Source organism: Tiliqua scincoides, chromosome 7 (assembly GCF_035046505.1).
Source record: "Tiliqua scincoides isolate rTilSci1 chromosome 7, rTilSci1.hap2, whole genome shotgun sequence".
Taxonomy (NCBI): domain Eukaryota; kingdom Metazoa; phylum Chordata; class Lepidosauria; order Squamata; family Scincidae; genus Tiliqua; species Tiliqua scincoides.
Genome location: NC_089827.1, coordinates 73952743 through 74024831, shown reverse-complemented (window position 1 = coordinate 74024831; position 72089 = coordinate 73952743). Strand labels below are relative to the sequence as shown.

The following is a 72089-nucleotide window of genomic DNA, read 5'->3' as shown; positions in this document are numbered from 1 at the left end:
CACACCGTTAATGTATCCCTAGTTCATACATTCAACCACTTGCCACCCTTCTCTCCAATGAATGGTTAGCCTTCACTGTAAACCAGGCTCTTTAGTTGTTGGCATCCTTCAGTCTCGGAAGACTATGGTATCGCGCTCTGAATGGTGGTTCTGGAACAGTGTCCTCTCCAGTGCGCGAAGCCTGAGTAAAGCAGGTATGGAGGATAGACTGTTACCCATGCAGCAAATCCCCCCTCTCCACATTGCTGAAATGGTCCAATGGAAAGGCAGAGGCCAATACGGTTGGTTCCAGCTGTGTCGCAGGAGTTGCCAGAGCGTGACTATATACAGCCGCAAACTGCCTCAGGGAGTCCGGCTCCGAATTTTGCCTCGAGGTTGACTCCTGAAGCTTTTTCCATAACTGGATGTAGCCACAAGGCAGTGGAGGTTTGGGATCAGAGCTTTCCTTCTCTCAGATGAGCTGCCTTCCCAGGCTGATGAGCCTCATCTACCCGGTGACTGTTTAGTCGCCTCTTACGACAAGTACAGCCAAACTGAGGGCCTATTCTTGTCCCCAGCCCCCAGGCTCTTTAAGTGAATGAGTATCGCAAGGCCGTCCAAGCACTGGCGTCACCAGGGTTTGCATCATCCGGTGTGGGAGACCAGCATGATGAACCTCCTCCCACGCAGTGGACCACCCAATGACCTGGGCAGTGGGCATAGTGATGCACTATCACTCCGCCCCCTTTTTTGGCTATAACTTTTGATTGAATAGATATTTCAAGTTGGCTTGTTTCATTGCATTCTGCTTAAAAATACACATCAAATAATATATTACATGATGAAATTATTCAAAAATATCAAGATTTCAAAAATTTTGGCCAGCAGTGGTGTCACCCCCCATGCGTGTCACCCCTCACACACCCCCAGTGACACCACTGCATCCAAGTCACTGAGTCTTCACCATGCAAAAAGCATGCTCTTGTGGCTTTTTTGTGCACTTCCCAAGGAATCTCATTGGCCAGTATGGAAAGCAGGATGCTGGTTTAGATGATCCAGGAGAGTTGTTCTTGCATTCTTGTCAGCAAGGAGAATTCAGCCATGTATGCTGAAACCTCTGAAATATGGAGATAGATCTGCTCTACTACTTCTCTACCAGACCATATAATGCCTCCTTGGTGTAAGGGCACTGCCCAAGTTCCTGATCTCTATCTATGATTGTTGTCTTGGATCTAGACCACTGCCTGACTTTGATCATGCACTTACTCCCACTATTCTTGTGTGTCTATTCCTACCTTGAAACTTGGTCCTGATTTGATTATGTACCTGCTTCTGATGGGCTGAAGAACATGGGATTTTATATGAAGAAAGTGTTAGGTTATAAGAACATAAGAAGAGCCCCAATGGATCAGGCCAAGGGCCCATCTAGTCCAGCTTCCTGTATCTCACAGTGGCCCACCAAATGCCCCAGGGAGCACACAAGACAACAGACCCAACCTGCGTCCTGGTGCCCTCCTCTACATCTGGCAATCAGAGGCAGCTTGCCTCTAAGACCAAGAGCTTACACATACCTACTATGACTTGTAACCTGTGATGAACTTTTCTTCCAGAAATTTGTCCAATCCCCTCTTAAAGGCATCCAGGCAACATGCCATCACTACAAAGGTTCAACCTTTGGTGTCTCCAAATCAGTCTAGGGAAAAACCTGGAGGACTATTGACAGTCAGTGTGAAAAACTACAAAGCTAGATGGACTGGTAGCCTAACTTGCTCTAAGGTGGCTTCTGGCATTCCTATGTTTTCTGAACCCCTTGGGTGGAAAACTAGTTCCTGTTAGGTCCTGGAACTGGGTGCCTGGAGACTGACCCTTGAAGAAGCCTGAGACAATGTCAAACTGCCAAATGCATAGGTTGTAAATTTATTAGAACGGGGCAAATTAGGAATGGCATTATTGACCAGAACCACTTTCAACTAGTAATGATTTAGCAGCATCTAAATCAGGAATTCTAGGAAGATCCGATTGCTAGCTAACACATCTCTGGAGTATTCTGAGCAGTTCCTTCCATTTGTGACTCAGATCCTATGATACAGAAATGCACATAACCCACAGGGTCAACTGGATTGCTGGCTGCCAATTTGGCCATACTTTAGAAACCATGTTCAGTATGATTCAGCTTCCTTATCACATTCTATCTAGACCAGTGGTTCTCAAAAATCTTAGCACTGGAACCTACTTTTTAGAATGACAATCTGTTGGGACCCACAAGAAGCAGTGTCATTAATCTGGAAGTGTTGTCATGGCTGGAAGTGACATCATCAAGCAGGAATTTTTTTTTTAAACCCATACAATCAAGAGGGATCTGAAGGCCTTAGGATTGGACCTCAACAGACGGGAAACCTTGGCCTCTGAGCGTTCCACTTGGAGGCAGGCTGGGCAGCATGGCCTCTCCCAGTTTGAAGAGACACTTGCCCAACAGTCTGAGGCAAAGAGGCAAAGAAGGATGGCCCATAGCAAGGGAGACAGACCAGGGACAGACTGCACTTGCTCCCAGTGTGGAAGGGATTGTCACTCCCGAATCAGCCTTTTCAGCCACAGTAGATGCTGTTCCAGAACCACCATTCAGAGCGCAATACCATAGCCTTCCAAGACTGAAGGTTGTCAACAACAACAATCAAATCAATTATATATATATATAATCCTCTTAACCCTCTCAAGCAGTTGCTGATCTGTTTTTTTTTTTAAAGTCTCCCAAACATCATGAAGGCTACAATCCACGCTTACCCGGGAGTAAGCCCCATTGACTATCATTATTAAAGCATATATTATACACATTATAAAGCATTATTAAAGCCTGTTAAAAGTACAGAACTGTAACATTTTCCCAAATGCAGTCACATACCATGGTAGCATCAAGTCTAATAAATTAAAAATAAAATACACATTGAAAGGAATGGGGACCCATCTGAAATTGGGGACCCATCTGAAATTGGGGACCCATCTGAAATTGGCTCATTGGCTCATTGGCTAATAAATTGGAAATTGGCTAATAAATTAAAAATAAAATACACATTGCAAGGAATGGGGACCCATCTGAAATTGGGGACGCATCTGAAATTGGCTCATGACCCACTTAGTGGTCCCGACAAACAGTTAAGAGAAACACGGATCTAGACCAAAAAGAACTCAAGTGATTTTCCTTGATAGTCAACTGGGGAATTTAAGTATTTTAGGCGCCGCAATGCACTGGGTAAGTGGCCTCTCTCACTCATTGTTAGCACCATTTTGTGCATCAATGGCAACACACAACTCATTGTTATTGCTGCCCATAATGGCTCCAAGGGCCAGTGGGAAGGACCGCATACACGGAATATTGCAGGGCCTGCAATGTTTACTGCACTGCCTCCCCCATAGCTATGCTACTGACATGGTGCATTACGTCCTCCCATTGGAGTAGCTAGAGGGGATACAAAGCACTAAGTTTTGCAAGGAGCCTCACCGCAGTGTGTAAGCGATCCTGACCCCTCCCCTTCGGGGCTATTCTGGGTGGGGGGGTGGAGGTGAATGCCCAGAATGGCTCCAAATGCCTCTGTTTTGCTCCCCCTGCCCAGAATGGTTCAGAAGGGGAGGGAAGGGGCTGCTTGCACAGTGTGGTGAGGCTCCCTGCAAAACTTAGTGCTTTGCACCCCCTCTAGCTACTGATAGGACATAATGCAGCCGTCTGCATTGTGTGCAGCTTTCAACTTTGGAAATAATTTATCTGGCCTAAGGAAGAAAACATCTTGAAAGAACGGAATAAACTTTAGAATTCCGTTGATTAATTTGCCGCTCTGCAGTAAGAGAATGCGGCAAAAGTGACGTCAGTCAGGAGGAAATATATCAAATAACAGTAACTCTTATCTGATCAAGGTGCGCAATGGTGAGATGACAACAAAGCTTGCGAAACACGTGTGTTTAAAAGTCATCAAGTGTCGATGAATTATTTATTCAGCATCCATCCCTGCAGTCGAGATTTAAAATAGCTTTTTGGCCATTAACTACTTCGGTGCCATCCATTCGAAACGCGTCACATACCTCATTAGCGGTGTCGAGCTTTCCTCGGTGAAAGACTCGGGAGAGAAAAATTACCTTTCATACGCCGAGCGCCGGTGCCGTTGAACACAATGGGGAAGAACATTTCTTTTCTAATGGCAAACGTTTAGTTACAGGAGTCGTTCTATTGACTGGAAGGAAGCCATGCAAAAGGGACAATTATCTCCACATAAGGAAAAGCTTTATCAGTAAAGCCAAATGAAATTACAAGTCAGAGTGGCTACAAGCAGTTGGAAAGGAAAGGATTCAAACTTGGCTTTCAGGGAAAGGATCACGTCACAAAAAGGGTTGAACATGCCCTCTGACCATGGTTGAGAAATCAGTTCTGAATTGCCTTAGCAATTGGAACTAAACCTAATGTGAAACATTTTGGGACACTGTTCTGCCAGATTCCTGGTCCAAGTTTCACTTAGAGAATTGTGCCCACTTTCAGCTCATTAGCTCCCCTTCTTTCCCCCACAATGACCCTAGCTCTGCACTGCTGGACCCCACCACCAGAGTAGCTCTCCTGTTCAATCTGCAGAGGTCCTCCTTCCTCCAATCTCCTGCCGGCAGCTTCTCCAGGCACTGCAGCAACAACCTGGTCCTCAGCCGGTCTTGGGCATGGCAGCCACACACCAATTCCAGTGTCTCCATCAGTCTCTCTTCCAGCAGTCTCCAAAGTCCATTCACCCATCTGTCCTTGAGTCAGTTAGTCCATCAGCCACTAGTTCCTCAGTCCATTAAGCCATCAGTTCAGTTCCAGTTTCCTTCCTCAAGCTTTCCTCCTTCTGCTACCCTCAAACTCTCCCTTCATCAGGTGCTACTTTTATCCCTGATGGCCCTATTGCCTTCCAGTAGCTGTAGCTGGGCAGCACACGCAATGTAATCTAAGGCCCTGCTGTTAACCCCATGTTTGCTTGCCAGAGCAAGGGGCCACTGTCAACATCACACCCAATCTCCTCGAGGAATCTTGCGCATTTCCATTACAGACACCAAAATCATGGTTGTCTGTTTAATCTTGCTATCACACAGTCTCTATCGTTCAGTTGCAGGCTGGGAGCTGGCCTTCTTCCCTCCCTCTTTAAGCTATTTCTGCCCAACGTTGCGTATGGGGATCAAAAGTGTACACCTGTGGGCTGGGCAGAAATGGGTTAAGCGCTTGGTCCATCCGACAATCCACATGCGGTAGGAACATGGTGATCAAAGAGCATCTTTGCATGTAACCCTCACTTTGTCGGTGGGAGACTGAAGCAGTTCAGATGTCATGCAGAGTCATGTTCAATTTTATGTATCTATCTTGTATTTGATTGCCTGAACTGAGACCTTCAGCCAACAGTGGCTTATCCTGGGTGAACAAACTACGATCAAACCACATTCTGAACTTATGGCTTCAATCTAGTTTGTTAACTAGTTTGCCTTAATTATCATTCTACATCATGTCCAAATCAGCTCTGTGGTTGTCCACAAGATGGGGGGGGGGGGTGTGTGTGAAAGCAGTATAATGGGACCACTTTTTTTTTTTTTTATGATGGAACACTTTTTTGCAGCAGAAACTGGAAACTTTGTGTATATAGTACGGCCTCAGTAGCATAGCTAGAGGGGGTGCAAAGCACTAAGTTTTGCAGGGAGCCTCACTGTGCCATGCAAGCGGCCCTTCTCCCTCCCCTTCAGAGCCATTCCGGGCTGCTAGAGCAAAACGAATATGCCTCTTGTTCAAATTTTTGGTATTATCTGATAGTTTGCACTGGGGATAGTTAACTGGGATCTTGATTGGATCCCTGAAGAAAATCTCAGGATTAAAATGCTTACGTGTTGAGACTCTGCAATTTCTACTTGATGCAATACCAAAGGCCAGAGGGGAAAATAGATGGTACCCCATCAGAAATTATCTCTGACGAGGCTCCCTAATGGCGCACTAATTCTCGGTGTCACATTAGGCCTGTAAGCAAGTTTATGTGCACTTGAGATATATTATTTCTGATAATTCTGCTTTCTGTGTTGTTTGATGCTAATTCTGGATGCTTCGCTGAAGTCATTTTCAGCAAATAAAATTTGGGCTTTCTCCTGCTTACTGGGTAAGGAGGCACCTCTTAAAGTGGTGTGCTGTTGGGTTTAGCTGGGGAAACGAAGCAACTGTCCTTTTCCATCCATGGCATCTTTTGCAGTGGCTGCTGTCAGGATCTCTTCTGCATCCTTTTTTCAGACTGTGAGCCTTTTGGGTACAGGGAAAGGGAACCACTTATTGATTTATTTGGGTATGTAAACTACTTTTTTTTGTTGAAAAGTGGTATATAAATACTCTTATCAACCATAATAATTCCTCCGCAAAATGCTGTCAGTGGTTGAAACAGCAAGTGGCCAGTTTCTTATATGGGAATGAAGATGATGAACTGGCCAAGTAACTTGAGGACAGTGTCATCACTAGGGTTTGCCTCACCCAGTGCGGGAGGCCAGATTCAGCAGGTTTGTTAATTCCTTTTTCGATTTCCCCTTTGCGTTGCTCTGCTGTTCCACAATGGGTCTCGAAACCTGTGCTAGCAAAGCAAGGGCCAATAATGATAGCATAGGGAGTGATTTGATTGATTGGACACACACTAGTCCATAAAAGTGTCCTGGCTTTAACATTACACTGTTAAAGCATTTTACAGCATTTTTTCAGCAGTTGCTGAAGCGGAAACTCTTGTGTAAACATCTGGAATACATGGTTTAATAGAATTTGGCGCAATCCTAACCTCACTTTCCTGGGAGTAAGACCCATTGAACACAATAGGACTTACTTCTGAGTAGACCTGGTTAGGCTTGTGCCCTTTGATACATATTATTTTGAATAACCATTTTAATGTCTCTAGATTTTGCAGTGTAAGCACAGTAATCCCCCCCATTATTTGAATCTTGATCTGTCCAACACTTCCCATGGTTCATAACCACTGCTTGTCTTCTCTGAACCCCCATTCATTCCTTGTTATATGAACCTTTATCCCAATGAGTGTTCTTTAGGAAATTTGGATAAAACAGGTTATAGTACACATATTTTAATATTTTGCTGCAATGAAACATACCAGTATAAGTCAATAGATAAAAGAAGGGCTAGCAAGAGCGCATAAACTGGGGTCTCCAAATGTGCTAAACAGTAGGTACTAAACCAGATTCTCCAAACCCTGGCTCGTAGGCCAGATGTGGCCTGCAGCTAGTATCTATCTGGCCCATGGTGAGCCTCTACCCTGCAGTGAACCTCTGATCCGTGAGAGATGTGGACACAAGGAACAAAGCTCAACCTTGCAAAGGACAAGGCTTCCAGAGCTCTTGCAAGAGAGCTTTGCTAGAACCACATACCCTGCGCATGTCTGATCTCAGAAGCTAAGCAGGGTCAGGCCTGCTTAGTACTTGGATGGGAGACCGCCTGGGAATACCGGGTGCTGTAGGCTTCTACCATGATCTCGGAAGCTAAGCAGGGTCAGGCCTGGTTAGTACTTGGATGGGAGACCGCCTGGGAATACCGGGTGCTGTCGGCTTCTACCATGATCTCGGAAGCTAAGCAGAGTCAGGCCTGGTTAGTACTTGGATGGGAGACCGCATGGGAATACCGGGTGCTGTAGGCTTCTACCGTAGTCTTTCGAGACTGAAGGTTGCCAACCAAATAGGCAAGCACCACCTCCAACAATTTAAAGTAGTCTGCAGCGACTTGCAGCCTGCTGGGGAGGAGGAACCGGACTGCTCATGGAAGGTGTATCAACCCAAGGTAGTTCATTCATTTCTTCTTATTTGAGGGATCAGTGTTTTAAAGATCCATTCTACCCCTTAGAGATGCATCTGCTCTTTATTTATTTATTTATTTATTTATTTATTTATTTATTTATTTATTTAGTCATTCATTCATTCATTCATTCATTCATTCATTCTGCTCTCTAGAGTGGAGTGGGGGAATTTAGGCAACCAGGGCAGCATGGCTCCCTTTGTGTGTCTCTTTTCAGTTTGGAAGAAAACAAAACATCAAGGTCAGAATAAACGTATTTATTTTAATTTCAATTTTAAATTTTAATTTATTTTTCGGGCCCTCGACAACATGCCAGATATATGATGCGACCCTCCTCTGAAAAAGTTTGAAGACCCTTGCACTCAACCACCCTTGGCAATCTTTTTTTTCTGACCTTTAGTTGGTTGCTGGGAAGTGAACATTTACAAAAGAAGTGAAAAGAATATTTTGTGCACTTTGGCTTTATTTACAGCATTTCCGTTCACCAACATGTAAACTGGAAATAAAATCCTTTTTTCTCTCTCTCTCTCTGAACATTGGAACCTGAGGTTTTAATAACAAACAGATACATCCCGCCCATTTTTTCAGTGAAAAGCATAGGTTTGCTTTAAAAATGAGCCCATTTCCACAAGAAAATAGTCTCGATCTGTCTTTACACAGAGGAACTGCCTGTCTTGGAAACATTTTCCAGTGTAACGAGCCCATTTTCAGGTTCATGATAAAGCATACACCGCTTCTATTGATCAGGGCACAGAAACAAATGAAGGGGCATACCAAATGGGTTTAAAGCAACTGTATTGATTTTAAGATTTACAAGGGTGGACTGGAGAAAGTGCGGACGTCATAGATCCTTGTAGCATTACCAGGTATAAATTAGGAGCAGACCACAGCCTGGCACCCCGAAACAACAAAGGTGTCTGGCTTGCGGCAGCCATGAATATTATCCAATTCATAATGTATTAATTGAGAACGAAACATTGGAGTCCATATGTTTCCCCCCTTCTTCCCCCCTCAGGAAGCACCCATGCTGGCTCACAAGAATAAAGGATACTGTGCAAGATAAAGCATAAAATATCCCAAATACTTAACAAAATACAAAAGCCAATCAATAGAGACCATTTGCAATGCAGAGACCCTCTCCAACAAATGGCCCAATATAACCCCTGCTAACTGGTTATGAGGCAGTTTTTCAAGTGGGTGCTCCTCTTTTTAGCAGGGGGAGAGTAACTGGCCCTCCTCACCCCAGCAGTGTCTTTTCTAGCGGCTGCCTGCTGTGTTCTTCTGCATCGTTTTAGATTGTGAGCCCTTTCGGGACAGGGAGCCATTTAGTTATTTGATTTTTCTCTGTAAACCGCTTTGTGAACTTTTAGTTGAAAAGCGGTATATAAATACTGTTAATAATAATAATAATAATAATAATAATAATAATAATAATAATAATAATAATAATAATAACTTGCCTGGAGTGAATAAAGAATGGGTACTTACCCTGGATAAGCCACCACAGCCCCAATGGTCTCCTTGGACTTGCACCACCTCAGGAGGTGGCAGAAGTTCAAGGAGAGCTGAGCAGTTTGCAGCCGGTCCATGGTGTTCGGGGAATGGGGTTGGGATCTAGCATAACTGCCTGGTCCCAGTCCCGCCTCCCGCTCCCCGCCTGCCTGCCCGCCCCTGGGACTGCCCTACGCCCGCCCTCTCCCACCCCAGAACACCTCCCTCCTGCCTCCTCCCCAGAACCTTGTGTTGGCCGAGCTCAGCCAAGTCGGCACGGAGGCTGGATTCAGCATCTGTGGGCAGGCACACGTCCCTGTGCCAGCCTATCCTACTCTTGAGGAGGAACAAACGTGCTTTTCAGCACGTTTGCAACCCTCCTGGGCTGGCGCAAGGGACTTGCACTGACCCAAGGCACACTCAGGATTGTGCCCTGAGAAGCACGATGAATTTGGAAGATGCACATTTCCATGGGTATGAATGAAAGCATCCCCATGAATCCTTCCCATGTTCTTTCTTTGTTTTTGAGAGGTATAGTTTGTGTTCTACCATTTTGGTGGAAATAAAAACGTTGAATTAGCCATTTGATTGATCCAAAGCGGAGAGGAAGGTTCAATTCTTCCTTACATAAGCTGCTGGTAGGACAGGGGACTCCAGAGATGGAGAGGTGATCTTGGAAGCTAGAAAGCCCAGAGGCATACACCTCCATTTTGCTCCAGTGGCATGCAACTGCTCTGAAGGGAGGGGCTGCTTGCATGGTTTGGTGAGGCTCCCTGCAAAACTTAATGCTTTGCACCCCCTCCAGCTACGCTACTGCTGGTGCAAAGGCTTGCACCAATAGAACTCCGAATCTGGGATCTCATGCAATATTCTTCCAGTATGGCAGAAACATCCCAATCCAACCTCATGTTTATAAATGTATCTCAAAGAACTGAATTAACTTTTTTTATATTTGTACATTTTTTAATGTGTGCAGTAACTTTTTTAAGGGAACATTTCATGCTTCAGTCACTGAGATAGTACAGATAGCCAAAGGGCAACGATGTGGACTTCTACAACAGTTTCAAAACAAGTAAATCAACCCTTTCACATGTTTACTGTAACCATCAAAGCACCTGATATTTTCAGATAATTCCCGCAGAAATCCACTGCTCTCTACCCCAGAGCTACACGGTTAAAAACGTAACTGATGGTAATTTGGATTTTGTTTTTTTGTGGTGAATATGCTGCATATCTTTGCCTCCTCCTAACTGAGGATTCATAAAATGATTCTCTCAGCTGGAATTGTTTAAAAAGGATCTTACTGGTTTGATTCTTATATTCTGCGCCAGGCTGAATAAATGCTTTTGAAAACAAAGCATAGAAAACTTAATAGACAGTGATTAGAAGAGAAACAAATGTGGTATTTGTCTTCATTTTAAGTATTTGTCAATTAATAGATCAGCCATAGAAAAATTAGATTTATGATAATGCCTAGTTAGATAGATTAGGATAAAAAGAACCATGAAAATTAATTTCCACACAAAAAAGCACATATTAGACAAGAAAATCATTAAAATGCAAATTCGACAGCAAACATCTTATGTGCCTCTAAGAAGGAACTGAACAGTGTTTTCACAAGAAATACTGCCTTTGGCAGCCCAATCCTTAGCTCCCCCAGGGATGCAGCAGCGCCAAAATGGTGGCTCCTGACAACTCCTTGGGGAAAGGGGACATTTGTCCCCTTGCCCCTGGGAAGAGAAACAGCCCCACAATGGGGCTACCTGACTTTGCACCAGTTATTTTGCCAGCGCAGAGTAAAATAGCCCCACACTGGGGTGGGAGGCCTGACACAGGGCTTTGTATCTGGCACACCATAAGAAGAGCCCTGCTGGATCAGGCCAAAGACCCATCTAGTCCAGCTTCTGTAATGGAAGATCAGAAGATCATCAGGTGGATGGTGTGGTGTTGACAGTGATCCCATGTTTTGACAGCTGTTTGACAGCTCTGGGAAGGGCAGGGCTGGCTCCACAGCTGTAATCAATCAAGGCCAATGGAGACCCGGTTGGACACCTGAGCATCATTTGACCTTGATGGGACCCGAGCTAACGAGGTAGCTCATAGCTGAGCTGCATTTGGACTTAACAAGGGGCTGCAGGATAAAAGGCAGCTTCAGAAGGAGCAAAGGGCTGACCAGAGTGGGGCGCTGACCCAGCCAGGAGCGGGATGCTGACCCGGCCGGAAGCCGGATTCTGACCCAGACCAAGAGGGCTACCTGACCCAGACCTACAGGAGAAGGGGACTGCCAGGACTCTGCTGGAGGATACAGAAGGGAGGACTGCCAGGACCCTGCTGGAGGAGGCACTCTGCTGGAGAGTACATTGCTGGAGAGGAGGGATCCTACTGCAGAAGACTGGACCGGGAAGACTGAACTGTGCTTTGGAGATTAGACTGTGGACTTGGACTGGAGGCATCAGACCTTCACCCACGGAGTTAAGTGGAATTTTGGGGAGGGAAAACCTCTGGATAAGAGGACTTGCAGGGAGTGTCTGTGTCTATAGCAATAAATTTGGTTAGTTGCTATAGATAAGGAGTTCTGTGTTCATTCCTTTGCACACCACAGCTGTTGTTTCTTGGAAAAGGAGGGTGTTAATTAGCCAAAAAGTGGGCATTAGAAGGGAGTTGGGATATTTGGATGAGACAAATTGGCGTAGTCGGCAGGATAGGACAAATTGGGACAAGACAGCTTCCTGTATCTCACGGTGGCCCACCAATGCCCCAGGGAGCACACAAGACAACAGGCACAACCTGCGTCCTGGTGCCCTCCCCTGCATCTGAAAATCAGAAGCAGCCTGCCTCTAAAACCAAGCGCTTGCACATACGTACTGCGACTTGTAACCCGTAATGAACTTCTCCTCCAGAAACTTGTCCAATCCCCTCTTAAAGGCTCTCAGGCAAGTTGCCATCACTACTTCCTGTGGCAAAGAGTTCCACAAACTAATTACACGCTAGGTAAAGAAACACCAGAGCTCTGCCAGTCCCACCCCCTCATGCCTCACTCCCTACCCCGGCCTCACCTTCCCCCACCAACCCCCCACCCCAGGTTACAGTTACCTCCCTTCCCACACCAAGTTACCGTTCTGTCACCCGGCACTTGGATGGAGAGCTGTGTGGCGTCCAGCCAGTCTCCAACCAGCGCTGGCCCAGCTCGAGCACCTGCCGAGCCAACTCTGGGGCTGGACTAGCGCTGACTGGTGCAAGCATAACTTATGGCATGTTTACAACACTGTGCACCAGTGCTGTTCCGGTTGCATCACTTACGATCAGGCCCTTAGCCTGGTAATCCTTTTAATGCAGGAGTAGTTAGTCTTTTATTTTAAGCAGCTTGAAATGAGTGCAGCAACTTAGCTAAAATCTCAAATATTAAAAAATGGTGAAATGCCCCCCCTTCCAACATCCCAAAGAACCCCTGATTCTCGCTTACACAGTTAAAGTCTCTGTAGCATAGAAAGGAACAAGCACTAATTTTCCAAAGCAAAATAACATTTGTAAAGGTGGTAAGAGTTCACTCCTAAAGTAGGAAGGATGTAGTTTGACGGAAGGCGCCTTAATAGCTTTTGCAGTCCCTTGGTGGAGGGGAGAGAAAAAAGTAGATCATTTGCTTTCGCAGATTATTTGTTTTTCAAGTGGAGAGCTGTGGAAGGGATTTAGTTTCCTGACGAAGCAAAAAGAAGGAAAGTAATTTCATTAACGATGTTAATTTAGATTCCCTTAGCAAAATGCCCAAATTATATTTGTTACATTTTCAATTACAATTAATCTATTTTTGAAGTTTTAATTAAATGCCTGAATGACAATTTTTTTTTTCCTCTACAAAGTGATGTTCTTTTTATGGTATGCTGCATGAAACATGTAGGCTCTTTCTTTGTAATTCTTTCATGTTCTCAGGCATGTGGCAGATTCCGGGTAGCGTTCCTGACTAGCACTTCTGCCATCGGGACCTCGCTCTCTCTCTCTCTCTCTCTCTCTCTCTCTCTCTCTCTCAGACAGACAGACAGACAGATTGCAGAATGCATCAAAACAATATACCATATATTCAAACCTTGGTTAACAAGCAGGACATTCTCTCACCACCTACATGGCAGCCATAGCACTTTGCAGGACATACTACCAGTGACAAAGATTCCGCACTTAAGAACAGATTCACCTGTGTCCGCACTTAATTCACCTGTGTCCGCACAGATTCACCTGTGTCCGCACCTGTGTTCCGCACTTAAGAACAGATTCACCTGTGTCCAAAACCCTACAGTCTTCTAAGATGTGCCTAAATGAGCAAGAGGTAGTTCCAGTGGCATAGCTAAGGGAGGAGGGGGGGTACATTGCCCAGGGTACCATGCCTTGAAGGGTGTCTCAGTTTTGCTGAAAACCAGAAGTGCCTTTTGGAGGCCTCCAGGAGGGCTTCCAAGACCCAGAGAGGTCTCAAAAGTACCTTTTGGAAGCCTCTAAGATGTCATATGGGGGTTAAAAAATTTTTTGGGGGTGTGTGATATGGCAATATGAGGGTGTTCAAATTTTTTGTGCTCCTGGTTGCTAAATGCCTTACACCACTGGGTGGTTCATTCTTTTTATGGTCAAGGAATGCTCTGCCATGACTCAAAGACCAGGCAGAATTCTTGGATCACAACAATTTTCTGGCATTGAGCCCTGGACAAATTAGTTCTGCCTGGGGATAATTTCTACCTGTCGCTGCACTGCCTCATATTAAATAAAGGCTATACTTACTGCTGATAGGTTCTCACTCACCTCTCAGCAGTATATTATATATTTTCCACTACTTGCCATATGAAGGAGTAAACTTCTGTGTTTATCTCTGCAGGACTGCAAGCCCGTCAGGATCGGCGACTTGAGCAAGTGCACTAAAGGCACAAGTAAGAAAAATTCAAACTTCCTCTGTAACATGGGGGATCTACACTAGAACCGCTCTGTCAATTCTCTATTTTAACAGAGAATTGTACAGTACTATCAATTCACACGGCACTTTGTAGCATGCCCAAAAACATAGAGATAAATAAGACAGGATTCTGCCCCAAGGAGATCCTAGAATAATTTAAAACTATAACAAATGTAATTTGCGCACAGGCCTCTCTGATGAATTAATTGCCAATACTCATTAGAGATATGCTCCTAGGTACCTTGATGCCCCAGAGAAATGTCATTACATAATATTTGGAAGAAATACAAATATTGACATTAATAGTTAGGAATAAAAAGAACAAAAATGCTTATGAATTCCACACAGGAAACATTGGCCCTTTGATGATCTGAGGACTGAAAAGTAAGGCCCCCAACCTTCAACCAAACTGAACATCCAAGTCTCATAATCATATAAAAGAAGATATTCTTTTCTACCTTGTATTGTGGGATGGGGGGGGGGGCTTTTAAATCTAGCATCAAATCAAATTCATTTTCTCCAGTTTACAAGATCCCAGAACACAATATTCCCAGGTAGACCTGTTAACAAAAATTGAAAATGAAAAGGTCTTTATGTAGTATATGTTTATCCATCTTTGCAGTAGAGGAGAGGCCTTTCTAAATCTCCTCTAATTTTAAGCTTAACACCTCTCTTTGTGAACTTTCTAATCCCCAACCTCTAGCTTTTCTTTATGTCCTTAACTACAGGCGCGTATCGCTTAACAAATGTTCGCTTAATGACAGACCACATATATAATCGTGGTCAGAGTACAACAAAGAGGCTCTTAATGAGGCAGTCAGGTCTCCCACAGCCTGCAGCAGTGTCTGTTTACACAACAAAGAGGCTCTTCATGCAGAGAAGAGGCAATCTATCTCCAGTAGCCTGTGCAGCCAGCTAGTAGTCTGGTAGGGAGTGTCTATTTACACAACAAAGGCACTAGATTGGGCTGAATGTTCGCTTGATAACCTAATCACATAACAGTGGGGATGAGAGAAGGTATCCCCTTCATTAAGTGACACACACCTGTATTTAGATTGTAAGCTCCTGTGCAGGGTCTTGACATTGTTACTTTTAGCCTTTTCTCTATAAGGTACCATTCAGGTGGTCGGGGTGGGGGGTGGGGGGTGGGAGGTAAACATTAATACTAGACCACGTGTTAAAGCTCTGATTCAAACTGAAAGAGGATCCCCAGAGATGTACATATCAGGAAGGATCACTTGTGAAAACGAAGGTGCAGTGAATCTGAAAGAGAAAGAAAGAAAGAAAGAAAGAAAGAAAGAAAGAAAGAAAGAAAGAAAGAAAGAAAGAAAGAAAGAAAGAAAGAAAGAAAGAAGGGGGGGAGAACTTGTTGGGCAGCCCAGTTCAATGCTTCCCAGCACTGTGGGCTAGAGTGCTGCTGAAATGGCCACCATTGTATCCTGTAGGGCATAAGAACATAAGAACAGCCCTGTTGGATCAGGCCATAGGCCCATCTAGTCCAGCTTCCTGTATCTCACAGCGGCCCACCAAATGCCCCAGGGAGCACACCAGATAACAAGAGACCTGCAAGGCTTCCTGGGAATTGTAGTTAAGAACATAAGAACAGCCCCACTGGATCAGGCCATAGGCCCATCTAGTCCAGCTTCCTGTATCTCACAGCGGCCCACCAAATGCCCCAGGGAGCACACCAGATAACAAGAGACCTGCAAGGCTTCCTGGGAATTGTAGTTAAGAACATAAGAACAGCCCCACTGGATCAGGCCATAGGCCCATCTAGTCCAGCTTCCTGTATCTCACAGCAGCCCACCAAATGCACCAGGGAGCACACCAGATAACAAGAGACCTGCAAGGCTTCCTGGGAATTGTAGTTCAGAACATAAGAACAGCCCCACTGGATCAGGCCATAGGCCCATCTAGTCCAGCTTCCTGTATCTCACAGCGGCCCACCAAATGCCCCAGGAAGCACACCAGATAACAAGAGACCTGCAAGGCTTCCTGGGAATTGTAGTTAAGAACATAAGAACAGCCCCACTGGATCAGGCCATAGGCCCATCTAGTCCAGCTTCCTGTATCTCACAGCGGCCCACCAAATGCCTCAGGGAGCACACCAGATAACAAGAGACCTCATCCCAGTGCCCTCCCCTGCATCTGGCATTCTGCCATAACCCATTTCTAAAATCAGGAGGTTGCGCATACACATCATGGCTTGTAACCCATAATGGATTTTTCCTCCAGAAATGTGTCCAATCCCCTTTTAAAGGCATCCAGGCCAGATGCCGTCACCACATCCTGTGGCAAGGAGTTCCACAGACCAACCACACACTGAGTAAAGAAATATTTTCTCTTGTCTGTTCTAACTCTCCCAACACTCAATTTTAGTGGCCAGGGAAACTGCTTGAGGAAAGGGGCAGATGATGGGTGGATTGGGCCCAAGGGGGCAGGATTGGTTGCGACGGTGCTTACGATATCCTAACCCCCTTCCTGGGCCTGATCCCCCAGCATGAGTCAACGTGGACTTGGAACAGTGAAATAGTTGTCACAGGTCTGAGTAGTCCTGCTTGTGCCACAGAATCTTACCCTCAGGTAAGGCAGCAATTGTTACCTAACTAGAGGAGTCATCGGCAACTGCCCCGCCCCCCACCATAGGGTGCATCCATTATTCCGAGCTTCAGAATGTAAGGAAGGACACCAACATCTTCTGGGTTTCTCCAGGAGACAAAGTGGTGCCTACGCAGCACATAATTCTCCCAAAGATGCCAAATTGCTTCCAACACAAAGTTAAAATTTAATTGCGCCTTTGATTTCTGTAATCTCTGTGAATAGTTTGTCTACTAAATGACCAGAAATCAAACACTGAATTTTAATACCAAGCGTCTGGCAGGAGGAATTGGACTGTAAGTGAGGTCAGCTTACTAAAATTGAAAGCATTAATGTCATCGTGTGCCTGCCCCAAAACTGCTGATGCCTCCGAATGCGCAGCAGTTAGTCACCAGACCTCATCGACAGAGCTTGCTCGGTATGGCTGCAATTCGAGGTGCTCTTGCATTGCAATACTATTAAATGAAAAATTAAACCTTTCAAACAAAGATTGAGCATTATCCTGAGCATGTATTTACTGGGGAAATAAATCCCTTCTTTTCACGTGCTTATTTTCAACTAGTGTGCCGCAGATGGTCTGCAGGTGTGCTGTGGGAGTTCAGAGCAGGGGCGGATTCAAGGGGGGGGGGCATGAACGCATGCCCCACAACTATCATGCCAGCAGGGAAGGATGGGAAGCAAAGTCAGGTGCCAGGGTGTAGCAGCGCAAGATGCTGCTCTGGGGAGCACCCAAGGCTTTTGAGGGCCTTGATGCTTGTGGGAGACACACAAGACTATATCTTGTGGCCTGATGGGAGAGTGCTAAAAGCAGAAGCACTCTGAGGGTTTGAAAGTTAGATCTCGAGGCAGCAAAGAGTTAGAGCAATAAATATAACAGACAGGTATAGTAGCGAGATGCAGAAGGAAGGCCAGATACAGAAGAAGAGCTTCTGAGATTCAGCCTTTTCTGCCTTTTATTCCTTCTCCAAACATTACACAACAGGCTGGGGTTTTCCATTCTCTCATCTTGTTTACAATACTAAGCCATGAGTCCATAGTCTGTGTAATAGGGACTTTTCCAAGAGGAAGCTGAGACTAACCACAATCACATTCCTAGATATGATTCTCTACAACATCTTCAAGGCTAGCTACAGAGCTTCAGACCCAGCATGTCACTAAGGCCGCGCTGAGTTTGCTCTTGCGCATGTGCAAAGTGTGCTTTGCTTCACTGCCAACATACTAAGGCTAAAGCTAAGGCTAGCGCTTCTGTAGATAACCACTACACCAGGGGAAAGACCACTGGGTGGGGCATTGGCAGCAAGATTGTACCCAGCCAAAGTTCTGGTTGGCCCATCTTGCAAGATCTCAAGTGGGCCATGTGGCTGGAAGGGGCAGGGCTCCCCAACTCAATGACCAGCCTCATAAGAAGCCAAATTGCCAATGAGGGAGGTCACTTCTTTGGAAGCTCCAAGGAGGCAACCTGGGGTGCCCTGCCTGCCGCCCTTCCTCAGCTTGGCCCGAAGAGGCCTCGGCCCCTGCCCAGGAGACCGGTGCTCATGGCCCCCCCCAAACACAAACAATGAATCCACCCCTGGCTTGGGGAAACGTCACGTATTAGATGTGAGCCTCCCCCACCAGCAGCATAAGAACATAAGAACAGCCCCACTGGATCAGGCCATAGGCCCATCTAGTCCAGCTTCCTGTATCTCACAGCGGCCCACCAAATGCCCCAGGGAGCACACCTGATAACAAGAGACCTGCAAGGCATTCTGGGAATTGTAGTTAAGAACACAAGAACAGCCCCGCTGGATCAGGCCATAGGCCCATCTAGTCCAGCTTCCTGTATCTCACAGCGGCCCACCAAATGCCCCAGGGAGCACACCAGATCACAAGAGACCTCATCCTGGTGCCCTCCCTTGCATCTGGCATTCTGACATAACCCATTTCTAAAATCAGGAGGTTGCACATACATCAGGAGGTTGCGCATACAGTGTGGTGTGCCTTATCCATTGTCCAAAAACTTGACAACTGGAAAATGGATAAGATGTCAAGGAGTACAGAAGGGGGTAGAGTAGTACGGAATACAGAAGTCCAAATGGCAGGGCAGGAACCTCCACGCTAGCAACCGGTGCAGTACAACTCTTCCCCCATCAAGTTCGTACACAAAACCTAGGAGTAATCATCGCATGTACAAGGAGCTCTTGGGTGGTCTCCAATCCACGAACTGACCAGATCCAGACCTACTTGCATGTAGCACATGCCTTCAGACCCCAGACTGCAAACAGCACACAAGGTCTCTGTACAGAGTACATACAATTGATCTGTAGGCACGTACAAAGCATCTTACTCTCAACACATGTATAGCAATGCACAGAGCCTGTACATCTTCAAGGGGTCAAGTCCCTATGTTGAAGCAACCATTCATAGGAACGGCATGTAGATGTTGGCAGGGTCAGGCCCTGATTAACTGATCTCAAACTGCTGGGCTTGGAACAGAACTCTGCATGAGACCTTGGAGAGTAGCAGGTTGGAGTCCATAATCCTGGGCTAGATGTAGCAGGTGTCTGGTTTGGCATTAGTCACTTCCTTGGATAGGTTAATCTCTGTTGGCCTGAATCGTGCCTGTTTGATGGTCTTCTTATCCCTTCCTGTTTTAGAGTGGCAGCTTAGTAAAATTGCTACTGTGGTGTCTCAGAGGCACTTTAAGCTTAATGTCGACAACATTAAAGTTATTGTTTTCTCTCCTAAATCCTTCCTTCCATCTTTTCTATTTCTCCGTATCAATACTGTGATTTTCCATACACCTGTCTGAACTTGAACAGTCACGGCTGGCTGTATTTGAATCTTTTCTTTCTCTAATTTGCTAGATCAATGTTGTTTCTTTAGGACTATTTGGGGGCAGGAGTGGGGAATTGCCTACCTTTTGTTACTACTTCTAGGTTACAGTTTCTGGATTTGATGGTTTCTTATTTGGATCAGTGCAGTTGTTTGTTTTCTTGTCCTCCCTCTTAAACTTCTGATTTCTGAGAATAATAATGCTGTCTCCATTATTTGCCTTGCATGATCATGCCTTTTTTTTTTTTTCCTTTCTAACATCCTCTCTACTGCATCCCATGGGATCCGTATCATTTTTCACAACTAGTCTTGAAAAGGCTGCTTCTTACTCTTAAAGGTGTGCATTGTCTGGCCTCTCTATGGTTCTTGATCTCTTGATCTCTTCCATCTTGCACTAATCTCTGGTCTGCCTCTTTGTCTTGTTAAGTCTTAGATTTCCTTCATGGTTTCTTAATCGATCATGCAAAAACGAAACAACAACAAAAACCCTTCTTCATTTGCTTGAAATCTTTTTCCTGATACTATCTTCCAGGCTTTCTTGTGTTCTCAATTTGAAAAGCCCCTAACCAGCCTGCTCCTTGGAGGTATTTTCTGCTTTAACTCTTTTTAAGCTTCTCTATCTTCTATTTTCAAATCATATCAAAAAACAAAACTAATGTCAGTCTTCTGGAATATATAGAAATCCCCACAGAGAGTAAATATTGAGAGGTATATACTGAGAGGTAAAAATACTGAGAGTAAATACTGAGAGGGCCACCAAATAATGGGGATATGTATAAAGGTGGGCTTAGAACAGGAATGTCCAAACTTTTTGGCAGGAGGGCCACATCGTCTCTCTGACACTGTGTCAGGGGCTGGGGGAAAAAAAAGAATTAATTTAGATTTCAAATTTGAATAAATTTACATAAATGAATATATTAGAGATGGAACTTATATGAATGAATGAAGGTCTTACAACAGCTCAAGGCCTATAAATGACCTTCCTTCACTGCCACTGCTGAATCACAGATGTTAAACAGCAAGCAGTAGAGGAAGGCCTTGTCCCACAGCTCACGCAAGACACTGAACAGTCGCCGTCACGCTGAGAGCAGTTGTGTCAGAGCAGTGTGGGTTCCAGCAAGTCTCTGGAGGGCCAGAGGCTCGTTGGAGACTAGGGGCACCCCACGGGCCAGATTGGGAGTCCCCAAGGGCCGCAAGTGGCCCCCGGGCCAGGGTTTGGGCACCCCGGGCTTAGAACATTAGAAGAGCCCTATTGGATCAGGCCAAAGACCTATCTAGTCCAGCTTCCTGTATCTCACAGTGGCCCACAAGGTGCCTGAGGGAGCACACAAGAAAACAAGATACCTACATCCTGGTGCCCTCCCTTGCACCTGGCCTTCTGAGGTAGCCTACTTCTAAAACCAGGAGATTGCACATACCCATCAAGGCTTGTAACTTCCGATAGACTTTACAACCACAAATCTGTCCAATCCCCTTTTAAAGGCATCTAAACTGGGTGCTATCATAACATTCTGTAGCAAGGAGTTCCATGTATTACTTACACACTGGGTAAAGAAATATTTCCTTTGGTCTGTTGTAACTGCCACCAGTCAGTTTTAGTGGCTTTCCCCTGGTTCTGGTGTTGTGCAAGAGGGGAACAAATCTTCCATCTATCCACCCCCTTCATCATTTTCTAACTTCTCTCTAATAGCTTCTCTGCCATTCACATCCAGGTTATCATCCTGTTGGCAACCTTCAGTCTTGAAAGACTATGGTATTGCGCTCTGAATGGTGTTCTGGAACAGCGTCTAGTGTGGCTGAAAAGGCCAATTCGGGAGTGACAATCCCTTCCACACTGGGAGCAAGTGCAGTCTGTCCCTGGTCTGTCTCCCTGGCTATGGGCCTTCCTTCTTTGCCTCTTTGCCTCAGCCTATTGGCCAAGTGTCTCTTCAAAATGGGAAAGGCCATGTTGCACAGCCTGCCTCCAAGCGGGCCGCTCAGAGGCCAGGGTTTCCCACTTGTTGAGGTCCATCCCTAAGGCCTTCAGATCCCTCTTGCAGATGTCCTTGTATCGCAGCTGTGGTCTACCTGTAGGGCGCTTTCCTTGCACGAGTTCTCCATAGAGGAGATCCTTTGGAATCCGGCCATCATCCATTCTCAGGACATGACCGAGCCAACGCAGGCGTCTCTGTTTCAGCAGTGCATACATGCTAGGGATTTCAGCACATTCCAGGACTGTGTTGTTTGGAACTTTATCCTGCCAGGTGATGCTGAGGATGTGTCGGAGGCAGCGCATGTGGAAAGCACTCAGTTTCCTATTTGAGCCCAATCCTATACTTTTCCCGACATTGTCTGAAGGGCGCCACTGGCACTTACTGCCATAAAGCAGTTGGCCTACACCTTCCTGCCTGCTCCAGGCTTCTCCTGCCACTGATCAAATGTTATAAGTCAGCGGAAGAGGTTGGAAGGGGGTGGGGAGAAGGCAGAACAAGGGGGGAAGGGGAAAAACAGAGTGGGGAAAGACAGTGACATGGCAGGGTGGGCAAACTGGGCATAGGAGGGTGTGGGATCAGCAGCACTGGCACCGCTGATATCCTATCCCCCTTCCCAGAGCCAATCACATGGTACAAGCCCAGGTGTATCTGCGTCAACTGTTTAGCTATCACTGGTCCAAGGAGATAGACCCATGCTGTGGAGGCTTACCCCCAGGTAAGACAACAATCGTTCTTTTACCTGGGGGAGAGCAACTGCCCCCCCCCATCATAGGATGTAGCAGTTCCTATTATGACTCTGTTGCATTAGTTAAGGGTTCATCCCCGGGACTGAGAGAGAATTTACAGGCTGAATAGCAGCAGGCCTTGAAGCCTTGGCCTGACTCAGCCAGCACAGCATCCTGGGAAGAAAGGATGATGCAACATCGGGTGATGCAGACCAGGTGACTGCTCTCTCTCTCTCTCTCTGTGTGTGTGTGTGTGTGTGTGTGTGTGTGTGTGTGTGTGTGTGTGTCACTCCATGCAGCGTCAGAGTGAGTTAGCAGTTTCTTACTCCACACTGATTGGCTGACACGCATATAAAGTCCAGCAGGGACAAGCTGGGGTGTGGGAGATGCAGAGTGGAGTTAGTGCCGAAGGCTACATCAGTGAGAACCGTGATTCATGTGATATCTGGACTGTTGTACATATTGTATATAGTAAAGAGGCGTTTGGTGGAGAACTTCTGCCTTGTGTCATCTTGTTCCCAGGAGTGCCGGTGCTCTGGCCTTGGGAGATAGGCAGGGCAGCAGCTGGCGCTGTACACCGTTCATCCAGCTCGCAACAGTGTGGGTGGGGGAAAATGGGTAGGATTCGGCAGTGAGATTTTTCTCTTCAGCCTAGAAAAGAGACGCCTGAGGGGGGACATGATTGAGACATACAAAATTATGCAGGGGATGGACAGAGTGGATAGGGAGATGCTCTTTACACTCTCACATAACACCAGAACCAGGGGACATCCACTAAAATTGGGAGAGTTAGGACAAACAAAAGAAAATATTTCTTTACTCAGCGTGTGGTTGGTCTGTGGAACTCCTTGCCACAGGATGTGGTGACAGCATCTGGCCTGGATGCCTTTAAAAGGGGATTGGACAAGTTTCTGGAGGAAAAATCCATTACGGGGTACAAGCCATGATGTGTATGTGCAACCTCCAGATATTAAAAATGGGCTATGTCAGAATGCCAGATGCAAGGGAGGGCACCAGGATGAGGTCTCTTGTTATCTGGTGTGCTCCCTGGGCCATTTGGTGGGCCACTATGAGATCCAGGAAGCTGGACTAGATGGGCCTATGGCCTAATCCAGTGGGGCTGTTCTTATGTTCTATCTCTGCAGTCTACGAGTACAGTAGGGATTGTTAGATTCAAATTAGTTTCATAAGCTCTGATTTGCAAGTTGCAAGCTGAACCTCTATATTGCACGGAATTAAGTTTCTGTTTAGCCCTTTAAGGAGCTGACACAAAATCAAAACCATTTTTTGCCAAAAAAAAAATAAAAATAAAATAAAATCACAGACTGCAAAGCATATATTTAACTTGAGATGTAGCGGCTGATGAAGGGACGGCGAGAGAATGCAAAGCTACCTAGATTTTAAAGGAAAAGCACTTACGGAAGATGGGGTGGGAGGTGACGCTTTACTCCAGCTGAAGATGGATTTCTGTAATCAGGATAAAGAGCCAATAAGTAATTCTTCTGTTACTCCTGGGGCTTGAGGCCTCGCCTGGAATCATATTTTATCTTCTGAGCTGCGATATTGATTTTATATTGATATTTCCATTATCCGTACATTTTTTCCTTAAGAATTCATTTGTTGATTCCATTTCTTACTCAAGTGGAAAACTTGTGGATAAAAAAAAAGGATAAAAATTGGTAATGCTTCGAGCGACAGGCATTGAGGTGCTGTTGAAACTCCTCCCCTTTATAGCTTTGCAAATGGTACTGTTGGTATTCTTTCCAGAGAGGCTGCCGTCTTGTCTGTTAAGTAGAAAGAGTCCTATGGCACCTTTATAGGGTAACAATTTGATCGCCACTTCATCTAAGAACATAAGAACAGCCCCGCTGGATCAGGCCATAGGCCCATCTAGTCCAGCTCCCTGTATCTCACAGCGGCCCACCAAATGCCCCAGGGAGCACACCAGATAACAAGAGACCTGCAAGGCCTCCTGGGAATTGTAGTTAAGAACATAAGAACAGCCCCACTGGATCAGGCCATAGGCCCATCTAGTCCAGCTTCCTGTATCTCACAGCGGCCCACCAAATGCCCCAGGGAGCACACCAGATAACCTGCATCTAGTCATGGACCAGTCCATAGCCCACTTCATGAAATGCCTGAAGAGCTACTCTCAGTTGACAGGAACATGGTGTGGGGGGGGGGGGTGGAAAGGGGCAAAAAATGGGACCATATGCTCGCCAAATCAAAGACGGGCAGCCCAATGTACCACAACTCCCCGCGCAGCAATGCAGTGGCACCAACACGTTGTCCACTGTATCCCATAGGAGACTTCCAGCATGTTGAGGCTTCCTTGGGGTAAGGGATTTCCCTTCCCCTGGGGTAAGCCCCTGCAGCCACTATGGGTCAACTCAGACCTGTGCCAGTGATATCACTGGCGCAAGTTCACGCTGACCCATGAAGGTGGATCAGCTCAAGAAGGGAGTTAGGAATTGACAGGAGCTGCTGTTACTGAACCTGCCCCTTTCCTGGGCCCGATCCACCCTCCATTCACTCAATCTCCCCATTCCGCTTAGCCCCCGCCCCTTTCCATCCTCTCCCCACCTCCCTCCCGATCCGTGCAAGGCCTTAACTGCCAAAGAGGATGCCCTCGGTCTGTCTTGACATGGACCCAGCCGTTTGCCACTTGTGGTGGCAGTTAGGCCATGCACTCCAGTGGCCTGTGTTTGTGACTCCCGCAAAGTGCATTGTGCCAGCTTAACGTGCCCATAGGATTGGGCTGCAGATAATATTTCTGGGCAAAGCTCAGATGTCTACCAGCCAAGCACAGTGATCAATGAAAACTGGGGTCGGGCTCTCATTCCCCACCATACCCCAGGACAGCAGAGTAAAACACTGCTCCTGGTTGTCACACTGTTCACAGGGTTATTGTATTTCTAAGGACAGTGTTCCTTCAGACAGACATTGTCCCAGGAAAGAGTAGCTGTGGTTGAGCGAATAACAGGCAGGGCTTGGCCAACATACTCACATGCGCTTTGTAGCTGCGGCAGATCTCCACCCTTAACAGTAGCTCTGAGGAGGGCTTCTGTCTCATCTCCCTGGAAGTACTCATATTGAGAAATCATCAGCTGACGGTCTGCAGCAGAGTGCCCAGGTATGTTCAAATGTTCTGGTTTCAGAAGATCAGCAGTTTCAATGTCACATTTGTTTCCATATCTTATTTTGCAAAGAGAAGCTGTTCTGTTTGCCCTATGGAAAGAGAAGAAGGACACAGGGTGGCTGGTTGGCAACCTTCAGTCTCGAAAGACTATGGTATAAGCCTACAGCACCCAGTATTCCCAGGCGGTCTCCCATCCAAGTACTAACCAGGCCTGACCCTGCTTAGCTTCCGAGATCAGACGAGATCGGGCATGTGCAGTGTGGCTGAGAAGAACACATATCTCATGTTGGAGGACAAGCAAATGAATGAGTCCCTGATAGCCTAATTGACATTGACAGCTCCTGTAATGATGCTGCCTGAGTAGATCTAGGGACAGAGTTGGCCTTGGGGTATGCAGGGTTGGATGTCTGTGTTTCTAACTCTGTTCTGTAATTTTTTTTGCTACTGGTGAGTAGCCTTTTAATGGTCTGCCTGTAAGCAACGGCAAGTCTAACACCCGGGGCCTGGGAGCCTGGTTGTTTCCGTTGCGACAAACTCACATGGCGGCTCCCCACCTGGAAATTCAGGCCCGACTATTTTCCTCTTGGTGCAACATCCACGTCAAATGGATCGATGGCTTTTTCTTGAAAGTCTCCAAGGCTGTAAACCCCCTTATGTACCTGAGAATGAGTGCCGTAGTGGGACTCACTTTTGGGTAAACAACTGCAGGATGGAGCAGCTGATCCTGGTAAATGGATGTCTTGCTTATGTTTCACAGGCACCAAGTGGTGGGAATCAAATGGAACGGGATAATCTGAATGTATCCAATGTATCCAATGAATCAAATGGAATGGGATAATCTGAATGCCTCGAAGCGTCCCGCTTGGAGGCAGGCTGTGCAGCATGGCCTTTCCCAGTTTGAAGAGACACTTGGCCAACAGTCTGAGGCTAAGAGGCAAAGAAGGAAGGTCCATAGCAAGGGAGACAGACCAGGGACAGACTGCACTTGCTCCCGGTGTGGAAGGGATTGTCACTCCTGAATCGGCCTTTTCAGCCACACTAGACGCTGTTCCAGAACCACCATTCAGAGCGCGATAGGTTGCCAACAATCTGAATGTGTTTGTTGAGTGATGGATGCCACAGTCCTCACCGTCAGGAGGGTGTTTTTGTAAATGCCTGTGATGAGTGGTAGCCACAGAGACCCTCACCCCCTTAAGGCAACCTTGTTCATCCATTCCCCACAACTTGATGATGGTCAATAGGGCTGGACGAAGACCTCCTGATGCCTGACCCTATGAGGTACCAGCCTCTGCTTCTCCCACCCTCCAATATTCTAGCTCAGCACTCCACCCCAATATTTCTTCTTCCTCTATGCCCCCCCTCTTTTCCAATGAGAGGAGAAGAAGGGCCAGTGGAGGCAAGTAGGTGGGCAGTGCTAGGTGCCCCTCTACTAATCTGTTCCCTGGGGCAACTGTTTTGGTTGGCCTAAACGAGCTGACCATGATGGCCAATGCTGACTAGGAAAGAGTTAATCATCTGACACCATTCTTAGAATCCAATCCTAAACAGTTTTACTCACGAGCAATCTGCCCTGCCTGGAAATCAAAAGTTAATTACATTTCAAGAATTCCTAACAATCCAACTACAGACCATTCAAATACATATTTTAATTTAAGGTGGATATTGTGGAATGTATTCTAGCAGAAAACTGCAGCGTATGCCTCTTGCAGCTGTTGAGACCACTGTGCCATGGCACACTGGTGTGCCACGGGTGGACTGCAGGTGTGCCGTGGGAGTTTGGGGGAGAATCATTTGTTAGCAGAGCCACTGTGGGGTGCAAGCTCCTGCCAGCAGCATGGTGTGACTTGTCAATTGTCACAAAACTCGGTGGTGTAGCTGGAGGGCGGGCGGAGCATCCAGTCTGACGGGGGGCAAGTGCCCCCACCCTTTGGAGCCATTCCTAGCGGGGAAGGCAAAACGGAGATGTACGGCTCCGTTAGATCTGTTAGATGCCCTCCATTTTGCCCACCAGGGTGCCATGGCACAGTGGTTGAAAATGGCTTTACGGAGCTGTACGGCTCTGTTTTGCCCTCCCCGCTGGGAATGGCTCTGAAGGGAGCTGCCGCTTGCCCCCCGCCAGACTGGGCGCTCCATCCCCCCTCCAGCTACTCCACTGATGAAACTGATGGTGTGCCTTGACCATTTTAGCACCTTGTCAGTCTGCCATGAGATGAAAAAGGTTGAAAATCTCTGCCTTAGGGGGAGAGGTGCCTATGGTGACACTGTCCCTGAAGCAAGGAGAGTTCTTGAAGCCTGAAGGCCTCTGTGTGTAGGGGAGAGGGAAAAGGAGTGGTCCTGCCATAAGAATTACAGAGAGGGTGTGGCGTAATATCTTTGCGTCCTTGTTTTAATACATCCAACTTCTGTTGTTCACAAACTGGATCATTGTCATCTCTCAGTGATACTCAGGCCTGGGGGGGGGGGCAGGAGAACACTAAATCCAACCCCATCCCTTTAGATGACGCTCCCTTTTAATCTTTTATCCATTTGCTCCCTTTCTCCTGTGAGCCTGATTTCTTGAACTGAGCACAGCCATTTTACTGAGAGGTGCCCTTACTTGTGGTTCTTCTTTTAGCGCTACTTAAATGACCTTGTTCTTCTCTTCCGGAGCATCACATCCTTGACACACGTTCAGTTGATTGTCTTCTGTTAACGCGGACGTCCTTTGCTGTGGCGCCGTTCCTGCTCTGGCTCTCGCCCGTCTCCTTTTGGAACACATTTCTTGCACCTTTCCTCCCCACCCCTGTGCTTCTCTTGCGCTTGCCCTGATGGTGTGACATAATCACACGCATGAATAGCACAGTGTGTTTTGTGCTTGCCAAAAGTACAATGTGGCCCACATTTAACTATAATCTAGACATTCGCTACCAGCGTTTACGTGTTCCGCTCTTAAAATACTCTGCAGAAAAATCAAACCGCTGTGACAGTTCCCGGCGATTGCTTGCCTGCTTCAAGCGTGAGTGCTACGTTGCCTGGGTAAAGGACATGGCTATTTGCTTTCTTTAAAATGCATTTTGCATAATAGAATAAGAGTGGCGTGATGTGTCTGGAACATAATGCTTTGATGGTGTATGTGTGACGGTAAGGAACACTGTCCCTCAAATAAGGCTATAAGGGAAGGTTGCAATCTAAGGATTGAATACTTCTTTCCTAGAGGCAGTTCTCAGCAGAGAAAAAGCATGGGGGTAAAGAGTTAAATGCTCTCCACCTCTGTGCTGTGGTCCTGATTCAAACTGTGACCCCACCCTACTGCCACACATGAGTACATGTAAGCCTCTAACTACACATTGACTGTCCAATCATATCCCCCACCCTCAACACCAGTGTAGCCGTTCTGGTGAGCATGTCTTTTGCACCACCATAAAGGACCTTGTGCTGTTCAAGGATTGGGTTCTCAGAGTACAAATCCTCTACATGCTTACCTGGGGGTAATTGCCAATGCAATCAACGGGATTTACTTTTGAGAAGTCGTGCACATGATTGCACTGTTAGTGTCATGTGTAGTTTAATTCCAAATACTGACACAATGCACATTTAGCGTTGTGAAAATCCTGGTGCATGAATTGCATCTCCTAGTGTGGACTAAAGTAGTCTCAGTGCATGGCCTGATGGCAAGCCATTCTCAAAAGTCTGTGCACCCAACAATCTAACCTGGCCCTTATAATGTTGTATGAGCTGTGAATACCCCATGGGGCAACCGGAATCGTGCTCCAAATCATGCTACAAATTCCTGTGGATCTAACTGGGTCTGAGAAAAGGTTTCAGAGATTATTATCCCTCAAGGTATGGAGACAAGAGCAATGTGTCAGGTACATGGATGGATTGAGCATTTTCTCTTCTTAAAGAGCCGTACGTCAATGTCGGCAAGTTGGAAGCGTAGAGATACTGAAACATTTCTCACACTGTTTTCCCTTTGATCTATTCCAGTCTTTGATATATAGAAGAAATGAGTCACTGCGTGTCTTCACAGAACTATCACAAGAGAAACCTTTTCCTCTTATCACAAATAATTCTCAAAATACCTTCAGGCTGTGCCGGAAGGTGAAGTGATTCAAAAATTAGGAGTTGGGTGGGTGGGAGTCAACACAGGTTTTTGCACACTTGTTGCTGGGTAGTCTAGAAAAAAAAGAGGGATTTTTGAAGGGCTAATTACTAACTAATTCATCCCTGTGTTAATGAACATATTCTAGAGCACTTCCTTTGTCCACAGAATCATCCTACCCAGGAGGCTCATAAAATAAATCAGGCTTTCAGCCTTCACCGACTCTGGTCTTCCAGAAACTTCTTCCAGGTCTGCCTTGAACAACATGGGCAGGTTCTTTGACAAGGTTGAAGCTTCTGATTCATCAGGGAATAAAAGGGCTTTCAAAAGTGACCCAGTGACCCAATCACAAGGATTAATTTTTTTTTTTAATATGCTTTTTAAAGGGCACAAACAGAGGGGGTTGATTTGAAAACTGAAACCTACCAGTCACATTGCAAATGAAACCATGCATTGAATGAGAGGATTTTGGTTGAATTCAGAGGATTTCAGCTATTGTTTTTAAAATCATGCACTCCTTTTCATTGGATACAATCACGTTGCTTAAACATGAGTAGAACAAATCAACAAATTCATGGGAAGGTTATATTGATGTTAAGCCCATGGAACAAGCAAACAAGGACACCATTTTGAACACCATCTCATTTTTTCACTAATGAGATGGTGTTCAAAATGTTGTCCTTATTTGCCACTTAAACCAATGCAAGAGAATGGACTTTGTGAGCTTTCTCACCACACTATTCGAAGCAAACCTATATCTATAGGAAGACTAACATGCCGTCAACTGGCTTTTGATATCATTCATAGTAACAGCCTTTTTGGACAGAAATGATCATCCACAGTGTGGATTTAAAAAGTGCTTATTTGCATACAATGGAATGGATTAACATTTGTGAAAAAATAATAATAATAATAATAATAATAATAATAATAATAATAATAATAATAATAATAATAATGACTTCCTCTTTGCCGACGATGCAGCTGTCACTACCCACTCTGCCAAAGATCTCCAGCAGCTCATGGATCGTTTTAGCAAGGCCTGCCAAGATTTTGGACTGACGATCAGCCTAAAGAAAACACAGGTCATGGTTCAGGATGTGGACTCACCTCCCTGCATTACAATCTCTTCGCATGAACTGGAGGTTGTCCACGACTTTGTGTACCTTGGCTCAACGATCTCCGACACTCTTTCTCTCGATACTGAGCTAAACAAACGCATCGGTAAAGCAGCTACCACATTTTCCAGACTTACAAAGAGAGTCTGGTCCAACAAGAAGCTGACAGAACATACCAAGATTCAGGTCTGCAGTGCTTGCGTCCTGAGTACACTTCTCTACTGCAGCGAGTCATGGACTCTCCGCTCACAACACGAGAGGAAACTGAACGCTTTCCACATGCGCTGCCTCTGGCGCATTCTCGGCATCACCTGGCAGGACAAAGTTCCTAACAACACAGTCCTGGAACGTGCTGGAATCCCTAGCATGTATGCACTGCTGAAACAGAGACGCCTGTGTTGGCTCAGTCATGTTGTGAGAATGGATGATGGCCGGATCCCAAAGGATCTCCTCTATGGAGAACTCGTGCAAGGAAAGCGCCCTACAGGTAGACCACAGCTGTGATACAAGGACATCTGCAAGAGGGATCTGAAGGCCTTAGGGATGGACCTCAACAAGTGGGAAACCCTGGCCTCTGAGCGGTCCGCTTGGAAGCAGGCTGTGCAGCATGGCCTTTTCCAGTTTGAAGAGACACTTGGCCAGCAGTCTGAGGCTAAGAGGCAAAGAAGGAAGGCCCATAGCCAGGGGGACAGACCAGGGACAGACTGCACTTGCTCCCGGTGTGGAAGGGATTGTCACTCCCGGATTGGCCTTTTCAGCCACACTAGACGCTGTTCCAGAACCACCATTCAGAGCGCGATACCATAGTCTTTCGAGACTGAAGGTTGCCAATACAAGGAATAATAATAATAATAGCCTGGCTCGCTATCCCCACCACTCCAGTTTTCAACCTGTCTGACAGCCCAATCCTATGCATGTCTACTCAGAAGTAAGTCTCATTAGATTCAATGGGGCTTACTCCCAGGAAAATATGGATAGGATTGGGCTGTGAATAAGTTCTAGTTTACTTCTTATGCAAGCTCTTTTGTTAGGTAGATTGCTCAGAGCTCACTCCCACCCACCTCTGGAGAGTGACTCAACAAGGCAGCTTCCTTGCACAACTCTGGAATATATCACCAGCACATGACAGATGAAGCCGGAAATTGAAAGGGAGCTTTAAAGAGGAAGGCTTATTTTAAAAGATGGGCAAGGACATCCTTTTCATTGGTAATTCAATTTGCTCAAGAGATTAGCCAATTATTATTTTTTATACAATACTTGACGTGTCTTAAGCCGGAAAGAAAGCACTCCTGAACAAGATAGCTCATGCATCTCACATCATTTTATTGACTTCAGCGCTGGACAGATCCCAAATGATGCGATCAGAAAGTATGGCGTGACTATCTTTGTTTGAGATTGCACCGTATGGGGACTGTGCCACCTATGGGAGACCTTTTATGGTTAGATAGGAATAAAAAGTAAAAAAAAAAAGAAATGGTGTGGAGGACAGCATCTTCAGAGATTTCACCTGAACTGGTGTGGCAGACCTAATGCATCAATTAACATGCCACACGACAAAGCCCTTTGTTATGAATAGACAGCATCATTCTCTGGATGAATTTCAACCAGCTCAGTCAGGTTGCTGCAAATGAACCATCTCTCCAGTCACAGTGAAAAACCTATAGTGTATATGTATTAAGAGGTTCTTATCAGGATGATTATTTTCCTGGGCAGGGGGGGGTGATGGGCGGCCCCAGGGGTGGACGGGCGAGGAGAGGGAGGTGGGGCTGGGATCTGGCAGTTATACCGGATCCCAACCCCTGTCCCTGGGAAGAATGGAGCTGCTTCAAGCTGCTCCACTCTCCTCGGACTTGTGCCACCTCAGGAGACCCATTGGGGCCAGCAGCCCTTACGCAGGGATAAGGGGAAGAGTTTCCCCTTGCCTCTGGCTAAGCCAAGCCACAATCCTGTGCTGGATACAGTGCAAGCCTCCTGACTTGCCTGTTCCAGCGCAAGTTTAGGATTGTGTCCTTTGACTTAGTTTCTTCCTGGTAACAAGCCCTGAGAATCAAAAGACAAAGAAACAAAAGACAAACTGTCATGGAGTTGAATAGCACCTGATGATCCAACCCAAATTCTGGGTTGGACTGTGAAAAAGATTCATATTCCCTTGTAAAGGAAAGATGGTTTCTCCAGGGATCTAGGATGAGCATATGGCAAAGAGGGGAAGAGAGTGGAATCCAAACAAGAAACAAAATCTACGGGAAGGGTGATTGGATCTTTGATCAGTTTGGCCAAAATACTGCCGTGCAAGGCAGTAATAATGAAATATTGCCTTCAGGAAATACTTCTCAAAAATTCTACTGTTATATGTTGCCTGGAGGGGAAAGTACAAAAAAGTCTATTGTAGCCCAGAAGCTTTTTTTTTGCCTTTGGAAATTCCGTATATTAGTTAATTGCAAAAGGTTGCTTCTCCCTGCATTTCTACCCAGGAGCAAACATTGCTCATCACAAGCATATTACTCTTGGAGAAGTTTCAGCCCACTCTGTGACTGTTACAGGTTTGCATGGTAGCTTGCTAAAGCCTTTCCCCCAACTCTTAGGAAGCTATATCACTTGTGCCGTACCCAGTGGCATACCTAGGTTAGATGATACCCAGGGTGATTTGCTGAAAGCCACAAGTAGGCCTGGCCCCTGCCTTGAGATCCCCCAGCACAGCATTTCTCAAACTGTTTGTAGGGATTCACTAAGTCGGTTGTGAGTCAATTTCTGGTGGGTTCCCATTCATTTCAATGTGTATTTTATTTTGACTATATTAGACTTGATGCTACCATGATATGTGACTGCATTTGGGAAAAGTTACAGATCTGTGCTTTTAGCAGGCTGAAATATATATGTTTGGGAATTTTTTTTTTTAAACAGATCAGTCACTGTTTGGGAGGGATGGGAGGGTTCTTCGTTATTTTAAATAAATTTTAAAACTTATACTGATTGTAAACTTTTAATTCACGTAGGGCGCAACCCAAACCCTGCACTGAAGTAGGCAAGCCAGGAGGCTTGTGCTGCATCCAACGCAGGTTCGTTGGCTGCAGCGGTTCAGCCAGGGGCAAGGGGAAGCTCTTCCCCTTACCCCTGGGTAAGGGGTGCTGCCCCAATGGGTCTCCTCAGACCTGCGCCACCTCTGGAGGTAGTGCAAGTTCAAGGAGAGCGGAGTGGCTTGAAGTAACTGCTGGGTCTCAGCCCCGCCCCCCAGCTTCCCACGCACCCACCCCCGGGGCACCCCATTGCCCGCCCTGCCCCCACCCAGAAATGCCCCCCTCCTACCTCCTCCCTGCCCCCATGCCTACCGTTGCTGCATGTGTAGGCCTGGGCGCACCGACACAAGTGGCGGCAAGGAAGCCACCGCGGAGGCTTCTGCCAGCCTCCCTATATTGGCACATCTACATGTGCCAATGCGGCTTCCTCCCACGGAGGCACAAATGTGCTTTACAGCATGTTTGTGACCCTCCTATGCCGGCCCAAGGAACTTGGGCCGGAATAAGGCATAGTTAGGATTGCGACCTTAGTTTGATTTGATTTTGTTTATGGGAGGGTGTTAAAAACTTCCAGCTTGATGATGTCACTTCTGGCCATGACATCACTTCCTGATTAATATCACTTGCAATTAGTCCTGGCAGATGGTCATTCTAAAAAGTGGGTCCCATCACTTTTTAGCTTTTCAAAGCTAAAACATTTGAGAACCATTGTCGTAGTAGAGGCCAGGTTTACCAGCTACTTGAAGTAAAGGGTAGATCTGGCCTCTGTGGTGATATCCCTGGGGAGGCCAGGTCTACCAGCTGCTCAGTGCTGCATCCTGGCTGGATTTGGGAACTGCCCCTCTGCTCCACCATAAGAACATAAGAACAGCCCCACTGGATCAGGCCATAGGCCCATCTAGTCCAGCTTCCTGTATCTCACAGCGGCCCACCAAATGGCCCAGGGAGCACACCAGATAACAAGAGACCTCATCCTGGTGCCCTCCCTTGCATCTGGCATTCTGACATAACCCATTTCTAAAATCAGGAGGTTGCGCATACACATCATGGCTTGTACCCCATAATGGATTTTTCCTCCAGAAACTTGTCCAATCCCCTTTTAAAGGTGTCTAGGCTAGATGCCATCACCACATCCTGTGGCAAGGAGTTCCACAGACCGACCACATGCTGAGTAAAGAAATATTTTCTTTTGTCTGTCCTAACCCACCCAACACTCAATTTTAGTGGATGTCCCCTGGTTCTGGTATTATGTGAGAGTGTAAAGAGCATCTCCCTATCCACTCTGTCCATCCCCTGCATAATTTTGTATGTCTCAATCATGTCCCCCCTCAGGCGTCTCTTTTCTAGGCTGAAGAGGCCCAAACACCGTAGCCTTTCCTCATAAGGAAGGTGCCCCAGCCCTGTAATCAACTTAGTCGCTCTCTTTTGCACCTTTTCCATTTCCACTATGTCTTTTTTGAGATGCGGCGACCAGAGCTGGACACAATACTCCAGGTGTGGCCTTACCATAGATTTGTACAACAGCATTATAATACTAACTGTTTTATTCTCAATACCCTTCCTAATGATCCCAAGCATAGAATTGGCCTTCTTCACTGCCGCTGCACATTGGGTCGACACTTTCATCGACCTGTCTACCACCACCCCAAGATCTCTCTCCTGATCTGTCACAGACAGCTCAGAACCCATCAGCCTATATCTAAAGTTTTGATTTTTTGCCCCAATGTGCATGACTTTACACTTACTGACATTGAAGCGCATCTGCCATTTTGCTGCCCATTCTGCCAGTCTGGAGAGATCCTTCTGGAGCTCCTCACAATCACTTCTGGTCTTCACCACTCGGAAAAGTTTGGTGTCGTCTGCAAACTTAGCCACTTCACTGCTCAACCCTGTCTCCAGGTCATTTATGAAGAGGTTGAAAAGCACCAGTCCCAGGACAGATCCTTAGGGCACACCGCTTTTCACCTCTCTCCATTGTGAAAATTGCCCATTGACAGCCACTCTCTGCTTCCTGGCCTCCAACCAGTTCTCAATCCACGAGAGGACCTGGTAGGACCCTTTGAGTGCTATCAGTCATGCCATTTTTTAGGTGACATAAGGATCCTCAACTCCATGAAAGTGACCTCTATGAACGGAGTCATCTTTCTAGGGCTGCCTAGTTGCTGCGTCAGATCCTTCTGCTGGCTTTTTGTCCTTCTTAATAGTGATGCTTTTAGCATGTCCCTTTTGAGCTCTGACAGGAGTGGGAGACTGGCAGCAATCAACCATGTATGCATGTTCTTTTTTATTTATTTGTTTGTTTGTTTGTTTGTTGTCATCTTGCAAGGGGGATATTTGCCACTTCCCATACGCTTAGAGCTACCCTTGCTCCATACAAAACCCACTCTTGCATTTAAAGAATGTGAGATGTATACACTCAGTGTCTAATTTCTCTTCTGGGTTGTCTATTCTTTCTGCTTTAAGGGGATTTTCGCAAATATAGTGATTTCCAGCTGTGACTTTGAGGTCACTAGGCTGACAGATTGCCACCCTAACCTATCCAAAATGCCAACGAGCATCACACCAATTTGCTTCTGAGAGGTGAAAGAACAGATTTATTTCCTAACATAATTAGCAGTCTTAACATGTGTTTGTCTACACCTACATGGAGTTGCTTCCACGTTCAGGCTTTTTTTAAAATCAAGGATCACATCTGAAGTCACATCCTTGACTACTCAGAGAACTGTCAAATCTGGATGTCGGGTACGCAGAATATATCAAGAGAGAAAAGGTCGTATTAATAGGTTGACATGACATGCTATGGGTACAGTAAAAAAATAAAGGCAACGAAATAGACAGTAGTAAGGCAGTGTTGTAAACAAGTTCAATTGGCATTGAACTGAGCAAGCTGAGATTGGTTGTTGAACAGCAGTGGTAGCAACCGTTACAGAGGTCAGAGGTCATCCCCAAAATGTGGGTAATCCAAGGAGCGCAGCATTGAACACCCATAGAAATGGAATGCATGAACATAGCTAATGACCTGTTGGGTGCTTTATCTAACAAGAAGCTGCATAGATGAAAGCGATGCAGATGTCAAGGATTTTTGTTCCCCGGACGATGGTAACTTCATATGAAATAACCACAAAAATATAACTGTGCCATGTATTGACATCTTCCTCCTTAGACATCCATCCTGTCAGAAAATAAAATCGTAAGAGGAGACAAGAATAATACTAATAATCCTAATAAAGTTTGCAAGTTAATACATGCCTGTACATATAGGGAAACGCTAAGGAAGAATGTATTGTCTCGATAGATCCTCATTTGTTGAAGTCTCTAAACCTTTTCTGAGCTTGCAGTCTTCTAGTTGTCAGCAGAATGTTTAAGCCTGGGGAGCCTCGCAACAGATTTTTATTTTATCCATTTTGATTTACAACCTGGTTAAACCCAGGAGCTCAGAACAGCCACTGACATTTTAAAAAATTAAGAAAAAAACAGATTAATAATTTAAAAGCTAATAATGTCCTGCCGAAGTGACCTTGGACAAATATACCTGCCAGCAATAAGAGACTGGATGAGTCTGTTATTAAAGGAGGTCCAAAATAGCGAGTGCCTCGGGACCTCTCAAAGTTGGAACTGGTGCATGGATTCTATAAGCCAGTGATGTTCAGTGATTTTCGTCTAGTGCACACTGACCTCTGTGACCTTTCTTTATGGTCTTCGCCTTTTGTGATGTGACTTCTGGTTTCCGGGAGACTTTTTCAGGGTCTGTGACTGTTTTTAGGCCATCCGTCTGTAGTAACTAATTATCTGTCCCTTGTCCTCCACCGGAAGAAGACAATTCATTATTACAGACAGGTGCCCTAGAAACAGGTCCATGGACCTTCTGTGGCTCACCTGTTGAAAATTACTGCTTTAAGCAGAAAAGATCCCCACTGAAGACTTGAATAATACTAGTTTATGTGATCTGGAAACACCTAGAAACATTGACCAGTGGCCAAGCATCTATTCTCAAACCTCCCCGCCCCCCACCTCATCATGAAAGATCTTATCTGTTTGAAAATGCAGGAGATGGATTCATGTCTGTAACTTCTTGACATCCCTTTGTTGAAACTCCTTACATTTCTTTCTGTCTGGCCTATGGGAGGCACCTCCCTCCACTGTGTGGGACACTTGTGTACAGGCACCGGGTCTTTCAAATGGTGGTACCAGGACTGTGGACAACACAGCCCATGGAAATCCACCTGGTTCCCTCTCTTGTTATTTTTAGGTGCTTTTTAAAGGCATGCTGGTAGGCAGAACATGAATGAGGTACTGCTAACCCAAAACAACAAGAACACAGGTAAGGAAATGGATGATCAAGTTGGACTAGTTTTTTGTAGCCAGATCATGTGGCTAATGTGCTGTAAAGAAAATATCTAAGATACAGTAGCACCAACATGAAGCAGAACAACTTTGTTTACTTGAACTTGTAGCAACGCAGTGCTACTTGGGAAGCACCCAGGGCTTAAAACCTTGGTGCCTGAGGGAGAGTGCTAAAAGCAGAAGCACTCTGAGGGTTTGAAAGTTAAAACTGGAGCAGCAAGGAGTCAGAGCAATGAATGAGACATGGCAGACATTCATTCAGAGGGTTGATGCAGGAAGAGCTGAGCTGGAAGTAGGACGGTATGAGATCAAGAGAGAAGTCCATTCTCCCGGCTAGCTTCCTCAGACTTTTATTCATTCTCAAAACACATGATGCAAAGCTATGCAATAGGGAAAATTACTGAAGGTTGCTAAAATTATACTGGCTGCCTACTAGCTAGTTCTAGCTTGACCGCAATACACATTACTAGATATGATCCTGTTGTTCACTGGCTACTGGGCTTCAGACACTCAGCGTATTATCAAGGCCAAGAGTTTGCTCTTGCTCAGACGCAGGTGTGCCCGCTGTCATTGTTGCCAAATACTGCTAAAGCATCTCAAAGCCTAGCGCCTGTGCACATAAACACTACAGAACTGAACCAAAACTTGTCATTAGAGCTTCATTTAATTGTGGATTTTCAGTACAAAATAATTGTTGATTTGAATCTTTGTGCAAAACATTCACGGCAAGATTTTACTGGGTATGGTCTCCCTGCCCACAAATCACCTCCTGCTCCAGTTTACCTGCACGGGATTGTGGCAGGTTGCCATTCCCAACAGTGAACTGCCAACGCTACTGCCCCTTTGTGATGCTGGCTTGGAAATGGTTGCTGGTGGTGCACTCTGTGGGTTGTTGGCAGCCAATTTATAACAGTGGGACAGTGCCATGCATCCCATAATAGGACTGGGCTGAACATTTGGGTTTTTCTAAAAAAAAATTCTGTTTGATTTTGGTTTTGTTTCGATGTCTTTATTTATTTGAAAATTTATACAGCGCCTTTCCCCAGATAACAAACCCTGGCGCCTGAGGGGGTTATTTATGCAATCTTTTGTTGTTTAGTTGTTGGCAAAACAATTGTACATGTGAAGGGTACATGCTGGAAAAAAACAGAATAGCTCCATTTATATCAGAATGATTGATATTAAGCCAAATGAGAAATCATTTCTTTATTCTTTTTGTACTAAACATTAATAATTTTTGTGGAGAGAAAAAAAAAATGCCCTCTCGCTTTATAGATTGGATGGTTTCCAGTAATTTGCTCAAACTAGCCCAAGAGAACGTGTGGTGAGATACTCTATATGTAAATGAAGTTGAAAGCATGTTGGTGAGAGATGGCCTAGGAGGGGCCGTTTCTTACCGCACAGAGGAAATTCGATGAAAGCTCCATTATGATTTATTATGTGTGCAATGTCAAAATTATGCCAGATACTTTACGACCAGGTAGGAAGGCAATTGTCAGCAAATCATACTATCAAGGCAGGCAGAGAAAGTAATGTAATTTTACTGCTGCATTTGTCCGTGAACCTGTGAATATTCATGAAACATCAAAGGCGTGTTTCCAGAATCTGGAGCTACTCAAATCTGGGGCAGGATCCATAATCACGTTGCCTGAGAAGGTGTCCATAAATGGCTCCTAGAGGTTTTCATTATTTTATTCTATCTTAGTGGATCACCTGCTGTGGAGTCATTGAAGCACCAAAGTAATCCTTTGCCCCCCCAATTGTTTTGTGTGTGTGTGTGTGTGTGTGTGTGAGAGAGAGAGAGAGAGAGAGAGAGAGAGAGAGTCATTTTGGTACATAGGACATTTCATTTTCTGGGGGTGTGTATGAGAGGGGAGGGGACACCCATTTTCTCAGGGCTATCTATGCAATTCCATCAGGTGCCTGTCCATAACCCTACAGGTGAGAAGGGCTACGATCGTACGCTTGGCTACTCAGACAAAAGCCTCATTAATTTCAATGGAACTTACTCCCAGGCATATGTGTATAGGATTGCAACCACCAAGGTAAATACCTCCCCCCTCACACACACAAATCAAGGCTAGTAGATATTCTGCAGGTTTTGCTTTCTAGAAAGACTATCTTACACCCACACAACATTTTATCAAAAGGCAATAAAAACAAATTATTGCCCAGGTGATTTCCTTTATACCTCGACAAGATCAAAATAAATTAATGGGGCAAATGAACCACATCTCGTTGAGCGTGATAGACTTGTGACCTGCAGTGCTGGATGTTTCACCATGAGGGGCTACAAAGCACCAATGAAACTGAAGGTCCCCACTTCAGACCCTCGCCATGCCTGACATTCATTATGAATGGGATATAAGCAGATGCTTGATTACGTGAGTATCATGCCTGGAATATATTAATCTACATTCCAAACTGCTTGTTGAAGACACAGGTGATGGTTGTGTGCTGGCTCCACTACTCTGTGCCTGATCTTTCATGCAGGGAATTAGTTACCTAAGAAAGAGAAAGGAAGGTAGAATCTATTTTATTTGCTCAGGTCAAGGTCTTTATCTTGGACAACTGGTTGATACAATCTGTACAACCCTTATCGATAGCAATGCTTATATGCTTCCTCCCACTTAATTTGACGTCTTATGAATTCTGCCATATCTCTACTGGAGAACCTGCCCTTCAAAAAAAAAAAAAAATAGTAGTTGGGCCTTTGGGGAAGGGATGGTGGTCCATCTGAAGTCTCAGCATACTCTATCAAAGAACAGCCATGCACATTCAAATGTATGGGTATACTTCACTAAAATCTCAGGTGAAAATTATACTTCACTAAAATCTCACTAAAATGTAGCCTGAAGAACAGTGTGAAGAATAACTGTTTATTCGATGTAATTCACAAGAGGCACTGCTGGAATGATTTAATGCAACCTCTTTTACATTCTTGTAGGAGCTTACAGGTGTTCCATAATCTCTGCAACTATGATTCTCAGGCTTTCATCTTTTCTGTGGTATTTTAAGTCACTTGAGATGTGATGCAAAACATTATATATAGTATTCCTTTGCATTTTGCCCTATCAAGACGGTACATATTTATCCCATTTACAATGTGGCTTCATCACAACCTTTAGGATGGTTAATACAGGTGTGCGCCACTTAAGGACGGGAATATGTTCGCCTATCCCTGTTGTTATGCGATTAAGTCATTAAGTGAACATTCAGTTCAATCTATTCGCTTTGTTGTGTAAACAGCCACTCCCTGCCAGACACTAGATGGCGGCACAGGCTACTGGAGATAGACTGTCTCTTCTTTGCATTGAGAGCCTCTCTGTTGTGTAAACAGATGCTCTCCTGCAGGCTATAGGAGACATGATTGGCTCAATAAGAGCATCTCTGTTATGCTTTGACCACTGTCGTATATGCGGTGGTACAGGGCAGAGGGACGGGAGGAACTGGCCTGGGAGGGGGGCATAGATGGTGGCAGCCTCTGCAGCCAAATCCTAACCATCCTCCCAGCCCAGGCAGCTTGGCATGGGCTTCATCAGGTCTGCGTCCACTCAAAAGTGGGCATGGATCCAAGGAGACCCATTGGCACTGAGCCTGTGTTACTTGAGTGCTGAGGAGACTCCTAGTACTAGCCTGGCGCCCATAAGATCCAGCGGTAGCCATTTCAGCACTGCCAGAGCCCTGGGTTCCACCAGGCTTAGGATTGGGATGTGTCACTACCCACTTAGCCAACTCTTAACACCACCCCTCAGAACATTGTGTGAAATTGTGTGAAAGATGCAGTGCTGGCACAGGGTTACTTGGCAAAGCCCTGGTGTTAGGCCCCCACAGCATCTCCTGCACTGGGTGCTATCACTACTACTAGTAATGAGGGTTCAGGAGTTGGCCTAGCCAGGTAGACCAGAAGGATCTTGGCCAGGACCCAACTTGGCTGATTTCACACCTGAAAAGAAAGATTCCAGCCGCTTCATCCCAGGGTATTCTTATGCACCTCCAAAGTAATACTCAGATTACACTTTTCTAATGAAATCACACGAGCACCTCCATGTTCCATGGCATTAGTCAGTCATCCAGAAACTTTTCAGGAGCTTTGTCAAGGAGCATGGCTCAACTGAGATCTAGGAAATGTTGCAGTCCTCACCTGACTTTTCCACTCGGAGGCATTGATGTGATTGCTTGGAAAAGACGACATGTAATCTTTCTATATTAAATCAGAAACTGCCTGAAGGATAGATTCAAAGAGACACGTACTTTGAACAATTGTTCAATTTTACCATAATTTTTCTTGAAGATATGCAGGACTGCAGTGATTGACGTTTGATACCTTGGCAAGAACTACGCAAGGGGGAGACGTGGGCAATCTGTTGCCATGATAACATTTCTAGAGAGAGAAAAATTTGTAATTGAACAAAGGGGGCCTTCTCCTATATTGTATGCTATGGTTCACTTACTCGAGGGCCGTGACTGAACTGAGAGCCCAGTTCTAAGCTCTTAGTGCCAGTCCTCTTCTGGCGCTGAGTGTTGCAAATGTGCTGTAAGGCATGTTTGCAGCCCTCAGTGCCAGTCCAGTACTGGTACTAGCTCAGTGCCGACCGGGGCTGGACTAGCACCTATGGACTGCCACTGCTCTGCAGTCACCTGGACCAGGCGGCTGAGAGGTAGGTGGGGGTGTGGAGGGAGGTGGGAAGGAAGCATTCTGTCGTGGGGGGAGGTGGGGAGGAGGTGTACCAGGGGAGGGAGCTGGGCAGGAGGGAGGTGGAATCAGGTGGCCCACAGGCCCAACATAGAGGCTCTTGATTCTATGGCAGCCCAAGAGTTGCCGGAGAATCGAGTAGCCCCATTGTGGGGCCACTTGTCTTACCCAGGGGAAGGAGATGAAAGTCCCTTTCCCTCGAGGAGCCACTGGCAGCTGCCATGTTGTACGCAGGATGCCACAGCAGTAGTTTCGGTGCTGCGGCAGTCCCGGCACAACGGGCAGCTCAGGATTGGGCTACCCATTTGTTAAAAAAAATGAAATATAATACAATTCTTCTCTACCATGATGTTCTGTAAATTGCTTTGGCTTTCCTAAAATGGCATTCAGTTTTTGAATACATTTATTAAAGTGATTGCAGGGGGGAAAAAACAGCTCTCACAACGTCACATGCAGATATTAAACAAAATAAATAGTGGGGGGAAAATCAAAACTCACCAACATTTAGAACAGTCAAATAGATTTAATATCGAGGTTTCATCTTCTTTTTGTTTCCCTCCTGGTTATTTCAGGCAGGAAACAGATGATGGGAAAGCGGTCTGAGCTTTCAGAACTTCTCCTTTCACAAATCTGAGAGGTGAGTTTGGCTGTAGCCATAAATTCCCAAATTTGAGTCCTCTCAAAGAAGATGAATCTGGGCTCTTCCATCCGTTTATCTGCCCACGCGATTTGGGTTGCTAACCATGAATTGGAAAGCCATGCCAATGGACTCTCTACCCCAGGGTATGTAGAAGAAGCAATTCTGGATCCTCAGGTACTACAGGTTGCTATAATATGTTTCCACGTTTTCCAAATTTCTAAAAGGCCTGAACGTCTTGAGATGCACCAACCTGTCATCAACCACTTATTGTAATTTGCCAAACTGCTCCACCTCTGGTTTGCAGTAAATGTATATAATCTCTGCAAGCCCTGGGGATTTTACTAAGCCATTGTTGGCACTGAATGAGCTCTTACTCCTACAGGTGAAGAATCACACCCCGTACTATTGTGTCCATGTCTTATCTTCTTCTCAGCATTATTGTGACTTTAAATCCCCCAATTGTCTGAGAAATATTCATATCTTTTCTATAATTAAGAACAACAAAAGCATAAGGATTCCATTTGCTGACCTGATGGGACCAGCTATCACTAGAGTCTTGGAGTGGAGCAGAAAATTAGCTGTGTGCAGGAATAGAAGGGGGAGAAGACATTGGGAACATATAAGGCCAGTGGCATTGCTAGGGAGGTGTGGGAGGTGTGCAGGGTGTGAGTTGCACTGGGTGATGCACGAAAGGGGGGGGAGGTGACATCACTACTGGTCAAAATTTTTAAAATCTTGGTATTTTCTAATAATACCACCATGTTATATATCATACGATGTGTAATTCCATGCAGAATGCAATGGAACAAACCACGTTGAAATATCTCTATTCTATCAAAAGTTATAGCCAAAAAAACCCAGTGGAGGTGGGGCAATGGTACATCACCATGCCCACAGCCCAGGGCGTTGCTTTGCCCATTGTATGGGAGGAGGTCCATCTTGGGTATGATGCTCTGGCCTCCTGTACTGGGTGGCACAAACTCTAGTGACTCTAGCTGCCCAATTCTATTCAGACACCACACCGATGTTGCTCCATCATATCCTAAGTCCATCCAGCAAGAAAAGGAGAGAAGGGACGACACCAGAGCCTGAGCCACATCTCACCAGCACAGCAACACTGCCAGTTATCTCCAGCAACCACAATGCTTTCAATGAACATTCACTTATCCCAAGGAGACCTTTCAATTTGACCCCCCCCCCCAGATACAGCACTCCATTGGTATGGCTGCATCAGTGGGGCAGAGATTTGGGTAGGATTGAGCAGACATGTTCAACCAAATGGAATTGCAATGTGTCCAATTTTCTCACCATGGCTCAGGTTCAGTTTCCATGATAAATGGAAAACACAAAATGGGGATTTTCTGATGAGATGTAGTTAAATGTTACAAAAGCATGAACCTTCTAACCTCTATAAAAGCAGAAACCTTCTAACCTTGCATCTGCATATTCTTCAAACAAGAATATCTGACCAGTGAAGGCATCCCTCTTTGGTAAAGAGGTAGAACAGACCTCTTTGCCTTTAAATTACGTTTGAAAAAAACAGCCCTTTTTCTCAGAAATTCCAGAATGAACCTTAACTCTCTAATCAGTCAGTCTCCGCATTTTGCCAGTGCAGTGTTTGCTATAAATCATTTTCATTTGGAAGCTGCATTCTTCCTAATCATCACAGAAATTCATTTATAAGACGAAGGAATATAAAAAATAATCAGTCTCCGAGCACTGTAGTCTAATGTGTTCAATAAGTCAAAAGTCCTTGCGTTAATCCAGGAGAGCCGGAAAAGATAGATTTCGGTTAAAGTTTTACAGTGGAGTAATTTTTCTAGCCGAGTATCTGCAAAGTGACTTTGCTCTATGGAGTCATGCATGTCTCATTTACAAAGGCAGCAGGGAACAATATTGGAGGGAGAATGCTCTGTGGAGTAATTATTTGAAGTTGTCTCATCCACATCTCTTCATTTATTCATGCCAGCATTCTTGGACTGGTTGGTCATAGATTTTGGCTAATAAATCTAATGACATAGCAGTGTTGTGTACAACACAGGACTGTCACACCAACAGACTACATATTCTCTATCCTGGGAAAATGGTATGCACCATTTCCCTTTTAATAATTACAGAGAACATAAGAAGAGTCCCGCAGGATCAGGCCAAAGGCCCATCTAGTCCAGCTTCCTGTATCTCACAGTGGCCCACCAAATGCTTCAGGGAGCACACTAGACAACAGACACAACTGGCGTCCTGGTGCCTTCCCCTGCATCTGGCAATCAGAGGCAACCTACCTCTACTTCACACATACCTACCATGACTTTCAAGAATACCGTTTACAACACCGCCTTGTCCATATTCGGCAAAAAGACCAACAAGGCGGCAGACTGGTTTGAAGCCCACTCTGAGGAGTTGACACCAGTCATTGAGGAAAAGAGGAGAGCTCAAGCAGCATACAAGGCCTGTCCCAGTGAGCGCAACCTGCAGGTCCTCCGAATTGCTCGCAGCAAAGTCCAACAGACTGCCAGGAGATGTGCTAACGACTACTGGCTCCAGCTCTGTTCCGAGATACAGATAGCAGCTGACACGGGCAACATCAAGGGGATGTATGATGGTATCAAGCAGGCCCTAGGTCCAACACAGAAGAAAATTGCCCCTCTGAAGTCTGCCACAGGCGAGGTCATCCAGGATCGGGCGCAGCAGATGGAACGCTGGGTGCAGCACTACTCTGAGCTATATTCCAGAGAAAATGTAGTCACCGAAGAAGCACTGAACAACATTGAGTGCCTGCCTGTGCTGGAAGAGCTTGACAGTGAACCAACCCTAGAAGAACTTCACGTTGCCCTGGACTCCCTTGCCTTTGGCAAGGCACCTGGAAAAGACAGCATCCCTGCTGAAGTCCTAAAATGCTGCAAAGAGATCATCGTCACTGAGCTGCATGAAATCCTCTGTCTCTGCTGGAGAGAAGGTGGAGTACCTCAAGACATGAGGGATGCAAACATCATCACGCTGTACAAGAACAAAGGTGACAGGGGTGACTGCAACAACTACCGCGGCATCTCGCTCCTTAGCGTTGTAGGAAAGCTGTTTGCCCGAGTTGTACTAAAGAGGCTCCAGGTACTTGCAGAGAGCGTCTATCCAGAATCGCAGTGTGGATTCCGAGCCAACAGGTCCACCACTGATATGGTATTCTCCCTTAGACAACTGCAGGAGAAATGCAGGGAACAACGACAGCCACTCTTTATAGCCTTCATAGATCTCACAAAGGCTTTCGACCTGGTCAGCAGAGACAGCCTCTTCAAGATTCTCCCCAAGATTGGATGTCCACCCAGGCTCCTCAGCATCATCAGATCTTTCCACAAGGACATGAAGGGCACTGTTGTCTTCGATGGCTCCACATCAGACCCTTCTGACATCCGAAGCGGAGTGAAGCAGGGCTGTGTTCTTGCACCAACCTTGTTTGGGATTTTCTTCGCTGTCCTGCTGAAGCAGGCCTTTGGAACTGCAACAGAAGGCATCTATCTCCGGACCAGATCGGACGGAAAGCTCTTCAACCTCTCCAGACTGAGAGCAAAATCCAAAGTCCAGCTGAAATGTCTGCGTGACTTCCTCTTTGCCGACGATGCAGCTGTCACTACCCACTCTGCCAAAGATCTCCAGCAGCTCATGGATCGTTTTAGCAAGGCCTGCCAAGATTTTGGACTGACAATCAGCCTGAAGAAAACACAGGTCATGGTTCAGGATGTGGACTCACCTCCCTGCATTACAATCTCTGAGCATGAACTGGAGGTTGTCCATGACTTTGTGTACCTTGGCTCAACGATCTCCGACACTCATTCTCTCGATACCGAGCTAAACAAGCGCATCGGTAAAGCAGCTACCACGTTTTCCAGACTCACAAAGAGAGTCTGGTCCAACAAGAAGCTGACGGAACATACCAAGATCCAGGTCTACAGAGCTTGCGTCCTGAGTACACTTCTGTACTGCAGCGAGTCATGGACTCTTCGCTCACAACAGGAGAGGAAACTGAGCGCTTTCCACATGCGCTGCCTCCGACGCATCCTCGGCATCACCTGGCAGGACAAAGTTCCAAACAACACAGTCCTGGAACATGCTGGAATCCCTAGCATGTATTCACTGCTGAAACAGAGACGCCTGCGTTGGCTTGGTCATGTCGTGAGAATGGATGATGGCCGGATCCCAAAGGATCTCCTCTATGGAGAACTTGTGCAAGGAAAGCGCCCTACAGGTAGACCACAGCTGCGATACAAGGACATCTGCAAGAGGGATCTGAAGGCCTTAGGGATGGACCTCAACAAGTGGGAAACCCTGGCCTCTGAGCGGCCCGCTTGGATGCAGGCTGTGCAGCATGGCCTTTCCCAGTTTGAAGAGACACAAGGCCAACAGTCTGAGGCTAAGAGGCAAAGAAGGAAGGCCCATAGCCAGGGAGACAGACCAGGGACAGACTGCACTTGCTCCCGGTGTGGAAGGGATTGTCACTCCCGGATTGGCCTTTTCAGCCACACTAGACGCTGTGCCAGAACCACCTTTCAGAGCGCGATACCATAGTCTTTCGAGACTGAAGGTTGCCAATACAATACAAACCATGACTTATAACCCCTGATGAACTTTCTCTCCATACATTTGTCCAATCCCCTCTTAAAGGCATGTAGGCAAGATGCCATCACTACTTCCAGTGGCAAAGAGTTCCACAGACTAATTGCACGCCGAGTAAAGAAATATTTTCTTTTGTGTGTCCTAATTTTCCCAACACTCAACTTTAGTGGATGTCCCCTGGTTCTGGTGTTATGTGAGAGGGAAAAGAGCATCTCTCTATCCGCTCTATCCAACCCCTGCATAATTTTGTATGTCTCAGTCATGTCCCCCCTCTTTTCTAGATACGTGCTAGTGTGAGAAGGTCAAGAATTAGCACACAGAGAGCATTAAATCTCCTAAGAACTCATCTTGTCCATAATTTTTGTGGTAAATGTCACAGTCCTGTGTATGGATCTGATAGATCAGTGGTTCTCACACATTTAGCCCTGGGACCCACTTTTTTAGAATGAGAATCTGTCAGGACCCACCGGAAGTGATGTCATCAAGCAGGAAAATTTTTAACAATCCTAGGCTGCAATCCTACCCACACTTACCCAGAAGTAAGTCCCATTTACTATCTTTGTTAAAAGCATATACAGAGTAGCCTGTTAAAAATACAGGCCTGTAATATTTCCCTAAATGCAGTCACATACCATGGGAGCATCAAGTCTAATATATTGAAAATAAAATATTGAAATAAATGGAGATCCACCTGAAATGGGCTCATGAGTCACCTAGTGGATCCTGACCCACAGTTTGAGAAACACTGTGATAGATTATTGAAGTTTGGCTGGCTTCAAAAATTAAAGTCAGACTTGCAATTAAAGTTCTGTAGAACTTCAGCATTATTGTATTTGCTTCATTGTCAGATACCTATTTACAGAAGTGTCACTGCGTGTCAATCTATTGGCACATCTATCGGCAAGTCTTCAGATACAGAATAATGACTATGTCAAGACAATGAGCAATGGATTCACACCTTCCCTCCCAGGACTCCCACTCTCACTTGTAGAAGGTGGGAGACATCTCCGACGGCTAACAGGCTTTATCCAAACTACCACTACCATCACTAATAAAACCCGCAACTGCAAAAGTGAGCCATTTTCAGCAGAAAATGAGGGTCTTTACCTCCCAAATGGTTTCGTTCGGGGCTGCGAGGCCTCTGAAATTCACTCTATAAAAAGTCATGCAGTTTCATGGCATTCTGCTTGAATACCTTTAACAAGCTCCAAGAGATGCACCATTGGTCTGATCTTTTCAATGGCTTCAAGTCTACCAAAACAGAGAGCGGTGTATTATTTTTCTCGCCAATCTCTTCATCCCGTGATGAGTAATCTAATCTGAACTGTTCAGTTGCTCTTCATTTCAAATGGGCAAGTCATAAAAAGGGGAGGGGGCTCTGGCTGTCTTGTTTATAATAAAACAAACTCCTTCCACTGCTCTGTCCAAATTCTTTGAGCATTCAAATATATTGCAACGAGTTAGTTTTATTATTGTGTGAGCTGCAAGTGTTGGGGTATATTTATCTGGCTTTCTAAAGAGTTATATATGCTGCAGCTGATTATCATTATTCAGATTATTTATTTTAATTCTGATTTTATTGCTGCCTTTTGCTTTGAACATCAATTTGCAGCTCAATCTTTCCCCCATCCCCACCATCACATGATGCTAAATTGGCAAACATTGCATTCCGGGGGGCGGGGGGAAGGAAACTTCAATGGGGAAAGGGGATTTTAAATTCCCTTACCCATGTGTAAGCCTCCCAACCTGCAATGGGTTTCCTCAGACCTGTGCCAGCAAGTTTGCCAGCACAAGTTCAAGGAGAGAAAGGGGCAGAGAGGCTGTTACTGGAGGGATAGGATACGTTGCAGATGCCTGAACTTGTCTGATCTCGGAAGCTAAGCAGGATCAGGCCTGGTTAGCACTTGGATGGGAGACCGCCTGGGAATACCAGGTGCTGTAGGCTTATACCATGATCTCGGAAGCTAAGCAGGGTCAGGCCTGGTTAGCACTTGGATGGGAGATCACCTGGGAATACCAGGTGCTGTAGGCTTCTACCATGATCTCGGAAGCTAAGCAGGGTCAGGCCTGGTTAGCACTTGGATGGGAGACCGCCTGGGAATACCAGGTGCTGTAGGCTTATACCATGATCTCGGAAGCTAAGCAGGGTCAGGCCTGGTTAGCAGTTGGATGGGAGACCGCCTGGGAATACCAGGTGCTGTAGGCTTCTACCATGATCTCGGAAGCTAAGCAGCGTCAGGCCTGGTTAGCAGTTGGATGGGAGACCGCCTGGGAATACCAGGTGCTGTAGGCTTCTACCATGATCTCGGAAGCTAAGCAGCGTCAGGCCTGGTTAGCAGTTGGATGGGAGACCGCCTGGGAATACCAGGTGCTGTAGGCTTCTACCATGATCTCGGAAGCTAAGCAGCATCAGGCCTGGTTAGCAGTTGGATGGGAGACTGCCTGGGAATACCAGGTGCTGTAGGCTTCTACCATGATCTCGGAAGCTAAGCAGGGTCAGGCCTGGTTAGTACTTGGATGGGAGACTGCCTGGGAATACCAGGTGCTGTAGGCTTCTACCATAGTCTTTCGAGACTGAAGGTTGCCAACCAGGATCCAGCACAGGCCATGTGCAACAGATCTTCTCCCTTCTGCAGCCTCCCTATCCTTATACATCCCACCCTGGTTTTGCCCCCTCCCTGCCTCCATTCTGCCATCCCACCACCCCTTCCTGCCTCTCCTGTTTTCTTACCTGCTCCAGTGAGTGGGGATGTTGGCGATGGTGGGGGCAGGAAGACCTTCTCACCTGGAACTCCAGCAGCATGCTAACTCATGCTCTGTTGGAGCACCTTTTGTTATAGGCACTGACCGCTTTATGGTAGCCAACACTGTCATGGAAGCCTCGCCGCCATTGAGTGGCGAGGCAATGATTGGGCTCTAAGACATTCTTGATCCACATTTTTGCAATCGATCAATCTCTAGTTATGGAAGTGTGGGCTGTTCTAGAGAAAGAGCATAGGATTGTAAGGAGATTGTGCAGGGGAGGGTACCAGGACACAGGTTGTGTCTTGTGTGCTCCCTGAAGCATGTGGTGGGCCACTGTGAGATACAGGAAGCTGCACTAGGTGGGCCTTTGGCCTGATCCAGTGGGGCTCTTCTTAGGTTTTTATGAGATATATGGACAACTTTTCAGCCATGCTAGTCTATATTCTGCAGATATTCTCACTGGAGCGAAAGGCTAGCACAGGGAAGGGCAGGAGTCGAGGAGGGGAAGGAGAAGGGGAAGGTACTGGTCTTTGCCCGATCCTATCTACACTTTCCCAGGCTGCCCCACCACTTTTCTCTCCTCGGACATATGCCAACAAAATGGCTGGCATAGCTCCGAGGAGATCCCTAGGCAATCAGGCAGCCTACCAGGGGCAAAGTAAAAAATAGTTTTACTTACTTCCTGCTGTCTGTCTGATTACTTCGCCTTCCCCCTGCCCCCACTCCATATTCATCCCACTCCATCCGCTCCGTATTCGGATGGAGCTCACGTTCTATCAATGGGGTTGCATCAGTGCCAATGGCAGGAGATAGAATTGGGCAGTAAGTTTCATAGGTCTTGTTGGAATCGCAATTATGTATTTGACATTCTCGAGAACTCTTCAGAAGGGGCTATCTGGACCCAGGGATTTGTGAAGCAGGTTTCCTGCTTTTGATATTTTTAAATAAGCTTTATTATTTGCCTTGATGTTTTCAGCACAGTTGTTATGGCTTTAAATAACCTCCAAGAACTCGGGAGAGGTTTGACTGTCGTGACTTCCCTTTTCCTCTTCCTTTTTACCAGTCCCTTCCTTTTTGGAGACCCCTCTCATTATGTTTTGTGAGTAAGTCACTTGCGTACAAACACACATCATTAATTTAAGGAGGTCTCCCGCCACATATGCTACAAATGGCTGATTTATGTCTATGTAGAGATGTGTGAGATGTACTATAGCAGTGGAACAAATTACCAACAGCTGTCTGCCATAAACATTGGATACATTTCCAGAGAAAATATTTGGAGCCTTTCACAAATGTGTTTTCTTGATGTGTGGGCTACTCAAATCCACATTTACTCACAGAAGAGTCCTCTAGCGCTCAGGAGAGGTGGGAAAGCTTTCATTTTTTCCAGAAAGCAAGAGGCAATATGTATGAGTAGTGTTGCTTTAAGATTAACTCTAAGAGGGCCTCGAGAAAAATCAGTGGTTCCTAAACTTTTTGGATTGGGACCCACCTGGGGGAAAATAGTTTTACTTTACTAGCTGCTCAAGACTCTGTTCAAAACTCTGTGAGTGGGCAGCAATGCCCCCCATAACATAGCCCCCCATAACCCTTGATGCACATAGCCTAATCTGCCTTGTCAGTTTTGTGACCCATCAAAAATTGGGTCATGAGCCCCTGGTGGGCCACTGACCCACTGTTTGGGAACCGCTGCAGATTAAAGTCACATACAGTGGTGCCTCGCATAACGAAATTAATCCGTTCCACGAATCCTTTCGTTATGCGAATTTTTCGTTTTGTGAATCGCGTTTTCCCATAGTTATGCATTGAAATTTAATTAATGCGTTCCTATGGGCAAAAAAGGTCAAAACGAAGTCAAATTTGATTTACAAAGTGTTTATTACATGATCTTTAAAGGCATACATACTGTACAGAGGATTTCTAAAATTTGAAGCATACACGAAATTTTTAATTTTTTAAAAAATTCGTTATGCGAAGCACGGACCTAAAAAGTTTTCGTTATGCGAAGCATGGACCTAAAAAGTTTTCGTTATGCGAAGCACGGCCAGAAACTTTCGTTATGCGAGTTACCAAACTCAATCGAAAAACTCTTTCGTTATGCGAGTTTTTCGGTGCGCGGGGCATTCGTTATGCGAGGCACCACTGTAACAGGAAACTGAGAGGAGTTCAGAGTAGTGGAGGTTCATATTCATCAGTTGTGTCTTATAAATCCAAACCTGGCAACCTTCAGTCTTGAAAGACTCTGGTATCGCGCTCTGAATGGTGGTTCTGGAACAGCGTCTAGTGTGGCGCTGAAAAGGCCAATTCGGGAGTGACAATCCCTTCCACACTGGGAGCAAGTGCAGTCTGTCCCTGGTCTGTCTCCCTGGCTATGGGCCTTCCTTCTTTGCCTCTTAGCCTCAGACTGTTGGCCAAGTGTCTCTTCAAACTGGGAAAGGCCATGCTGCCCAGCCTGCCTCCAAGCGGGCTGCTCAGAGGCCAGGGTTTCCCACTTGTTGAGGTCCACTCCTAAGGCCTTCAGATCCCTCTTGCAGATGTCCTTGTATTGCAGCTGTGGTCTACCTGTAGGGCGCTTTCCTTGCACGAGTTCTCCATAGAGGAGATCCTTTGGGATCCGATCAGCCTGAAGAAAACACAGGTCATGGTTCAGGATGTGGACTCACCTCCCTGCATTACAATCTCTGCGCATGAACTGGAGGTTGTCCATGACTTTGTGTACCTTGGCTCAACAATCTCCGACACTCTTTCTCTCGATACCGAGCTAAACAAACACATTAGTAAGGCAGCCACCACGTTTTCCAGACTCACAAAGAGAGTCTGGTCCAACAAGAAGCTGACGGAACACACCAAGATCCAGGTCTACAGAGCTTGCGTCCTGAGTACACTTCTGTACTGCAGCAAGTCATGGACTCTTCGCTCACAACAGGAGAGGAAACTGAACGCTTTCCACATGCGCTGCCTCCGACGCATCCTCGGCATCACCTGGCAGGACAAAGTATAAAACAAACAGTTGTTTAATAATTTTCAGGGCTGATATCCAGTTACACTGGGCCCTGGCACAATGGTAGGATTTATGGGAGCTCTGCACAGGCACCCTGTTTTCCTTCCAGTCCAGCTCTTTCCAATCCACAGTTTGTCTATTCATTTAACAACATGTCACCTTGCCCTTTGCCCCCACAGGGTCTACCAAGGCTGTTCACAATGATTATTACCATTTCCATGATACTTCCAACACAGCCTGAACAAATATGCTGGATTGTTCGGCAATTTACAGCCCAATCCTAAGCATGTCTACTCAGAACTAAGTTGCATTAGAGTCAATGGGGCTTACTCCCAGGAAAGTGTGGATAGGATTGGGCTGTTAGGATCTAGTCAAGACCCCAGGGGCAGGTGGGCAGGGATTAGGAGGTGGGGCTGGGATCCAGGAGATATGCCGGATCCCAACCCCCGTTCCCCGGAAGAACGGAGAGGCTTCAAGCTGCTCTGCTCTCCAGTCACTTCTGCCACCTCCAGAGGTGGCAGAAGTCCAAGGAGACCCATAGGGGCCAGTGGCCCTTACCCAGGGGTAAGGGAAAAAGTTTCCCCTTGCCTCTTGCTAAGCTGTTTCTGGCCACTATCCTGCGCTGGATACAGTGCAAGCTTCTTGGCTTGCCTGTTCCAGCGCAGGATAGGATTGTGCCCTATGTTATTTCTGGGGCTCATTATGGGGAGACAGAGTTGATTCTGTTTTCTCTGACATGGAACACTTCTGAGAAGAGAGAGGCCAGTATTTCCTCCAGACTATGGTCTGAGCCTTGATAATGCCTGCTAGTTAGGATTCACACATTCACATCAAACTCACAATGGGCCTTCCTCTCCACTTCTCTTTTGATCTCTCATATTTCCACATCTTCTCTGATCTGAACAATTCTCCTTTGGTTGGCAACCTTCAGTCTCGAAAGACTATGGTATAAGCCTACAGCATCCGGTATTCCCAGGCGGTCTCCCATCCAAGTACTAACCAGGCCTGACCCTGCTTAGCTTCCAAGATCAGACAAGATTGGGCATGTGCAGGGTAACAGTTGTATGACAGTTCTCCTTTATATGAATCCCTTTCTCTTCTCTCTGACAGGCTTGGAAGCAGCTGGTATAGCCCACCATACAGCATTCATTAGTTTTAATAATGATGCTTATAGACAGTTTGGATTCTTGAAACATGGTCCCAAGAATGCCTGCATATGGTACATTTATACATTTGATGCATACATATGGTGAACTAAATTAGAATCTCATCCATTCAGCTGTTGAGCTTATTCAAATATATGTACATTTTGTTTAAATATACAGAGACATAATATGTTACTTGGTGAGATGCCATCGACAGATTGCAATCTGGGGCAAAAATGCTATATGTTCATACAACCCACAAACGTTGTATAAGAAATGATATACACAGAATACGCATTGTATCCTCTCCTGTAGAAGGAATGAAGCTTCCAGGTTATTAGACTTCAGCCCTTTCAAACCTGGGACACACCTTTAACCCCAGCCTGTCACACACGATGCACTGTCAGTTTTCTACATGTTCATGTCCATGCTCACATTTCTCTACAGGCTCCCATAAGAACATAATAAGAACAGCCCCACTGGATCAGGCCATAGGCCCATCTAGTCCAGCTTCCTGTATCTCACAGCGGCCCACCAAATGCCCCAGGGAGCACACCAGATAACAAGAGACCTCATCCTGGTGCCCTCCCTTGCATCTGACATAGCCCATTTCTAAAATCAGGAGGTTGCACATGCACATCATGGCTTGTAACCCGTAATGGATTTTTCCTCCAGAAACTTGTCCAATCCCCTTTTAAAGGCATCCAGGCCAGACGCCGTCACCACATCCTGTGGAAAGGAGTTCCATAGACCAACCACATGCTGAGTAAAGAAATATTTTCTTTTGTCTATTCTAACTCTCCCAACACTCAATTTTAGTGTTCAATTTTAGTATACTCACTCAATTTTAGTATAATCCCATGATTATAATTTATCCTTCTCTTCAACAATACCTTCAACAACATAAATGGTGATGTCCCTTGTGAAACCTACTTAAACCTGTGATCCGGTTTAGGCCCTGACCCATCATAGTTGAAAACAAATAGTTTAGGTTAGTGGCTCATCACTTTTTAGCAACAGGTCCGCTTTTTAAAATGATGCTCTGATGAGACCCACCTAGCTTCACGACACTAAAAAAAAACCAGTTTCACCTTATCAGCTGTTCAAGCCTCTTTTTAAAATCCTTTTTACTAGGCGGGGGCACCTTCTGGAGCATTTGAGCTCCACATTCATTGGATTGGGACCATTCTGGTGAACTTGCATTCCCCTTCACCTGGACTTTGAGAGGACGGTGGCAGGATTACCTACTCACGAGTAAATGCGCACATGTGGCTCAGCTTCCATAGGGTTCAATACATTTTCCTTGCAATGATCAGCTTGTCAGTTTCAGTTTCAGTTTCACGACCCGCCAACAGTCAGGACCCCTGGTGGGTCCTGACCCACAGTTTGGGAAATACTAGGTTGATGGTGCATTCATGAGATGGCACTCAAAACATTTGACCGGTCTCAGGACTTCTATCTACGAGTATATTTGGAGGACCCTTGTATATTTGGAGGCTGAAGTGAATGGAGTCTGTCCACACAATTCCCTTCAGTTTATGAACTGCATGCCTGGAGCTTTTCATAAAACTGGGGAAAATACAACAGACTCAGTTATCTTTCATCTGTGCCTGACCCTTTTGTTATTATATTTCCAGAGGACATTTACGGCCCAGTCCTCTGAAGCTGCCAGACTGAGAGTGCTGGGCCGCCAGCGTGATGGCCGTTGAATCCAACTTGCCATTTTGGTGGAGAGACCAGTCAAGGGGTAAGAAGAGTGAGAATTACCTTGCCCTGTAGCCCCCTATGGGACTCCTCAGAGTTACACCATCTCAGTTGCTGGTGTAGGGGCGTGTCCAGCTTGGGGGTTGGGATCTGATAAACATTCGCTCTGCTTTGCTCTGTCCTGCCCTGCACTTCGGTCCTTTCTTGCCTCTCCACTGGTCCACAGCCAGCCTGCCCCCCACTGCTGGTGGCGCAAGGCCTTCTGATTGTTGCATCCGACAACAGCCGGTGGCAAAGGAGCTTCTGTGACTACAGGGCTGCAGTGGTGTACCTGCATTTGCTAGGGATTGGGCACTAGGTTGCCATTGTATGCACACTGATTTGCTGCTACTCCATGTTGCCTTTGCCCCTCTTTTCTCTTCCCGTCCTCTATTTCTTCTCCAAGTCTGTTGATATGATTTGCTCAACTCTGAAGACCAGACCTAGTGAATGAATGAATGAATGAACCTTTATTAGGCATAGATAGAGAAATCATAAAAGCAAACATAATTAGTCCTAATCCCGTTTATCAAAAACGGAGTTAAGATACTAAATTACTAATAAAACATTTACAGTTCAACATAAAATATCAACATTTTTGACAAATTACATTAAGAAGGCTTAGAAATCGCCAAAAGTAAAAATTTAGAAATTCCCTCTAGCACATCTGGGGAGCAGTCATTTAGGAGACACTTCAGTTTTGCCTCATCCGAAAGCCCATTCATTTTGCCGAGAAGTGGAGTCATGTAAGTGTGGCGGGATCTAGTGTGCCGAGGACAATAAAAAAGAATGCGTATGATTGATTCAACATTTCCCAAATTACAAGGGCAGAGGCGTTCTTTATATGGTATTTGCCTATATCTGCCTTCTGTGACCTTGGATGGAAACACATTGAATCTTGCCAAGGAGATTGCACGACGTTCAGAGGGGTTGATCAGAATACTCAGATAAGGAGCCATTTCCCCTTACTTTAGCGGGATAGAGAAATTAAGAGGGGAGCAGATTCTAGAAGCAAGTTCAAAGAGGTTTTGTGCCTCTTTGCTTTACCCTTTGATAAACTCCAGGGAATGGATGGAAACTTAAAAAATCCAATGAAAAACCAATTGATTCGATTTTTGATTTAATTTGGCTATACCATTTAGAAGAATCAGACTCAGATAGCATTCTGGATAGGAGTCTGCCTGGTTTCACGTTATAATGTAATTGGAGCCAATAGCTTATCGTTAAAAGCCATGCTCTTGCGGACCTAGTGAAGAAAGCTAGGCAGCAAATGAGCCCAGGGAACAAAAGGACCAGGGCGGGGGGAAATCATCAGTCAAGCCAAAACGGCCCTGTTGGAAATCAGCTGACCATCTCAATCAGGTAAACTGTTAAAATTTTCTCAGCATAAGCACAATATAGGTCAGATCTATATTTCAGCGGAATGGAAGAAGCAAAATAATTGCTTATTTCAATTTTGCCGTATTAACCGGTTAGGATGAATGCCGTCTAATTTCTTATGAAACAAACATAAAACATGAATAAAAGAACAGATGTTATATTGCCGAAAGCATTACATTAGTGTATACGCATGCAACCATCAGCCAGGGTGTTCATCCATTTTGCAGTAATTTCTGTTGATTTTTATGATAATGTAGTCATCTGTTTTAATCACAGTTTCTGTGGGATTTTCTGTCTGCACTGAACTTCCCATAAATAAATAGTAATAAAGTTATTAATGGGAATTGGAATCAGCACAGATTGGGCGACTGACATGACATAGAAAGTGGTGTTCTTTATCACTGACTCAATAAGCATCTGGTCTGCAATGCAGCATGGAGTTAGAAATTCTCAAGACCTACTGAAGTCCAAGGGTTTCTTCCAGAAATCTGTCCCATCCCCTTTTAAAGGCATCTATGCCAGATGCCATCACCACATCCTGTGGCACGGAGTTCCACAGACTAATTACATGCTGGGTGAAGAAATATTTTCTTTTGTCTGTCCTAACTCTCCTGACACTTAATTTGAGTGGATGTGCCCTGGTTCTGGTGCTGTGTGAGAGGGAAAAGGACATCCTCCTATCCATTCAATTCATCCCCTGCATAATTTGGTACATTTCAAACATGTCCCCCCTTAGGTGATTTTTTTTAGATTCTTTCCCAAAGACCAATTGACTTGTAGAAAAATGGTACTTCCATTCTTCAAGGAAGAAGTTATACCATACAAATTGTGGTTGCAGGGTTCCTTGCATATGAAGACCAGGGATGTGTATGCATGGAATCTTTATTGGCATAAAAATGCAGTATTGTAATAGATTTTTCTGAGGCTCCTGCTATTTTTTGGATCTGTATTCAGTGCTAAATATACATTCCAGGCAAATCATGTCCAGACAGGTCCCAGATACCTTTGGAAAATTCACCGTGAATCTCTGAGCCAAAACACCTCTGATTCCAACCCAAAGATACTGCTGTAAGGAAGCCTTTTTTGGGAGCAGATATTCAACCATTTTTTGAACAAGCTCTTTTATATATACATACTCCTTGTTCCTCTTTCAAGTTCACCATGAAAACTAATCCTGAAAGCCAGCGACATTTGTATTGATTCGGTTTTATGTGAGAAGGAGAGCGGTCAAGGAGAAAAAAAGACTTTATGAGTCTGCAACAAAATTAGTACCTTAAGTGCCTAGGGATTGATTTTCAAAAATGCACAAATGGATGCCAACAGGAAAGCAACTGATAGATGCTCAAGATTCAACATCAAGGCTGACGGTTGCAACCCGATTGTAGCTTCAGGTCTCCGCCCCAACCAGAAACCCAGAGCAGCTATGTAGGGTCAAACTATGCATTATGCTCAAAGTGCCATTACGGTTTCCTCTTTTTCTCCTTCTAAATAGCCATTGGCAAGGGGATGACAACGCAGTCTGAATCAGGACTACAGCATAGGTAGAAGGGGATTGAACTCTTTCCTGTTGCACCATGTTCCCAGTAAAAATCACATACATGTGCATGTGCAGGGGCACCTGGTGCAGCTCACACCATCCACACCCCTATTTCGACACCACTGGTTTTACCTTCAAAGGCTACCTTCCCCTCTGCAAGCCTTCTAATGGGCCCAGAGCTTTGGAAGAGGATCTGGTCCAAATTTCTTTCTGCACCCAGGAGCGGGACCTTTTCAGTTGCAGCACCAAGATGCTGAAATGTTCTTGACACTCTTATTTTGAATTTTCTTTCTTGCTTTAAGAGGGCAACGGAGACTCATTCAAAAGACCTCTGAAGCATCAGTTTTATTGCCCTTAAGTCACTGCGTGCCCTGTGGGTTTTACAATGGCTTCATGAGATGTTTTTATTTTTAATTAATCTCGTGGTTTTAATTTTGTTTGCTGAGCTGCTTTGAAGGCTCCCCAAGTCCCCTGAGTTTGGACGTACACTTTCGAACAAAGCAACACAAGCACTGTGAAAGCCACAGGTATAAGTCCATGGCAATAGCTGAATAGGATGTCGAGATTACGTAGGTTTGGCAACAGATATTGGCTCAAGGGTCATGTTTTCTTTTTGCAGCCAGATGTTCGGACCATAAAGGGCAAGCAGCATCACATGGGGGCCCGTTCCAATGTCACATATCTCAGTTTTGTTCCCCTACACGGCAGCGTTATGAAGCCAGAGCTGCTCTGGCTCTTTAGGAGATATCTTTTTTCTGTGAAAAGCACTTTCTATGAATTGCTTTTCCGCTCATGAGAGTGAACTTAGGAAAACTGAAATGTCAAACTCTAACAAGGCAGGAGATGATATTCTATCAGGTACTTACATCGCAAGTGAGTGAGTGAAATTGAATCAAGTGCATTATTCACTGAAGTGCAGGCTGCCAGGAACTTGGTATTAAGAAAGGCTAAAAATGTACCGTAAATGTTAAGCAAGTCTGCTAACTACTCGGAAACTGTCTGTGAAGCCCGAATCAAAATTGCAGATTGCGGTGAGCAGCGAAGCATCCGGAGAAACTTTTCTGCCGTGGAAAAAATTGTTTACAGTCTTCCATTTGATAACGCTTTGAACGTACCGGGCAGACAGACCTTTGGATTAGCAGATCAATTTCTCGGTGACATTTTCCCATCTCAGGCACTTACTAATTTGTAAGCAATTCTTCCACTTTGTTTATTCTAATATGCATGCAGGTGTATTTGTATGCACACGTTGTATGATTTAAATGGAAAGTATGTGTAAAGGCATTCAATTTGAGGTTAAACATTTGAAAGGTAAAACTGAGTCAGTTCTTGCTGTAGCACACCTGTGTGCTACAATAGTGGTTCCCAATTTTTTTAGAACCCCTGCAGGCTGCTGCCTGATTGATAAAAGCCAAGGGGTGTGGCTATAATAGTGATTGTTCAGCATTGCTCCCCCCACAGAGCAGCTTGTTTAATCTTTGATGCTCCTAGCCTAATCTACCCTGTCAGTTTTGTGAACCACCAAAAATTGAACATAAGAACATAAGAACAGCCCCACTGGATCAGGCCATAGGCCCATCTAATCCAGCTTCCTGTATCTCACAGTGGCCCACCAAATGCCCCAGGGAGCACACCAGATAACAAGAGACCTGCAAGGCTTCCTGGGAATTGTAGTTAAGAACATAAGAACAGCCCCACTGGATCAGGCCATAGGCCCATCTAGTCCAGCTTCCTGTATCTCACAGCGGCCCACCAAATGCCCCAGGGAGCACACCAGATAACAAGAGACCTTATCCTGGTGCCCTCCCTTGCATCTGGCATTCTGACATAACCCATTTCTAAAATCAGGAGGTTGCGCATACACATCATGGCTTGTATCCCGTAATGGATTTTTCCTCCAGAAACTTGTCCAATCCCCTTTTAAAGGCACCCAGGCTAGACGCCATCACTACATCCTGTGGCAAGGAGTTCCACAGACCAACCACACGCTGAGTAAAGAAATATTTTCTTTTGTCTGTTCTAACTCTCCCAACACTCAATTGGGTCATGACTCATTGACTGGTCCCAGACCCACAGTTTGGGACCTCTGATCTACAGAGAGATGCAGGAGTTTGGAGGAAGGCCATTTATTAGTAGGGCCATTGGGGAATGTGAGCCTCCCGCCGGCAGCATCTTGTCAATTGTAGATAACCTGATAGTATGTCTTGGCAATTTTAGCACTTTGTCAGTGTCCTCTAGGTCACCCTGTCCTGCTGCAGGTCTGGCTCCTCTAGGCCAGTGGACATCCATGCGCTGGCCTAGTCTGCTCCCAAGTAGTCACGAACGTGCTTTACAGGGACTTGTGCTGAATCAGGGCTACATTAGGAAGGCTGAAAGTCCTGAAAGTCACTGAAAGGCTGCAGTCCTACACACTCTTTCCATGGAACACAAGGTGACTTACATCTAAGCAAACTCACACAGTTGCTTTATTAGTTGTGCTAATAAAATGGTAGCACAACAAATGCTCTCTAGATATGCTCACTTCCCTGCAGTTCCATCTTGGATATTTCCAAGGACTTTGCTGCAAATTTTGTTCTGACAACTGCTCTTTCTTGGCTTTCCCCACTAACATCTGAAATCACCACCCCCTGCTGAAAGGTTTATGACATCTCTAATGAAGACAGCTAAGCTTTCCAATCATAAAGTTGCCATCTGTTTTTCTTCCTGGTAAGCAAGCAGAATGGAAGAGCAGTGTCAATGTGGTTCTGCTATGCCTTGTCAGTTTTCTAGTATCTTAAGTCAATGATGGACAGTCTTTAGGTTTCCAAAACTTTTCATTACGTCATCCCCAGTTACCTTTACCAGAGGTTTCCAAACCCCTCCAAGGGCAGTGCAAGGGGATGGCCTGGATGCTGCTGTAATAATTGCGGCACCATGGGGACCCAGGAACATTCTAACATACCTGGGGGGGGGTTACATGAGGGTTCTGGAGGCTTGCAGCCCCTCTGTGATCCACCACACAGCTGCCTTCTGATTGCCAGAGTTCACTTCCATTGTGATTGCCCAAACCGGAAGTGAGCTCCAATTGGCAAATAGAGCTCATGGCAGCCACATGTAGGCTTGCAGAAGGGGCTGTGAGCCTCCAGGAACCTCATGGATTCCCTCAGTGCCATGATCACTGCGGTGCCCTCAGGGATCCATTCCTGGGCCATTCTCCTTAAGGGGGGGGATGTCCCATTTCCAGATTCCCTGGTGGGTTGCAACCCACCAGTCTGGGAACCGCTGATCTGTACAGTAATGAAAACCAAGCAGATTGATGAAATCATTTTATGGAGTTCTTTAAAGGACAAAAAAAAATATGCACCCGGTCAACACAACCCTTGAATCCAGCACCTTATTGTATGGCTCTCTGAAATGGTACTTCAGTCCATCAGACAAACATTAGATGCAAAGCTGCGGGCCCCTTCAAGATTAATATCCCTCTTTAGAGAAGCTAAACAAAGAACTCGCATGCCATGAAGAGAGAACCTCATCTGGGTTATCGGTCCTAGGGAAGTCAAAGATATCAAGGCAGCCGTAGACTGCAGAATGCCCATCCTGTTGCACCTGTGCGCTGCCTTTAAAGATTTGTCATGGTGAGCAGTTTTGAGACTCAGGAGGCCAGCAGAAGGATTTTCTTTCTAAGCTTCTGTTTTTATAATTGTTTTCCTTGCAAACCAATTGTCGTTCCGGTGGGATTGCGTGTGGGGGGAGGGCCTGTATGTGGCAACCACCCTTTGGGAACACAGGGTACCCCTGGATGCTTTGCATATCAAAGCAATTTGCAGACAAGAGCTGTAGGATCCCTGTCAGAGAGACAGTGAAGCTCTGGGTGATGCCCTTCCCACGGCAGTGTTCTCAAAAGTGGCACTTTATTTTCCCCAACAGACCAGCTGCCATTCACTTCGATGGGAGAAATTCAAGGGTTGCACTTAGAGACATCTTTGGGATGGGGGAAAACTCTCTCCCTGGTGACTCGAGCCATGGAGAACCAAGATTGCTTCATTATCTTCAAAGCCAACTCCTTCATCTGCATAATTCTACTAGGGTCCATCTCTGTGAGTTACAGGAAGTGCACCCATCACTTACTAATGTGCACATTGGTGTGCTGCATCAAGGTCCACAGGTGTGCTGGCAGAGAAAGAGAGACAGGCAATTCATTACTACAGACAGTTGCCCTAATAATAGAGTCACAGAACCAGATGTTTCCCGATAGCCGAAAGTGACATCACAAGAGGTGAAGACCATAGAGAAGGCCGTAAAGGGCAGTGTGCCATGAGAATAAATTCTTTGTAGATTGCCGTGCTAGAGTATGATATCATGTGTGAGAAACTGAGTTTTGCAGCGGTGAAAAGTTTTCCCAAATAAAACTCGTTGCCTGAAGGAGATCAGCAGTCCAATCCTAACCTGCCCTCGAGCAGGAAGGCTGGTGGGTTGGGATCCAAAGCAACTCAGTCCGGGGCAAGGGGAAACGCTTGCCCTTACCCCAGGTAAAGCTGCAGCACTCCCAATAGGGCTATTCAGATCTGTGCCACCTCAAAGAAATGGCTGAGATCCAATCAACCCGGAGCAGGCCTGGGCTGCGTGGGAACAGTAATAGGATCTGGCATCAGTGCTGGATCCTGGCACTGCCCCCTCACCTACCGTCCACCCACAGAGGCATTTGCCTCTGTTTTGCTCCCACCAACCAGGATGGCTCAAAAGGGGAGGGAGAAATGGGGTGAGCCGCTTCCACATTCTAGTGAGGCTCCCTGTGAAACTTAGTGCTTTGCACCCCCTCTAGCTATGCCACTGGGATGTGCCACACAACCATCAACAATATTGATTTCTCTGTACCAGCTCTTTTCAACCACTGTGCCGTGGCACATTGGTGTGTTGTACATGGAGCTTAGGGGAGGATCATTTACTTTTAGGGCTATTGGGGAATGCGAGTCCCCCCTGCCCCGCACCGGCAGTGTAGTGTGTCTTGTCAATTGTCAAAAAACCAATAGCGTGCCTTGACAATCTTAGCATCTTATCAGTGCACCATGAGATGAAAAAGGTTGAAAATTGCTTCTCTACACAGTCCAAGTCCAATCAGACAAGGATTCTGGGCTTTTGAACGCTTGCCTCTCCTTTGACATGAGTGTTATGGAGTCGATGAAGTTCATTTCCAGTCATTGTTTTTCCTACAAACTCAACTAGAAGTTTTTTTTGTTTTTCCCTTTTTTGGCTGGAAACAAAGGAGAAGGAAAGAAAATGAAGCATGGGGGAAATGAATATTAGTGAGCTGATCATATGTTATTCCCCCTGCGAGCTATAGAAGCAACAGAAATGTCAGTCACTGTTTTTTACTTTTTTAAAAACAAAAACAAAGGGCCACCTTGTTTTGTCTCAATCACAGATACCTTTTAATGTCAAAATCAAAACTGTTAGCAAAATGTCGTGTGGGAGAAACTTTGGGGCTGCCGAGCTGTCATTCCTAACAAACACACGGATACCATTTGACTGGGTCTGTCTAAAACCCGACTGAAGACCGGTTATGTCGAAATCGAAGAGACGTGGGAACAAAAAGGAAAGGGGGAAAAACATTTGAAGTTTTACGGCGGAAGCGAGGAAGATCTTTAAAAGCTGAACTTGCCAAAGGGTTTTTTCTGAAAGTAGATACAGTGTAAACAATCAAGTGTACGAGGAGACATGCCAGATTTCAGACAGACTTTAGAAGTGAAGAATAAATGCGACTGAGTTTGTTGTTTTAGTCACTGCAGGGAATAGCAAGGAAGAGCCGTCGCAACGTCAATCATTCTCATTGAGAATGAAGCTCATTTCTTTGGAGTTAATGTGGAACTCGGCTTACAATTATCATTCGTATGAGAAAGCTCTGACCCGGCAATTTGAGCATTGTGAGCCAAAATTATTCTGTGAAATAACTTGACATCCCGAATCATCTGCTAGGTGTTTAAGATAATAACTCTCTAGCGGTGATAGTCTGGTATTGGGGGAGAGGGGGAAATATGACCACAATCCAGTGCGCCGTGAGTGCTGCGCAGATATAAGCATGTAGAATTGTCTGACCTGGCACAAGGTGTAAGGGCGGCAGGCCTTTTCCTCCCACCTACCCTCCCTCCTTTTCCTCCCAGCTTACCTGCACTTCCATGAGTAGCCAGTGGTGGCCAAAGGTTGCCATCACCACCACCATTTGTGGTGTGGTTGTAATTGTCGTAATTATTAGTTAGGACTGCGATGTCAGTCCCTCTTACTCCTGGCCACCAGCTCACAGGCATCTAAAGCACCACCAAAGCTCACACGGGCTGTAGCCTTAAATAAAATCACTTGGTGATACAAGGAGCAAAGCTCCCTGAAAGCATATATGATGCCCCAAAAACCTCTAGTATAAACACAGACACCTCTGTTCAGGCTACCCTTGCCTACCTGTGTCCAGCTTGCTTCCTGACAATTCAAAGTGCTGCCAGGCTTGACCTGGCTTTCATCTCTCACACTCACCCATCATGCTGCTTGCCCGCTAGTCATGCATTTTCATGTGCCATGGGAGAAGTAACTAATGACAGCACAGGCACCTCCCACCCAGTGTCCTACCAATGGGAAGATAGGATTCTCCTGCCTTGACTTGGATGGGGCAAAATGATTGGGCGGTATTGGTGCCAGTGTTTCTTTAAAAAAAATAAAATTGTAATTTTTAAAATTGCTTATTTTTAAATACACAGTAAATCTAACAACCTGAAAATAAATGAGAGAAATACAGTTTTAAAAGAGCAAAGCAGAAATATGCATTGATCCCAAACTTCACTGAGTAGCTACTGGCTCTTTAGAAAAAAAGTTTTAATTTTTCACTTGATTTTATTGCATATTTATTACAAGAGTTGTTTAAATCCCATGGCTTCAGCCCAAAGAGCTTCTAGAACAGCTGACAGTCAAGTCAAAAGACGAAAGCAAAAAAAAAAAAAAAATCGACATGAGGCAGGAAAAACACAACAGAGGAGTGTGTCAAGAACATCAACGCTGAAAATTAAACAGTTCAAAGATCTAAAAAACTTCAAAAAAGGGTGATAGTAAAGCCCTGCGAACACCTTAAACTAGGTGCCAGGTGAGTGTCCCTGAGAAGTGTGTGTCCCCGAGGGCTCCAGAATCAGGGTACTACAACTGAAAAAGTCACCACCTGCCTACTTCTGAGTCTTGGAGGACAGGAGACATCATGAAGATTATATTTATTTATTTTTCACATTTTTATACCGCTCTTTCTTCAAGGAGCTCAGGGCGGTGTGCACACCTGCTTTTTGCCCTCACAACAACCCTGTGAGGTAGGTGAGGCTGAGAGAAAGTGACTGGCCCAAGGTCACCCAGAAAACTTCATGACTAAGAGGGGATTCAAACCTGGATCTTCCAGGTCTAAGTCTGCCTCCCAAACCACTACACCACCCTGGCTATATTAATCTTCAGGCAGGTTCATGTTAAGACTTTCAAGTGAAGGTATCCCATCCTATGAGAATTTAGTCCCTTCATCTTTCTAGTGAGAGAAGTGCATGAATAAGAAACATGTTGGCCACCCCAATTCTAACTAAGGGCCCAGTCCTCAAGGGACGAAGTGACAGTGCTGGGTGTTGTAAATGTGCCACACAGTGCCAACGCTGGGCTAGCCTTTCAAGGTGGGGGGAGGCATTCCTGGGAGGAGGGAGGACGGAATGGAGCAAGGGGCTGTAGAGGGAGGGGGTGGGACTGGTGGAGTCATCCTCTGCCTAACCCTACCCCAGGATACAGTGGTTGTAATTTTGGCTGTTCCTCTGGGCACCCAGAATTGGCCTGCCCATTCCAGTGCGATGATGCAGTGGTGCCGGTGTGGGCTGTGCTGCATCCTGCGGGAGAATTTCAGCTGCTGAAGGTCTCCTTGAGTAAGGGGACATTTGTTTCCTTGTCCGGGGTAAGTCCCAGCAGCCTCAACAGGTTAACTAGGACCTGGGACAATTATATTGTTGGCTCAAGTCTGCGTTGATCTGTGTCGGCCGATCAGGTCTGGGAAGGGGGTTAGGCTATAGCGCGCACTAGTGCCATTGTTCCCGCACCCTCCTGGGCCCAGTCCGCTCACCCTTGCCCATTACACCCCTTTGCTCCCCTGCCCTCCCCCTGTCTTGCGCCAGACTTACCTGCCCATCGGGTGTTCCTCTGCACCGGCCCCAGTGGAAGGTTTCAGCCTTCCTGCCAACACTGCTGGAAGCTGCACTGTTACAAAGTGATTTATGCTGCTTTTGCAACAGCTTGCACCAATGAAGCATTAGCTCTGCTGGCACAAGTGGGGCAGAGAAAGAATTTTACCTGCTGCCTGAGAAGGAGATTAGAGGTAGCTGAAGCGACTTGGCTGGGACTGCCTTTTGGCTTTTCCCACTCCAGGATCATCTGTTAAAACGGTAGTTCCACCTGGTCATTGGGTGACTATTATTTTGTATTGTGTCTATTGGATTGCAGGAATTATTTTAAAATGTAAACTGTCTCGAGTACACTGATAGATAAGCAGTTTATAAATGTATAAAGTGATCAATCAACAAGAGGGGAAGAACAAATTCACTTCATAAACTATGTAGGAGACATGATTATGCAGGGGATGGACAGAGTGGATAGAGAGGTGCTTTTTACACTCTCACACAACACCAGAACCAGGGGACATCCACTAAAATTGAGTGTTGGGAGAGTTAGGACAGACAAAAGAAAATATTTCTTTACTCAGCGTGTGGTTGGTCTGTGGAACTCCTTGCCACAGGATGTGGTGACAGCATCTGGCCTGGATGCCTTTAAAAGGGGATTGGACAAGTTTCTGGAGGAAAAATCCATTACGGGTTACAAGCCATGATGTGTATGTGCAACCGCCTGATTTTAGAAATGGGTTATGTCAGAATGCCAGATGCAAGGGAGGGCACCAGGATGAGGTCTCTTATTATCTGGTGTGCTCCCTGGGGCATTTGGTGGGCCACTGTGAGATACAGGAAGCTGGACTAGATGGGCCTATGGCCTGATCAAGCAGGGCTGTTCTTATGTTCTAAAGAGGTTAAGCAAATGGATCAAGCCCAGAATTTTATTTTTTTTTTGCTAGGGGGGACTACAGTATTATTAATCACGGCTATTAAAACATTCTAATATATGCCATTCTGCATACTAATATAATTTATTCATTTTCACATTTTTGTACCACCCTTCCTCCAAGGACCTTGGGGGGTATACACGATACCTTCTTTCCTTTTGTTCCCACAACAATCCTGTGAGGTACGTGAGACTGAGAGAGAGCTTGACTGGCCCAGGGTCATTCAGGAAGCTTCATCACCGAGTGGGAATTTGAACCAGATCTTCCAAGTGTAAATCCAACACCAGACTTACACCAGCGGTTCTCAAACTTTTAGTACTGGGACCCACTTTATAGAATGAGAATATGTTAGGACCCACCAGAAATGATGTCATGACCGGAAGTGATATCATCAAGCAGGAAAATTTTTTAACCATTCTAGGCTGTCACAATGTCATGACATGAGTGATGTCATGACCAGAAGTGACATCAACAAGTGGAAAAATTTGGCTGCAATCCTACCCACACTTACCCAGAAGTAATCCTAGGCTGTAATCCTACCCACACTTACCCAGAAGTAAGTCCCATTTACTATCATTTTTAAAAGCATATACATTGTAGCCTGTGAAAAGTACAGAACTCCTCAAATGCAGTCACATAGCCATGGTAGCATGAAGTCTAAGATATTAAAAATAAAATATTGAAATGAATGGGGACCCACCTGAAATTGGCTCGCAACCCACCTAATTTTGAGAAACCCACATTTTGAGAAACACTGCACTACACCATCCTGGCTCTGTCTCTAAGTTATTACTTGACATGTATGAGTATGTTACTCATTGCCTAGATGAGAAATCTCAAATATCTCTAATGTCATCTTCAGAATGGCTGAAGATCATCCTGGCTCTGTCTCTAAGTTATTACTTGACATGTATGTTACTCATTGCCTAGATGAGAAAACTCAAATATCTCTAATGGCATCTTCAGAATGGGAAACGTCAACATTTGAAAACCATTAGATTTGCCAGCTTCTCTGTAAGGGAATTATGGTCGGGAATGCGAGCGGTCTTATTGAGTGTGGATGGCCACCTGTTCCCAAACAATAACAGATGGAAACAGCCATTTACTGCATGGCCACAGCTTAAAATGTCCCACGTGGCTGCGCTAATCATGGGGGCAGCTGGCTATGCACAAAGTGTGAACATGGTGCTGCCATTCTCCATGGAATGTCAGACAGCAACACATCTTCTTCTGTGTCTGGAACCTGCCTTCAACTCTCTGCTGTAAATGGTTTTTGGAGACATGCAAGACTCTCTTGGGATTTCCTCTGTGAATGTCTGGATCTCAAGAGAGATCACAACGGAGATTGCCGAACCGCACAATATGATGGTCCCCTTCCCCTGCTTTAGGTGTCATTTATTGCTGTCATATATAATGTACGTTTGATTAAGTTTAATCATGGAAAAATCCCAATAAAATATTGCTTACGTGGTGTCAAGGAATTGTTGGTCCTGTGAAAACTTGCTAGGCCCCCGCTCTGAACTGAGTAATAGGAGTCATCTTAAATTCATAGAAAGAAAATCCTTCCAGCCATAGGTCAAGAATCACCCTAGACGAGAGTCAAGAGGCTTGTTTAAATGAGAATGGCCAGGTTGTCAATAAGCAGCTTTACCTGGGGAGGAAAATGGCTTTATAATGGAGATGCTGAAGCACAGTGCCTGTGCAGAGTTTTAGAACAGGGGAAATTGGGTGCTCTTATTGCTTTCAGGGGGGTTTGGGGGGGGTCAGGTCAACCTCCAACTCAGACTCCAGAAGCATCATTTGAACTTGGTTTTAGATATTCACTTTAGAAAATAAAAGAAAGATCATTAGATTATTCCCCTTGTGGAATATATAGTGAAAAAATATTCATCGTGCAAAGGCACTGAAAACCACTGTGCAATATAGCATTTCGGCAGCAAAGTAACAATTGTGCTGATAGATATGCACACTTTTGTACTGAGCTGGTTTACCATTACAGTCTGAACTCCAGTACAAGTATCTGTTCATTGAAATGGCAAAATGCTTCATTTGCAATGCCTGGCATATGGCTGGTCGGCAGTGGTGTAGCTAGAGGGGGTGCAACGCACTAAGTTTTGCAGGTGCCTGAATGCGCCATGAAAGCTGCCCTTCCCCCTTCCCTTCAGAGCCATTGCAGGCTAAATTGAGACATTTTGCTCCCCCCCCAGCCTAGAATGGCTCCAAAGGGGAAGGATCCCTTGCACGCCATGCGGAGGTTCCTTGCAAAACTTAGTGCTTTGCACCCCCTCTGGCTACAGCTCTGCTTTGTGGTTCCCCATTCAGTTAGCACTGAGTCAGTCAAAGAAAACCAACCATAAGCGCTCTTTCATCCCTTGAGTCTGTTACCTTGTTGCTATTGCTGCCCTTTTAAAGAAAACTGGGAGCAAAATGAGAAATTTCTCTTGTCTTTTTATCATTAAATGTTTAAAATGTAGGGCGATTGTGTAGGTCTACTCCTGTTTGATGCATTCCCTCTACAGGCGACCATAGGTAAAGCCCTGCTGTATCAGACCAAAAAAGCCCTTCTAAACTCGTATCGTGTTTCCTACAGCGGCCCAGTTCTAGCTTCTGGGAAACTCACAAGCAAGATAGAAAAGTACATGGAGAGGCTCATGTCTGCAGATCCTATATTCGAAGATTCAGTTCTCTGTGGATCAGGTCCATGCCCCACCATGTGTGCCCCTTCGTCTGGGTCCTCTGAACCCAGCAGAGGCTGTGGATGTCCGTCCGCAGTCTCCGCTAGGCTCAGACTGAGCCCTAGAGCTCAAAACTCGTGACTTCCGGTTTTACAGGGAAACTGGAAGCGATGTTTTAATGCCTAATAAGGCTTTGGGAGGCCCAGGGACTTCAATCCTTTAGAAGAGCCATAGAAGCGATCAGAGAAGAAGTTACCTGTTGGTTGCTTCCAAGGTTTGTGTTAAGGTCAGCACCCCCTGAAATTAGAGAGGGTACAAGAAAAACCACCTCCTGTGAGGGACACTCTTGGCCAGAGTGACCTTATGGGGGAATAGTCTTTCACCCCCTGTATTGGGGGGGGGGGGGTGCCAGAGAATTTCTATGCTGGCTTCCCCACAAGCTCTTTTTAAGGATCTAGGTTCCCCAGAATAGGGATGGGGGTGAAAGACCACTCTTATGTGGAACCCTCCGACCCCGAGGATCACCCATGGGGACTTCTCCACCTCCTCTGATTTTCCAGGATGAAATTCTTTAACAATTTCACATGTGTTATTTTTCACTGCAGAGGAGCTACAGAGCTCCATTACATTAAAAATGGAGTGAATAACTGGCAACTTTTTTTTCCACTTGGCTTTTAATGTGAGCCTAAAAGATTGGCGGGGGCGGGGGGGACTTTTGAAGCTGAAGGATGAGCCCCAAAATTCATTCCGTGGTTGGCTTGGGAAAATTTCCCCAGCAATTCTAGCCATAACTATGGATAATTAAAAGT

The 72089-nt window shown here is 45.7% G+C and overlaps 2 pseudogenes; both read right to left on the bottom strand.

The window, feature by feature from the left end:
- Positions 1-25631: 25631 nt before the first annotated feature.
- On the bottom strand, positions 25632-25750 carry LOC136657751 (5S ribosomal RNA; annotated as a pseudogene).
- A 28916-nt stretch (positions 25751-54666) lies between these two features.
- LOC136658239 (5S ribosomal RNA) lies at positions 54667-54783 on the bottom strand (annotated as a pseudogene).
- Positions 54784-72089: the final 17306 nt, after the last annotated feature.